The following is a 60,948-nucleotide window of genomic DNA, read 5'->3' on the forward strand; positions in this document are numbered from 1 at the left end:
CCTGTGCAGCCGGACGCGCCTTCGGCAGACTCATGTCCTGCTGACTTTCCTTACCATTTATGAGCTGTTTGCTCCTGGAAGGCCTCCAGCGCTGCTTCTCTGGCATCAACTCAACTTTTGCTTTCAGCTGTAACTCCTCTAAACTTCAGCACATAGCTCCATTACCCAGGTGGGACCAAAGGAAAGTATTTGGTTATGAATTCTGGCTATGAAGCATTGCATTCAGCAGAGCTGTGCCTACAGAATTGTAACCTCTTCCATTTCAGCCACTGATGGAGAGGCAAAGACAAACCTATGGCCTCACGCAGCCCTCTGGAGGCAGGATTTTAGGTCACCCATAGCAAACCCCCCTCAGTTTCTGAAGGATAGGCTCTGCCCTCTTATGTGGCTGGGATGTGGGCTTCTAGCCACTGCTTCACCCACGGATGGAAACAGCCTGCCTCACCGAAGTCACTCGTGGGCAAAAAGTACGGGACATCTCTGAAGTTGTTGCTTACTGCTGATACAAGGTTGTGGGTCTTTTTACTTTTTAGAAAGCTTACTCTCTGCATACTGCAGATCCAGAGTGCTCAGCTATCAGGCTGAGGATACCTAACGTGCCCCTAGAAGATACTCAAGATCGGAGGAAGCAGACATTTGCTTTAGATGCCAACCAAGTCCTCTGTCTAGGGACCTTACTGTTCTCCCAATGGTGGGCTATGACACGTATGGTCATTTCTTGCCCCCAAATCAAAGATCTTTCTTGAGAAACTCTTATACTTGGCTGAGAGCTAAGCCAAGAGAAGGAGTCCTAGGTGCTTTCTTATTGTACAGTGATAGGAGCAGGAAAATCTGTCAAGAGAGGGAGAGCAGGGGATTGCCATCCTGCAATTTTGGGGCCAAACCTTCTGATTTCCTGGATTTTACCCAGCCTGGGCAGAGGCTTTCCAAGGACACCCGCTCCAGCCCCTGCCGGGCAGGCAATGTGCAGCAGCTCTGACCCATCGTGACCCATCGTACCCCATCGGTCCGGCTTGGCTCGCTGCTGCAGGACAGTGGGGAGCTCTGTGAGGGGTGAAAACACCCGTGGGTTGGGTGGGGGGTTACCCCAACCAGCTCACCTCTCCCAAACAGTGCTTCTGGTTCGATGTCATCGTCCAGCCACTGGACTGATCCGAGTGCCTGTAAATACCCCCCCAAATAAACAAGATACCCAGTGTGTGCCTTTTACACTCTTTTATGGTTTACGAGGAATATAAAGGAAGCTGGAAGGTTGGTGGTTTATTTGTCTGGGGATGGGAGAGGGGAAATGTTTGAAATTGGGTGTGGATATAATTTGCTCAGTCGGTTCCTTTTTACACTGGGAAATTTGAGTTCTGCATTGCCATCGTCAAGAACTTGAGGACAGCTCAGAAAATGAACATTCCCTAGCAAAGAGGGGAAGAGATCCGGAATGGGGATGTTTAAAACATGTTGGGCTTGTTTATATGTTTCTAATGAACTTTTTGGAGACATGAAACTTCCGTGGACATCAAGCAGTTCACCTCAATGGGGGCAACTCTCTTTCTCAAAAGTCCTACAGGCAAGAAAGAGAAATGTTGATACTTTCAGCATTAAAACCAACAGGAGCACACAGCTGAAGGGTTACAGGAACTGTCCCAAACGTTGCCATGCCCGGGCTGGTGCCAGGACCGGCTGCGTGCCACCATCGCGGTGAGGAGCCCTGGGCTCTGCCAGCCCCATGCCACCCCAGCCCGACAGGCATGGAGAAATGCCAGCAAAACCACGCCAAGCAGCTCCTCTTACACCCCCAGATCCTTTGTGATTAATTTACTTATTGATGGCCATTCATAACTCCGTGGTCATCTTTTTTCGCGCTGCCATTAATTATTCCTGGAAGCAAATAAAAGGGCCCACCGATATCTCTCCCTCCCTCTCGCCGCAGCCAGCTTTTCCTTAGGGAGAAAAAACTTGTGCTCGTTTGCAGTGGGACAATGCCGACTTTTGAACCTCTAACCACTAAACAAACAAACCTTGCGCTCTGCTCCACAATCCAAACAGGGTTTATTGACAGGCGTATCGCAGCAACGCGTAGCAACTCGGGCAGCAGCCGGGCCGGGGATCGATGCTGCGGGGGTGGCCCCGGGTGCCAGAGGGCATCCTCGAAGGGACGGCACCGCCCGGGGTTGCCTGAATCCTGGCTGCCGGCATGGCCGCTGCCCCCCCGAGAGCCCTCGCGCCTTCTTGGGGAGAGCGCAGAGGAAGGAGTGGGTCATGGTGCCTGCAAAGCTCTTTTAACTTGGCCATCCCTGATGCAACTGCTCTCCTCTGGTTTCAGGCTGGTGTCAAGGCTGGTGCTGCAGAGCCAAGCCCCTCAGTTTGGGTGCTGCTCAGCTTTAGGTGTCCCTAGGGAAGCAGCTCCTCTGGAAAGATCCAAGGACCCTTTAGAGGCAAAGAAGGATGGATCTGGCTCCTGCGTCCCTCTGGTCCAGAGCGAACCATGGTCATTGGACCCAGCAGGACGCGGTGTGTGTCAAGCCCACGTGCAATGAGCATAACTGCCTGGGTGCTGCACCCATGTCTCCTGGCCAGACCCGCTTCAGAGATGATGTACGAGGCAGAAAATCAAGCAGGTTCCCTGCGCTGGAAGGTGCTGCCTCCCACCATGGTCTTCCCCCAGGAGCAGGAGCCCTGGATCACATTTGCACGGCCGCAGGGCCGCTGTCAGCCTGCCAGCCGGCACCAGCCCCTGGCCCAGCAAGCCATGGAGCTACACGTGGCCAAAACACGGTGCGGAGTCTTTGGGGTTGGTGCTTACCATTTCCCCAAGCTCTCCTAGGCAGAGAGAGCTACCTTGTCCGCGGGGCCAGACCCTGGCAAACCAATCCTCCCTGTGCAGTCCTGTAGATCCTGCTGGCATTTGGCTATCAGCAAAAAGACGAGAAAAGGGTCAGCAAGGAAAAAAACGCAAGTGCCCCAAAGAAGGCAAATGGAATATCTTAAATAAATTGGATGAGAAAGCCAGAACAACACGGGGCCAAATGCTGGCCTGACACCCAGCCCCAGCCTGGCTGCACGGTCTCGCTTCTCAGTGGGGTTTCTCTTGGCTGTAAGTAAGAAGTACACACGGCAAACAGCCAGGGCGATTTGGCCAGATCAGCTGGAATTTTCTTGTTTTCGTCTCTGGCTACGCGAGTCGTTTGGCATCTCTATCCTGGTCCCCACCATCTAGCCAGCATGTGGAAATGGGCCACAGCCTGTGCAAGGTGGGCTCTGGTACAGCCCAGGGCTCTTCCGAGGGTTTCTGCTCCTGGTGGGGCTGCGATGAAGCCTACGTAAAGCTGATAAAACCAAGGAGACTTTGGAAAACTAACTGGAAAAAAACCTCCAAACAAGGGAAAAATTGTAAGGAGGTGAGAAACAGCACACAATTCAACCGACGGGACATTGCGCACGCAAGCAAGGCTCCCCACTCCAGCGTGACAGGACACCTTTTTCACAGGAGACTTCATTCTTCCAGTTTCTCTGCACTGTGGCTAATAAATCTGGCCGGATGACTATCAGCACCGGATTTATGGGCTCTTTTACAAGTGCCTAACATTAAGCAATTCACTTCTGAACGTTTAAACAGTGCCTTATCTTGTCTGCTCTGGCCCTTAGGGCAGGATGAACGTTTTGCATATTCACGGTTATAAGAAGAAAATAAAATAAAATATAAAATAAAAAAATGTGCTTTAATTTTTTTTTTCCTGTTAAAATTCATCGTTAGCCGAACAACATTTCTAAGGTCTTTCTGACCGATCCCTGAGATTCACCGGGGGTTGACTGACAGGCAGTGCCCCCCTTTTATCTAACAAACTCCAGGGTAAAAAAAAAAAAAAACAAAAAACAAACCCACCCAAACATAATAATAATAATATTAATAAAGCCATGGCCACGCTTCCCCCGGGACGACGAGACACATACACTGTACATCTGTACACACGGCGGGGCCGTGTAGTGCATAGGCGGGGGGGGGGCTGCTCCCACCGTGCCCCCCCCGGCCCGGCCCCGCCGCGGCCGTGCCCACCAGCAGTCCCTGCGCCGCGGTTCCCCCCCCCCGCCGCCGTCGCCGCTGTCACTGGGGGGCGGCGGGGCCCAGCCCGGCGGCGGCCGCCCCCGCCGCGGGACCCTGCAACGGGGCGCCGGGGCTGAGGGGCTCCGCGCCCCCGGGCTGCGCCTGCTGCAGCTTCTTCTTGTTGATCTTCCTCTCCTTCGCCCGTCTGTTCTGGAACCAGATTTTCACCTGCCGGGGGGGGGGAAGAGGAGAGTGAGGGGGGTGGTTTCACGGGGATGACCCCCTCCGGGAGCGGGGAGGGGCGCAGCGGGAGCGCATCCCTGCCTCCGCGCATCCCTGTCCCCACGCATCCCGGTCCCGCGCATCCCTGTCCCCACGCATCCCGGCCCCGCGCATCCCAGCCCCCTGCGCATCCCTGCCTCCGCGCATCCCTGCCTCCGCGCATCCCTGTCCCCACGCATCCCGGCCCCGCGCATCCCAGCCCCCTGCGCATCCCTGCCCCCGCGCATCCCAGCCTCCGCGCATCCCTGGCCCCACGCATCCCAGCCCCCTGCGCATCCCAGCCCCCTGCGCATCCCTGCCTCCGCGCATCCCGCCCCCCCCCGCATCCCGGCCACACGTGGCGGGCGTGGGGAGGGTCACGGGTGGGACAGACCTGCCTCTCCGACAGCCCCAGGTTGGAGGCCAGCTCCGCTTTCCTCCTGATGGTGATGTAGCGGCTGTAGTGAAACTCCTTCTCCAGCTCCAGCCGCTGGTGGTCGGTGTACACGACGCGGTACTTGTCTTTCGTCCTGGTTTTAACTGCGGGGAACAAAGCCGGGGTTGGGAAAGGCAGAGCCGAAGGGCCTGGGTGGAGCGCGGCTCTCCTCTCCGCGGGTGCGGGGCGAGCAGGATCAGGCCTCCCCGGCTTTCTGCTCGCCTCTCCCTGCCCGGGGCTTCACTTGGGGACGTGGGACAGAAACCCCTGGCGTGCCAGCTGTGTGGGCAAGGCAAGAGCTGGCTCTTGGCCCCGGCTGCCAGCCTCCGCGTTGCGCTTGGGACACCTTTCTTGTGCACTTGTTGTTGGCTTTCGGTTTTGTTTTGCCTTCCGTACCCAGAACAAACTTTTTTACAAAGAGAAAGGTAAAGGCAAAAGCAAGAAAAGCCCCGTTCAGGGCACGTTTCTAGCCGAGAACCACCGAACTAAGCGCCGAGAACCGGGAACGGCCGTCGGGGGCCCCTCGGGGCCCGGCTCCCCCCGCGTCTCCCCCGGCCTCGGGGCAGCGGCTACAGCGACTTCTCGGTGACCCTGGAAGCGCGACGTGCAATTTTAGCGCTCACCCCCCCCGCCCGCCCTCCCCGAAAAACCAAACCCGAGGAAATCCGAAGGCGAGCGGCAGCCGGCGAGCGCGCATCGCCGCTGCCCGCCTTTCTCCCGAGGGTTTCTTGTTTAACTGGTTGTGTCCCCGTCCCTCCCGTTCCCCTGGGAGCCGAGGCGGGGAGTCTCTGCCCCCAAGGTGCTTAATGGCTGGCAGGCTAACTTTGTTCAGGTAAACTCTCTGCAAACCACAACAAAAGCACCCTGTAAAGATACAAGCCTGATCAGAGAAAACTCCCCAGAGCCAGTGAATAGGGAACACAATCCCAAACAATGCAGGACAAGGAGATCTTATCAAAGAAAAACCCTTCTCAAAGCCTTAATGACAGCCACATTCTGTTTGAATTACCACTACTGAACAAATGGCGGCAGGCGCTTTCATCCCCCCAGCCTTGCACATTAACATAAACACTGGCTCCAAAGGCAGAATTTGAATGGAGACAAGGGACCGGCCACCGCCGCACAAGCCCAAACTGTGGGAACACCACGGGCTGCTGTGGGAAGAGCGACGGGCCTGGGAGAGCTCCACCGCCATCGCCACCCGGGGCGTAACTGGTGCCAGCGGCCGGTACCGGGGCACCGGGGCTTCCCCCACGAGGCGCGGCGGTCGCGGGCGTGGCCGGGACCCCCCCACCCGCCCGTGGAGCCCCCACCGGCCGCGCCGGCCGTCGCTCAAGGCAGGGGATGAGAGAGAAATGCCAGCAGTCGTCATTTACTACGAGCCGCCACCCTTTTTTTTCGGCCCCGAGATATAAATATTAAAAAAAAAAAGACCAAAAAAGACTAAAAAAAAAAAAAGGGGAGACAACAGTCGTGGAAGGCATGTAGCAAAGCAGGGGGACACTCATCTCCCCTGGCAGATGCGGGGGGGGGGAATAAAAGAGAGGGTCTGCGGGGTATTAACATCACAAGGGAGCGCGGCGCCGGCCACGGCCTGATCCGTCCTGCCCCCCCGCCGGCGGCGGACCGGGGCTGGGGGGGGTGTCGGGGGGGGCACGCCTTCGCACCTCCCGGCCCCACCGGACGACAGAGCCCGGAGAGGTCGGTGGGCAACGGCAAGGGAGGCCGGGCCGCACGGCAGACCTTAATAAAGGGTAGGCGCCCAGTGACTCAGAAACGAATGCGGAGCGACACCGGCCGATGATTTATATGACTATAATTGGTTATAAAAATCTTCGAAGTGGCTATAAGCGGAGGAGCGGAGCAGCGGGAGGGAGAGCGAGCTTTTCCTCGGGATCCCCGGCCCATTCCACCCCGCTCCTCCCGGGCAGGGGCCCACCGGCAGCGGCTGCTCCGGCCGGCAGCCCCCCCCCCGGCTTCTTCCGAGGAGCGGGCTCGTTTCGGGGCTCCTTCCCACCCACCGACGGCGCGTCCCGGCGGAGCAGCCCCCCCCCCCCGGACCCCCCCGACCCCTTCTTACCCTGACTGCTGAGCGGGGGCTGCGCCGGCTTCCTCATCCACTCGCAGAGGCCGCGGCGTTGCCCGCCGGGGGAGAGCGGCTCGGGGGCGGCGTTGGCGGCGGCGTTGAGGGGCTGCGCGACCCCGGCGGAGCAGTGGGGAGCGGGGCCGGCGTGGGGCGGGTGGTGGTGGTGGTGGTGGTGGTGGTGGTGGGCGTGCGGGTGGTGGGGGGGGTGGTAGTCGGCGGGGCTGTAGGCCACGGCGGCGGCGGGGGAGCCGCCGTTGAGGCCGTGGACGGAGGCGGCGGCCGGCGGTGCCCCTTGGCCGTAAGCCCCCCAGTCGTCGCGGAGCGGAGCGGCGTAGGGCGCCGGCCAAGCCGGGCCGGGGGACTGGGCGCCGTCGAGGTTCACATGGTAGCCGCCGTAGTCGGCGTACTGCGGGGCGCCCACGAAGTTCTGCGCCGTCAGGTTGAGCCCCCCCGAATGTCGCACCGGGCCGGGGTACATGGGCCCGTCCTTCTCCAGGAGGTAGCTCACGTACATGCTGGCGGGGCCCCGGCGGCGGCTCTCGGCATGCTGCTCGGGGCTCTGGCAGCGGCCCGCCCGCTGCCTGGGGACGGGCTGCCCGGGGCGGGGAGCGGGGGGGGGGGGGGGGCGGCAGGCGGAGGGGCCGCGGCCCCGCGCTGCGCTCCGCGCTCCCGGTCCCAATGCAATGGGCCGGCAGCACTTACATGATTAACGATTGTTTACAAGGCTCTATTAGTAATGGCCCAGACACACCAAAGGCAGGTGACGTGGAGAGGCGCTGGGTATATAGCTACTACCCCTAAAAGACGATTTGCATTTAAAAAGATAAGGAGAGGGCAGCGACCTGATCACAGCTAAATATTCAAGCCTTTATTGTTTAAGAGCTTCCTCCTTCCATTGCAACCTGGTGCACTTTAACCTCCAATCACAGGTTCAAAGGATGAAATCAAGAGACTTGCAAAAGACAGGGAGGGAGATCTAAGGGCGAGGGTGGGAATATGGGAGCCGTGTATCGCGGCCGATCTGCAGGCAGCGCTTTAACCAGCTCTTCTCCGTGCTTGGGGCTGGGGGGGTGGGGGGGGGAAGGGGCGGAGGAGGAGGGAGTTTTGATTAAAAATCCACAAAGCCATTTTGTCGCGGTTGTTTTAAGCAACAAACCCCACCGCGACGGCCTACTGCTTTTTCTAACGCGCTTCCCACCCGCTCCCACTCGGTCACGGGCGATGAAGGAGAGGTAAGAGGAGAAATCCCACCCCCCCCCCGAGGGCGCTGCCTCCTTCCCCCCGAGTGGGCGCCTGCAGAGCTTCGAGGGCAGGCGCTGCCCACCCTCCCCGCCCCAGACCCCCGAGGGCCCCGGTACCGGGGGCACCTTCGCTTAAAACACCCGCTGCCCTCGGGACCCTCTGCTTGAGGGATGCCCGAGCATCCCTCCGTCCGCAGGGGCTTGGGTACCACCCAAGGAGGGGGGGGGACCATCCGCCTCTGCCCGGAGCCCACCACCCGGCGGGGTGATTCCCTCGCCGTAGCGCGGCCGAGCCCACGGGGCACTCGGCGACCTGTCCCTCCACGCACACTCGCTTTTTCCCACCCCCGACGCCTTGGAAACCCGCTGGAAATGCTGGCCCTGGAAGGGCGGCTCCCGGGCGAACGGCAGCCAGCTCCCCCGGCCCAGCCAGCCCCCTTTGAAGAGACGACCCCCTCTCAGCTTCCCCCCGCCGCTTTTATGCTTTAACTTTTCACCCTGAGCGGGGACAATGCCAGACGACGTTTGCATATTCGCATCTTTTCCCATGACACAGCGAGGAAACTTTTCACCCGCCGAGGAAAGAAAAAAAAAAAAAAAGAAGGATGGGGACGGGAGCGTCTCCCCGTTTTCCCAGCACGGTTCGCCGAGAAGCGCAGCACCGGCCGTCCCCGCCGGCTCTCCCGGGAGCTGGCGGCTGGGGTCTGCCGGGGCTCCCCCACGCGTGTCCCGGGGCTTCCGTGAGGAGACCCGGGTGGCCGTGTCCCAGGGGTATTTTTCCTTCCCCGTGGGTGGCTGTTTTGCAGACTGAGGAGTGTCCCTCCCCAGGTCACTGAGACGCCGCGTTTTGCAGCTGAGGGCGGATTTCAGTTCTGCAAAGGCAGATCTTCCCATCCGCACTCCCTGAAAATCTCCCTCTCCTTCACCGCCCCCCCCCCTTCCACCGGGCCCTTTGGTGCTGAGCGCGGGGCTGCCGCGGAGCTGTGCTTTAACACGAGTGGGACTAATTCAGCGACGTCTCCCACACTATCCGGGAAGGTCCCGTGTCAGTGGCCCCGGGGGACCGGGACGCTCAGGGGAGGAAGGACGGAGCATCGCTCCCGGGGAAAAGCCACGGGGCGGCCCCCTCGGAGCGGCTGTGGGTACCCCGGCTGCTAGGAACGGGGTACCCCCCCCCCAGCACACGGCCGGTAAGGCAGTGCCTGCGCCCACACCGTCACTTGTCCTTCGCAGACTGTCGCCGGTGGCCGCCGTTGCGACCCTACGGTAACAGCAGCACAACAGCAGGGATGCGGGGGGGGACACACACACACACACGCCTGCCAGCCGCCTTCTCCGGAGGGGATTTCTTCTCCCTGCTGCCCCTTCCCACCATCACGCCTTACCCCCGCCCCGCTGGTGGGGTAACGGGGAGAAGGAGCCGCGCTTGCAGCCCCCCCCCCTACCCCCCCGCGCTTTCTGCCGCAGGAGACTGAAAGTAACTCTGGAAAAGAAATACCGTGTCCCTTCAGTGTAATCGCCTCTCCCGATAAGCCCCGACACAGCCGATCTATGCGGATGTGAATTTGATGATGCCATAAACGGAGGAAGGGACCATTAAAATGACAAAACTCTGAACGCATTCTACTAAAACGCACCAAACCCCCGACAAACCCCGAACCAGCCCGGTTCGGTGTCTAATGCTCCATCCACGAATCCGTGGCAGGCAGGTGACACCGCTTTGGGGTGAGACCCGACGGCAGCCCGAACTGCTGGGGCTGGGGGCCGCCGCCCGCGGGGACGGACGAAAACCCCGGGGCTCCGGCGGAGGAGCAGGACAAGGCCCGTGGTCCCCGCGGAGGGGACCTGCGGGGCGGCTGGGGCGGGGGACGTTTCGTCCCCGGGACCCTCTTTCCTTAAAATAAGAGGGATCCCGAGCCGCGCATCCCCCGAGCCTGGGTGCTTCCCGCTCCTTCCCTGCCTCCCTCTCCGGTCCTCCCGCCGGCTCCGGGAAAAGAGCGGGGACCCCGGGACCGGACCCCGAGACCAGAGCGCCGGCGAAGCCCTGATCTCTCCCTCTTTGCTTCCTTCGGGGTTTTTTTTTGTTTGCTTTGATTTTTTTTCCCCTTATTTCGTTAGATCCTGAGCGGGGAAATGCGACCCAACGCCTCTCAAGCTGACAAGTGCCTGATCGGGGACACCGTTTGCAGGGAAATATCTTTTTTTTCTTTCCCCCCCTCCGTGCTGACCCCCGTATTTTCACCGAAGGGCCGTTCAACACGGGGCTCCGGCCCCGGTGGACGCCGGCCCCCCCCGCCTTTCTCCTTCAGCCCCAGCCTTACTTCTTGAACTGAAATAATTATTTCCGAGGGGATCTGCCTGCCCCGGGGTGGGGGGAGTCAGGTCCGCGATAATGATTGCGTGAAAAACGCCGGGGGCAGGGCCCCGCTGCCCGCCCTGCCCGGTGCCCGGTGCCCGGTGCCCGGTGCCCGGCGCTCGGTGCCCGGTGCTCCCCGGGTCTGGAGCGGACACCTCGCTTGGGAGCCGGCGCCCATCGTCGCCTGGAGCCCCGGGACTGGGGCTGACTGGGGGGTTACGGGGCGGGCAACATGGTCTGGGGGACCCCCGTCCGGGGCCAGAGAACTCCCCGTAAGCCCCGGGACTGGCCGAGCAGCCCCCGCGGTCCCTCCTCCACCGATTGCTCCCGCTTGCCGGGACCCCCGCATCCCCGGGGATGCGAATTCAACTTCTTCTTTATTTCTAATCGTTTTCTAGTTTAAGGAATTTCTTTTTCTGTCACTTAGGAGAAGCTCAGGGTGTGGGGGGGAATCCTCCCCTCTCCCCCCACCTTAACGACACGGAACCGGGAGCTTTGTTTGCAAGGTTAAAAAAAAAAAAAAAAAAGCTCGCTTGAAAGCTCTTTGGTGGCCGAGGAGAGAGAAGGGAAGGAGGAATCGTGTGTTAGTTAGTCCGACCTGTGGAATTTATGACTCCCCCTAAGCACAGACATGATAAGGACTTAGAAAACATCTTGGATCTTTTCAAGCCGGCAGCCCCCGAGGCTTTGATGTAGATTACGTCGCAGAATAACCCAATACTTTTATCGTGGGGTTGATACTCGGCTTGTTTAAGCACATGCCTCTAGGAGCGGGTTAGATGCTAAACGCTCTCTCCCGAGCGGATTCGAGTTGCTGGGAAGGAAGAAGGGACGGGGGCGGGGGGGGGAAGCCGCTAGTGCACCGCGACCTGAGCCCCCCCCGCGACACCTCTGCTGGCCGGCGAAATCCACCCCGGCTGGATTTTTTTATTTTTTAATTAAAAAAAAAAAATATCTTTTTTTTTAATGGCGAGGGGAAGGAAAGCCGCAGCAGCGCACCCCGGGCCGCGGTGCACTCCCCAACGGTCTGCAGGCAGCGTGCGGGGGCGGCGGCGGTCCCGCTCCCGGGAAGGGAGCCCAGGGCTCGGCTGTTATCGCCCTTGCCCCCCGCCGAGGACAGCCGCCCCCCCCACCCCGGGGTGCCCTCCGGTCCCCCCAGTCTTCACCCAGAGCCACGCCGCTCCCGGGGAAACCGCAAGCCCCGGTCCAGCTGGTGGGACGGTGCCACTAACGCACGTGTTGAGTCCCACGCCAAGCAAAACATGGAATTCCAGCCGCAAAATGGTTTGCGCACGTTTGCCACCAGTGAGCCCCCCGGGCTATCCCCCCCCCCCCCACGCCCCAAGGGCAATATAAAGGCCGATGTCTTCATTGCCTTCCTCCCTGATTCATTTCCTACATCTCCCAGCTTTGAAATGTAACCTTGGCAGGGAGGTGATGCACGCCCCGTGGCCGTGTCCTCCCACACGTCTCAGCGGGTCCAGTCCTGCCGATTTATCCCCCCCCACTCCAGAGCTTTCCCCGGCAAGACTCTCCGGGGTGGCTGCCCCGTACCACAGTCTCTCTCAGCCTGCGTTTCACGGCAGGTCCGATCCAGCAAACCTGTTCAGTCAGCAGAAGCACAAGGGTGACTCTGGCCCGTGTAGACGGTTTGTTGTTTGCGAGGCCGAAGGTTTCAAAGGCCGTAACTGTACACATCCCTGCAGGGCCGTGGTGTTTGGTGGATAATATTTCATGCTAGGCAATGTGGGAGTCCAAGGCAGGCAGGTGCCAAGCGCTTCCTTGGCCTGGCAGGGAGCAGGCTGAGGCTCCCACATGGGACCTGTCTTTATTCTGGGGCCGTAAGAAGGCAGAGGAAGACTTTTCTTCCTCCGCGGGCAAACCTGTTCCCTCCAAACCAAACAAAACCTCAGTCCTTTTGGCTCCAAGGAGAAACTGGTGCCTGACTGCTCTCCACCACCTCCCATTTGCTCCCAGCTGTCTTCTTCTAGTTCCTGGGAGGGAAGGGGACTCTCACCCCACTTTTTTCTCCTCTGAAAAGAGGCTCCCAAAGGAGTGAAAGGTAGGGCCAGGCCCAGATCTCAGGGCCAGGCTCCCGGCTGTGGCCCACACTGCCATCCTCTGGCCACTGGCTTCGTGGCTCAGCTCCTGGGGACCAGTCCGGCTCCACTTCGGTTTAGCTCCGCAGCCCCCCTGCAGCCAGGACACCCCCAGGCACAGGATGCTTTCCCAAAGGAGATCCCAGTCCACATCAGGCAGGTAGTCACTTCTCCAGGAGAAATATGGTGGAAAGTAGAGGTAGGCACCTCCCTTTTTGTAGGACCTGAAGCCTCCATCCCTCTTCTGAGGATGGGGATGTCATGGGACTGGAGGGCTGTCATTAGAAGTAACTTCTGGGCTGTCTTCAGCTGGAAGACAGTGACGTCCCCACGGCATAGGGCATGGCGGGAGGGGAACCGCGATGCAGCTGGGAAGAGGCACCTCTGGGCACATATGGGCAGCCACAGCTAAGTGCCAAAGCTTAGCTGCAGTGCAAAGGATCACGAATAGGTGTAGGTAGCACGTGGCAGGAGCAGTGGATCACTGTCAGGATCTCCCATGGGTTTTCATCCGAACTAAGCGGTATCTAAATGAACTGAATCCTACCACAGTCTTCATGGGCCTCTGTGGAGGTGGCCACAGGAGCACCACCGCTTTTCCACCTCTCTCCAGAACACAGGTCTTCAAAATCCCTTCTCAGCTGAGACCTGATCCGGACTGTACCCCAAGGCACCTACGCTTCTGCTAGGAGTGTTGCTCTATCAGTTTTCCAGCACAGCCGTAAACCCCTAAATTTTAATGTGGCAGTGACCTGTAAGGCAGGATCCCTGATCTGAGCAGCTCCCCCACCCCGTTTTATCTCATCCACAGGAAAGCATGTCAGGAAACACGAATCCGGCCCAGGTCTCAGACAGCCTGGCTGGCAGGGACTCCTTCCCCACCACACCACAGTGCTGAGAAGCTTACCCAGGGTCCCACCTCCTTCTGAAGTGATTCGTGGTCTCCTCAACTATGAGTCTGGGTGGGTCTTTTTGTGCCTCTTTTTAAAGCTGGTTTACTTTGCATGGCCTAATTAATTAGTCATTGATGGAGGAGGGAAGGAGGCAGCAACTTGCTGGCTCAGCAGTGCATTTAGCGGGGAAGAGGGAGCCCTGTGCCACTGGCTACTTCACCTAGTTCGGTGTCCGGGAGAAGGGGGCTGAGATCTGGTGTGCCCAGCTGCATGGGGAATGCCCTAATCCAGTCATCTTCAGCCCGCTTTGATTTCTACACCCCCAAAATATTTTCCAACAGAAGTGTGGCCACGTAGAAAACGACCTATCTGCAAACAACTCTGTAGCAAATATGACCTTGGATTTCTTCATTCCCTTTCACAGATCCCTTCATGAACATGCGGACCGACAGCCACTGCCAGCCTGCGTGACAAGGTCACTTCGTCTCTCCTCTTCTGGTTTAACGCACGATTAGCCCCAGCTTCTCCCAGAGGGACCTCAGAGAGCCCACCCCAGGTATCCCAAACCTGTGCTGAGATGCGTTGGAGCAACACCTCTGGTTTCTCTTGAACCGGACAGAGAAGGGCCTCTTATTTTTTTGGTGTCTGCTGCCTGTGACACAGGGGAGAACGCGCTGAGGGAGCGAGCTGACTGCTTCTCGCCGGTGCCCGCCTCATCCCCTCAACGCCACGAGAAGGATTTTGGCCGTGGATTCCCGTTGTCCGGCACCACCATCCCCGGCCCTGCTCCCCGGGGTTCCCGTAGCTCTGGGCTGGCCCAGGCCCTTCTGCCAAGCCCCGGCCCGGTTCCCGGTCCCCCGGTCCCCTCTCCACCGGTGGCGGGGCTCCATCTAGTGCCGGTTGCGGCGGCGGGACGGGGACCGCGGCATCCCGGGGCGGTCCCGGTGGGGGCATCCCGCGGGGAGGTCCCTTCGGGAGAAGGCTGCTGGCTCCGAGGGGTGCTTCGGGAGGGAAAACGGGAAAGAAAATTAGGGCCGATTCCTCAAGGCGCCTTGTCTTGCGGTGGGGGGTGTCAAAGGTTTCTTTCTTGTTCTTGCTGTTAGTGCTAACAAGGAGAGGGCCGCTCCGCACTCTTAGCTGACCTCAACCCCTTCTGTTCCTCTTCTTCCCAGCTTAATGATTACTGAATCTTTGTCAGACTCTGCCTAACTTAATGCATCTAGCTTAGACTAATGGCATCTCTGCTGGAGGTCTTCAAATAAGCTTAAATCTCGCCATTCACTACAGGGGGAATTTAGCACTTTCTCCAGAGAGCTCCTGGAGGCAGAGATTAGGGGTCTGGGTCCTAACAAGAGAAATGTGGGCATTTTCCTTCAAGAATCATGAAATGGCTCCTTAAACAGCACTGGCTGTGGCTCTGCACAAACCTCAGGAATGGACCGGCTCTGTTGGAAGTGCCCTGGAAAGGAAATGTGCTCCTAAAAGATATTATTTTTCACTGAAAACCTCCTGTAGCTTTGTTCCAACCCTCTCCGCTGTGTGGAGAAGCGGATGCACAGTGCTCCACATGTCCAGCCCTTACAGGAGGGTCTTTCTCCTGACTGTACTTTTTCACGGAGTGCTGTGTTGCCTGAGCTGCTTTTCACGTGTGCATCACGAGGAGTTTGTGTTAGCTCCAAGATTCTCCATTTGCCTCTATATTCCCCAGTCTCAGCTCAGTAGCGATGATGGGGCCAGATGATGTCTGTCCACTCCTTTTTTAATCCAGTGGAAAAACATTTGACACAACTCCCTGGCATGTTTTAAAACACATGGGATTCCCATCTGCTCTTCTATGAGCCAAATTCACATCTGCTTAGCTTCCAGGGCCAGCTAGGCTTGGATGCAACCAGTTCAGCATTAAGCTCCTCTAGCTCTGAGGGCTGAAAACTCCTGCCTGCACAAGACGCTCAACTCTCACTTTCCAGCCGGTGCAGGCTATGTCTTAACGGTGCTGAACTGTGACATCTCGTTGCTGAACACTTTGAAAATTTTTTTATGAGTATGTTAAAAGTCATATACATTTTCCAGAAAATGCAATGTTAAAGTTTTATTTCTATCTTCATATTTCCAAATTATTCTTCAGCAGTTTATATCCGATTAAAAAATCAATGCTTCCTTGCTAATTCAACAATGTTAACAAAAATATACAAATCATAATCGCTGTATTACAATGTTAATTATTTTCAGACAATGTTAGTAAAGAGCAGCTCAATTTACGTGATAGCATATTCTACCCAAACAGTTATTCACTTATAACACTTGCTACTGTAAATCCTAACTGCAGTTAGCATCTTGTAAAATGTAAAAGAGAAGAAAACTATTAACCAGTGTATTCTCATCTTGATTCACTGTGATATAGACAAAGGTATCCTGTTAATCATTATGAAAGCTGTATTTACAAATCCCCAAACCTCATCATGAAAATAACATGTCTTTTTATCTATCTTAAACCCCCATCAAGCCTCTGGTTATTGTCCTGAGAGTCTGGGAGAAAGTTAGAGATGTACTCACATTTTATTGCAGCAGGGTTCATACACCCATAACTTCTGGGAATTGGGAGTGATGATATTACACTCCTAAATTGCTACAGGAGATAATTTCTTTTAAATTAAACATTTTTATTTGATATTAAAACACACAAAGCCCAAAGAATGGAATTAGCTATAACTGAGTCAAAGTGAGACTTCCAGTTGGAGTCTGCCATCTGGATTTTCCAGAGCAGAGAGGCAGAAGGTCATCTTCAAATATCCCTCCTCCTGCTTGTTTTAGATGCCTATTTTAGGTAGAAAGGAATCACTCACTGTAGGTGCCTAGCTCTCATCAGCAGGTGCAGAATGTAGCCTGGATGACTAGAGACTACCCGAGTACCTAAAGCTCGATGAAATGAACTCACCTGAACTGGACATCTGTTGGGAACTTCACAGCAATGGAGGTGTTCAGGATAAGAGAGTTACACACACTCAGATTTATAGTTCCTTGTAAAACAAGGCTGATATTGTAAAATTTGGGCATCTAAAGTTGGCTACTCCAATGGCCTTTTTTTCCAACACTCACTGACATCTGGAGATGCAGATGTGAGTAGCACTTCTGGAAATCACACCAGTTCTCTTCAGATGCATAGTCCGTGCTTGTAAACATCAACTAAAAACCCATGGATTTTCTTGTGTTTGCTTGCAATGTGGCAAGAACAGTCCGAATTCAATGCACTGATTAGACGCTATTTACATAAAACCAGGAAAATAGATATCCAGTTGTAGAGACACAGAGAAAAGACCATTGCTTCTGTCTTGCGATAGATGTGTGCTGAATTCAAAGAAATGAATCGTGTCTTCTCCTCAAAGTAACACAAATAGGGACTGGCCCATAAGAAATGTGAATAGAGCAGCAGTTGGTAATATTTTCTTTTCTTAGTGGTCATATGAAACATTTATGCTACACAGAGTTTACGAAAATACTGAGATCAAATCCAGAACCCAGATTATTTTTCAACCTCAGAGTCTTCATGCTGGAGCACAGTCGGGGATAGCAGAGATTCCTCATCCCTGCTTACACGTGGTTTACTTTTGATGCTGAAATTGTGCGTAGAAACATTCTTTATATTCTGGTAAACCTACAATTGGGAAGAGGAAATAAAAGATATCTTCTGTTATTACTTACTGTACTTGGAAAACTGCTTTTCTCCCTGTGAAGCAGGCACTTGTAAGGTACAGCTCACCTCCTCTTGAGGGAGAATCACTCTTACATCTGCCCGTTTCCTTCCCACTGACTCCAGAGGGAGTCCAGACAACTGCCTGAGTGAGATGGATCTAATCCAGGCAAAAAGAGCTGGGTTGAGGAAGGGCATTGGACAGCAAAGGAGTATTTTTCTTCCAGGTACAGTGCTTTGAAGTTGCTCATTAGTTTGCCTCTATGCTTGACAGCTTCTGCCAGGTTAACAGCCTGCAGAGAGGCTCAAGGCTGCAAAGGCAAGAGTCGTTCATAGCTCCCCACATCCCAAAAGGTTCGCAAGGACACTGCACTGGGAAATAGTGTGTCTAGCCCAGAGTGGACACCCAGGTAGGAATCGGTAGTTTAGAAAGGAGTTGCTTATCCTCCCCGAGGAAGAGACCACCGTCTGGTAAGGATGGACTATGACTTCCTCAGATCCTGTTTGTTATTCTGACCTTTGAGATTGACATAAGGCCTTCCGTCTGTGAGGACGTGGCAGCACAAACTTCTGGTGGCCCCCCATGAGATCCCTGGCAGGTGGCCCAGGCTCAGCTCCCCTCCAACGGCAGCTATCAGCACCACCAAAGCCAACTGCACTGGCTCCTGCGCAAGGGAAGCACATTCCCATAGCACAGGCTGAGAGATTTCAGCCTTCCAGAGTCCCAGTGCAGGCAGTGGGAGGAAAGATATCCTCATCAGGGAGGTCAGGATTCCTTCTGATGGCAGAAAAAAACATCCCCAAACTCTTACATAGATCCATGGGAAATGATTCCATAGCACAGTGGTGCACTTGAATAGAAACCAGCCTATTTCTCAGCTCATTGTGATCTATGGGGCTACATAAAAAAAAAAAAAGAAACATTTTTCTTCTTTCTGTGTTTACTTACTGCTCCTTCTGCCTCAGACAGCTGACAGGCAAGAGAGGAAACCAGCCAAGAAAAAGAGGGTCTTTTTCTGGAGTCAAGGGCCCAACAGGACTGCATCACGCGATAGCTGTAGGACCAAAGAGGTGGTACAGAAAACATTAGCTGTTGGACTCTCTGTAAGTGACTTACCTGGAAGTGCAGAATTTGAATGGGAATCACTAGAATGATTTTATAGAAAGAGGCCAGATTTAGCATGTTGCATCAGAGGAAAAGATACAGAAAGGTAAGGACAAAGGGTGAAATGAAGAACATGGCTTTACCAGAGTAGTTAGTAAAATCCTCCTCATAGGACTGGGGCCAGGATTTCACCCTAGCTGGCACATGCTGGCATGCTAACCTTGTTTTCCAGCTTCCATACAGAAAATGGTTGGAAGACAATTCCTGTCTGTCTCTGGGGCTGAACCTGTGCCTTGTGGACTCTGTAGTCTTGAGGACACTTTTCACAGTGAGTCTTTTTATGTAATGTGACATCACAAAAACCTTTCTGCAGTTTAAATGCCACCTTAGAGATTTTGCAGTTTCATCAGGGACCAGTGCAGTGCCTATCTGCTAAACTTCCTTGCAAACTTACTAGGTCAATAGGTTCCCTGATGTTTATAAGCCCCACAGCAACATTTCATGGGTCAATCTGTCAGATTCATCTGCACCTTTAATGCCATTACATTCTTTACATGGAGAGGATGAGAACAGTGTAGTGTCACAGCAAGGCACTGAGTCCCTAGACCACCTATGAAATATCTGCCAGAAGAGCTCAGACCACCCAAAGTCCTTCCCTTTCCTCCATGCTCCAGGTCTCGTAGGTCCCCACCACCTTCTCTTCTCTTGTCCCCCGGGGTCCACCTCTAGGCAGAGTCCACCCAGGCACAGGCAGAAAATCATGTGCTGAGAGCACAGGAATAGCTCCTGCCAGCTCTTCCTTAGCAGGGTATTTCTCTAAGAGGATCCCTAGCCTCCTGGAACTGAAGTAAACACGCTAAAGCTCAATTAAAAAAAAAAAAAAAGTTTAGGAAAAAAATCACCAAAGATTTAGTTAATATCCAAAATTAATATGGTATAACATAGCTTTTGCAAAAATTAAAAAAAACCAAACCAACAAACAAAAAAACCCCAAACAAATCTGTGATCTGAGAACAAGAAGTTCCCTGGGAAAGGAAGGCCCAATTAAATAAAGATAATAAATTAGTCCTTTCAAACACACATAACCTTTAGTGTTGATCACTTCTGCTTTAGGACAAAACCTGCAGGATCAAGCAGCCTTTTTCAGAGCTAGAGGAATATTTCACCTTGTGTGATTTTTTTGACCAAAGTACAGTGTACAATAAATAAAAGGTCATACAGTGACCTAGTAAATATAAATGCCCATGCTGTGCATCACTCAGAAAATATACTTACACATCTTTTGTAGCATAATACGGTGGGTCCATTTTAAATCCACTTTGTATTAATTTGTAGAATTTTGTATCAACCTGAATACCAGGGTAGGGATTTACACCTATGGAAAATATTGGGGAATACATGTTAATTCAGAAGTTGCCAAAACCAAGCAGTGCTCTTTTGTTGCATTACAGAACATACCCAAAGAGAATATTTCCCACAGTAATATTCCATAAGACCAGACATCACTCTTCATTGTGTACGTCCTCTCAAATAAGCTTTCAGGAGCCATCCACTTAACTGGTAAACGAGCCTGTACAGACAGGGGGAAAGGAGGCCAGGTCATGCTGTGACACAGGGTTTCTAGATGTCTCACTAGTTCTCACTGCTTGAGTAGGATCAGTTCATGTGTGCTACCGTGAAAAGCTGGGCCTCCCTTAGCAGCCCCTTTAAATTTCCCTTAAAGAGAGAATTAGGCACTTCTGAGGAGCCAATTCATCTCATCCATTTTAGATGACTATTAAAGGAGATGAGCTCAGCCCTGAAACAGCCCCCTTTCCTCCTCTGACTTCCAGAGTGAGTAGCTCGGATGGAGATGTCCACTCTGTACTTCATCATACAGCCGGAGGATCGGCTGTACCCCCCACATATGCTATTGTCCCTAGGCTATTATTGTCCATAACAGTAAGCGATTCCCAGCATTTTCCATCGACGGATTTCAGTGTGCTTTAGAAAGGACATGGGTACCATCTTATTTACAGTACTAGCTTGATTAGGTTAATTATAAGCTAAGAATCTGAATTTGCCAAGGGTAGGAAAAAGGGAGATTTCTGCACTGCCTGTACAGATATCTATAAAGCTAACAAGGAATTTGAAAATGAAAAGCTTTACTTTCTTGGTTCCTTACCATTCTTACCACAGTATGCAAAATAGAGAGCACTCAGGAACTTACATTGCCCCTGACAATGTAGTCGGAGTTGTTCACTACATCTCTGGCAAGGCCGAAGTCACATATTTTCACCACTTTTCCATGGGTCACTAGTATATTCCGGGCAGCGAGGTCTCGGTGAATGCACTTAGAAGGAAAGGAAGGGTTAATGCTCTGCAGCATTCGGTATCAGAAAGACATAATTCCCTTGTCTCACATAGAGCTCTCTGAATTGCTGCCTCTTTCCACTTAAGCAGTTCGGAGAACGAACAAGCTGGACAGTCCCCGGTTGCTCGTGACAAGGGACGGGACCAGAGCAGGCAGAAGCGTGCAGCCACTTCTTACCGAGGGCCACGTCTAATATTGCAAGACAGACTTTGCCATAAAGCAGGGGAAGGTGGTATAGTTCAAACCTGCCACTGTGTGGCTCTGTTCCTCAGTCTGCCTTTTATAGACACATGTATTTTTGCCGTCTTCTCTATCTAAACAGTTTGTTACCCTTCACCATACCGATTTGGACCCAAGAAACTCCATTCCTTTGGCAACTTGGTAAGAGAAGCAAAGAAGGTCTTCAAAAGTGAGCACATTAAAATCCTCTTCTTCATCCATCTGTCTGCTTGCATGCTTAATTTTATCTGTGAAAAATAGCCAGGAGTATGAGTTTTTCATGGTCTTCCTCACTCTCTGATTAATTCTACTGCGTGTCATAAGGATTTTCACGTGCTCCTACCAAGAACAACAGCACAAAGAGCATCCTTCTTTTGCATCCTTTGCTCAGACACAAAATAAAGAAAAGGGTATTTTAATACTCAAATACTATGTATAGCATGACCAGAAACAGAAGCCTCTGGTCTTAAGTGTTGTTGAATCCTTCTCCAGCAAAACTTCTGCCAGGAGGGAAGAGAGACATATGATAGAAAGGGCACCCCCGTGCCACTGAATCTAGTCTGGTTAGATCAATAATGTAATAAATACAATAATAACAGAATTACTAGAGATAAAAGCAGTTAATCTCTTACCTTCCTCAGAATACAGCGCAATCCCATTTGATCCAGGTGTCACATTCATGTTTTGACTTCTTTGTGTGATTTCAAATTCATCCTCTCTGCATAGAGTCGTATTCACGCTGTACTTCAGGTGAGTTCCCTTCCTAGAGTGGATGACACATTTTCAAAGGTTACACACAGTGTATCACATAATCTTCTACACATAAACTGTTTTGCAGTGAAAAAGCATGATCCATTATTGCTATTAAAAATCTGGGCACAGACATGAGTCTTCTCAAAACTGGAAAGAGAAACAAGAGGTTGCTTGTCTTTCGCAGTCCAGTGAGAAGACTCCATCATAAGGAGAATCAAATCTCAGTTCCTCCCAAGCCATTGCTTATTAAAGTATGTGAGGCACATTGTCAAGAATTCAATAATTTCACCAGCTTACAGCACAGCTGAGAATGCAGCTTAAAAAGAGACAGAGACAGTAGCTTTATAAAGTATTAAACTGTTGCCGAATGCTTTACCTGGAATTTTGGTCCAAATGGACATTGTGGTAAAAGCTGAAGTTGTGCTGTTTAAAAATATCCGTCAGTGTCCAGTGAAACTTTTCTCTCTTGCTCCTTAAGTAGTTTAGAAGGTCACCATAGCAACAGTATTCAAATATCAAGTAGATTGGTCCTGAAATAGTTGGAAATGTAAATGCCACCTGCTATCTATAGCGATCTCCCCATTAAAACCCTAATGATGCCTCATCCTCTCCCAGGACTAATCTGTATTAAACATCCCAAGCATCTCCCGTTCCCGGGTAGATAACCTGTACTGATGGGCAGGTAATCTTGACTGACTGTAATGTCCCTTTGGAAAGTCTGTGTAGCTGATTCATCCCTGTGGTGCATCTCCCAAGGCGGACTGCAAATCCCTGTCAAGGCACAAAGATCCTTCCCCATACCAAGGGCACTGGGGAGGACAGCACGGGCTATAAAGGTGCAACATATTGTCTAAGCCATATGTGGTTCAAGCAAAAGATGATTTTTATTTCTGCTAATTATCTCAATGGTGTAAATTGGTATCCTTTGACCTATGCCCTTTCATTTATCTGCGCTACCTTCATGCTCTAGAAATACCCTTTTTTTTCCACGAAGGCCACCTGAAACCCAAGTGTGCTTGCTGAGATGACCTATAGGAGGGAAAGACCTTGCAAGGGGATGTGTCTGAGTGGAGCACTGGTCAGGCCACTTTCTCAGGAAAGGAAAAACATCTCCAATTCCCGACCCAGGCAGGCTCAGAGAACAGCCATGACAAGCCAGCGGGAGCAGAACGCATGGCCCAGGAGCTCAGAGCGGTCACACATCACCCCTGCGAAGTCTTACACCGTCATCACCACTTTTGGCTCAGAAAGACCGACTACGAATTTGTGGACATTTCTGCCAGAAGAGCCCTGTCAAGCAAGGCAGGGCATGCTGGAAAAAGCCTGTAAAGTCTCTCAGAGGATAGATTTGAATGTCTTGAGACCCATATAAATGCTTCTGAACACGGGGCTTGGATAAGGCTGGAAGTGTTCCTGCCCTACCCTGCCAGACTACGCAGGTCTTCCCTGCAGCTCTCCTGCCTGCCATCACATCTTGCCGAATTTTCCAGAAGGCAGGGGCAGCGTGCATAGTTTCAAACCAGCTAAAGCCACCACCACCGATCTACTTCTCTGCTTTCCTCTTATGCCTTAAATGTTTTTGCACGACAGTATTGCTGTTGATGCAAACTGGGGAAACAAGAGTTAACTGTTCTCTTTGGTCTTTCCGACTTAAAAAATATCTGTGGCAGAAAATCTGTCAAGTTTTTCAGTGCAGACGTTATAATTCATGATATGGACAAACACTGGGTAAATCCCTACCCTTTCCCCATGTGTTCTTTAGCCTCTCTTCATCTGCTCCGGTTCACTGCTGGACTGGCCAGAGAAGGAGTTTGTGGGACAAGAATATCTGTGTACATTGCCTCAATGATAACATGAGTTACACAATAACTTTAGTGTATAATTAATGAAAATACCGTGCCACTTTTTCATCTTAGTCCATCTTTGCTTAGTTCTTTCCATCTTCAGTTTATTTTTACATTAAATCCTTTAAAAAGTTCTGTCTCTTTTCATTATTCACTTCTCCTCTTTCTTTGGGTGTCCCTCCTGCCCGCCTCTGTTCTTTTTCAGTTTCTTTTCATTCCTGTCTAGCTTTTAGTTATTTTCCCCTTTCTTTCTACAACCTCACTGTATGGCAAGGCACACGGTTAAAGAAAAAAAAATAAATTATGATTTCTTATTTGAACACAATCACATGGATACAAAAGTACCTTACACCAGATAAGTTTTTCCTTTTCACTTAATAAACTGGCCTGTATCAGTGCCATCACCACTGTAACTGGAAAACCTCTCCTATAGAAGGGCTGTTATATCACTTCATGCAAGTACAATTAGAAAGGACTCATTTCTGTACACATGCATGGCCTTAACTTTGCTTTCAGTTCATCTTCATCTTCTTTTGGGCCAGCACAGAACAGCAAAATTGGTTGGGCAAAGACAGGATTCGGGGGTGAAGAGAGAAACAGCAGCCTGAGGAATAGGTGATTAAGTATGGCTTGGATGTTTTTAATACTGCTTTCAAGAATCAATTCTTGATACTTCTCTTCTGTTCAGGAGTCCTCGTTAGTCTGGAGGTTTTTAATTGGTACCTTTCCACAATTGCATGTTACCTGACACAGTACAAGCTCCTAGTAGGTTCACAATATTTTCATGGCTTCCAATGTGAGTCATCATTTTCAGCTCAGACATTAGAGCATCTTCTTCTGAAGCATCAGGTTTTTCTGTAAAAGTAATAACACAGATTTGGAAATCTCCAGCAAAGAAATAAAAATGTAAATGGTTGCGATGCTTTGTCACATGTGAGTCTTCATTTCAAATTAATTGGACTGACAGTACATTTGGGAACATCCTAAAAAATTGTTGTACAGTATAAAAAGATTTAGCCAAAGGTGGAAAGTAAATGTGTGTGTGAGTGTGGATCATTTATATGCTTGGGAAAGCACTCATAAAATGTTAATATTTGTCATTCTTGGGCTGGCAAGGAATGACAGCAGTGTATTAAGGTGTTCACAAGCACAGAAAAAATGGCAGTCAGCCCTGTTGGAGAGAAATGCTATAAGAAAAAAAGTCTTAACAGACATATGGCATGCAACCAGTTGCAAACTAATAGCTAAGAAGGCCACGCTGTGTTTCAGTAATAGCTTTAGCCTTGTTTTTCAGCAAGCATTTGGTCCTCGTCATCTCAGTGAACTGGGGATGTGAACCAAAACGATCGAGTTGAATTTCCATAAAGACAACCGCAAAGGAGCAGACCAAGGAAGCGTAAAGCTGATGCACATATGCAAATAGGGGATGAAGAGCTGGATGGCAGTGCTGGCAGGAAGGGACTGTGCTGGCAAACAGGTGAGCAGGGTGCTGGTGCTGGTGTGAAGCTCATCCCATTACGTATCAACAGGTGGGTGAGGTGGGTGTCAGTCTCTTTTCCCAAGTAACAAGCAATAGGACGGGAGGAAACGGCCTCAAGTTGCACCAGGGGAGGTTTAGATTGGATATTAGGAAAAATTTCTTCACCGAAAGGGCTGTCAAGCATTGGAACAGGCCCCCCAGGGAAGTGGTGGAGTTACCATTCCCGGAGGTATTTAAAAGACGTGTAGATGTGGTGCTTAGGGACATGGTTTAGTGGTGGACTTGGCAGTGTTAGGTTAATGGTTGGACTCGATGGTCTTAATGGTCTTTTCCAACCTAAATGATTCTATGATTCTATGATTCTGTGAACAGAGTTGTGATACTTGGGATGCAGTGAAGCAGCCCTCCTCCTCTGCTTGCTGCCAGGGAGGCTTGCTCCTGGTCACTGCTTTTATGAGGGGTCAAGACAGTTTGGAGAGAGGCCAGAGCAAAGCAGCAAGGAGTATTAGAGGTTTAAGAAGCCTGACCCATAAGGAGGGATGGAAATAAATTGCTTTGTGTCATCAAGAAGAAAAGACTACAGGGAGATGTGCTGGAAGTTTTGCAAACAAGCTAGCTCAGACAGAGAAGGCGAAGGGAGTGCAACAGCTAGACAGCGCTATGAGAAAAAGGGATTTTACACCAAAGTCCACAGAGTCACCAATGTGACCAGCAGGCTAATCTGCACTATGAATTTACATTCATCCTCTTTAGAGCCGAGCAGCTCCATCCTTCCCCACACAACGCAGACCTCCGGTGTGTAGGACAAAATGCAACATGCTGCAGGAAGAAGGCACTTCAGTAATACCTTTCCAAACTGAAACAGGATTTTGAAAGCATTTTGAAAGGATCTCGAAACCAAGTATTTGTGAGGTGTAACTGCTAAAAGTTTGTATATAAAGGGATTTCCAACACTGCTTCGGCTTTGGAGCCGCTAGAATACATCACTGCTTGCGAAAGGCACCCAGAATTTATCGTACCTTTTAGCATTTTGACTGCGACCTGGACTGAATCTCCTGCATTGCTAATTCCATAAGCTGTCGCATTCACCACTCTCCCAAAAGCCCCAGAACCGAGGACCTGTCCTACAAGACACAATATGCCAATATTATTCGCAGCTGGTACAGCACAGGCTACTACTCCAGCATTGGTGTTTGCCTTACAGACTGCTCACCAAATTCCAGATTTTCCCTGGGAAATTCCCATTTGAGGTCATATTCCAATTGTCTGAAGTCGATGTAGATGTACTCGTTATCCGATGGGCCTATCATCTGTATCATTTGCAACTGGCTTTCGTATCTGAATTGCTTTGGAAGAAAAAAACAGTGGAATAAATCTTAGAGGAGAAGCAGCAGCCTGGTAAGAACAAAAGAAGAAGGGGCAAGTATTTATGTTTGCTTTTACCTTTTTGTATTTATGAAAAATGAATACAAACAAAAAAGCGATCAATAGGAGGAAAAATCCAACAGAGACATAGAATGCAGCATTGTCCGGGGGGGAAGAAACAGCTCCTGCAACTTTAAGAGATACATATTACTACCCACTGAATGAGAGCTTGTGTATACAGCTAAAGGTGCAAGGAGAACTCGTGGTGGCTTGGTCAGTTCTGTCAGTTTGCAGTCCTCTCATGCCTGAGCCTCCTCTGCACCGGGAATGAGATGGAGCCACATGCAAAGCAAGGAGCCGGGCAGGAGGTGTTACGTGCAGGGCAATTCTGACATCTGTTTTAATTCCCCCCAAAATGCTACACCAATTAATAAATCTAAGTGAACAGAGGTGTTGGTGTGATCCAGGGATTGGAGTTTGTGAGCATAAACAGGAATAACCAATTCCTCTTCTCATCGCATCTCCCTCCTCTCTCCCTGCGCCTTCCCCCGAGCAATGTACGTTAGGTACCGAAGCACCAGTTAGCAGTGGGTGGGCTGTACACAAACTGCTGGGAGAATGGCTCTGCTGCTCAGCCAGGAGCAATCTTAACAAGCCAAGACCATACTAGAAGGCGCCGGTGGGTAGGTGAGCATTACATGAGACCTACCCTCATATTCTGGTAGCTTCTAAGAGCATAAGTATTATGCTTACTTTCTATTGTAATTTCAACGTGAATGCTCAAACTCTATCAGTAGTCACAGCTTCTGCCAGCTGTAGTCAAAAGCACCAAACAGCTTGTTTATCCATGACAAAGGAAATCTCTGTACTGCAGATATCTGGGTGCTTCAAAACACTTCCCAGATGCCACAGCATGTTCCCTGTACCTGAAATATTTTGCCCTGTGGAACGTATATGGTGTTACAAGTATAAAGTGCATGGGCAAATAATCATATTGACTTTCTTGTTCAACAAGGAAAGAATCTCTCATGCCCTTGACAAGAAGAGAGACTGCACAGCAGTTCCCAAACCAGGGCTTAGCCTTCTGCCACCTGCCTACAGCAGTTGAAGAAGGTCTCTCCCCCGGTACTCACTCCTGTTTCCCAGACAGGGACTGACTCTTGAGTGGGTCTGTTGGTTCAGTCACGCTCTTGCTTGGGCGTGCAATGACCTCCATGGGGTGAGGAGAGGTCCCATGGGCATTTCTGGCAGCACCACAGTGACCTCCAGGAGAGGAACAACAGCCAACATCTGCCACCAGCTACCAAAGTGGCTTCAGCTCTTCCCAAAGCTGATGCCTCCAGGTTTCAGGTAGGAATTACTAAGATGAAATAAAAAAGCAGATCCCAGCATTGCCATGGCTCCATCCTGCACTTTCTATTTGTGTCAAATTTCTGCTCATTTTAATGAGGGTGGCCCCCGCTTTGGGACCGGAGAAAAGAGACACGTATCTCCCACTCACCCACTGTTTCCCACACTGTAGACACACAGCGCTTGTGTTTTACCTGCAGTGCCATTGCACAGTCAGCCATTTAGCCAGATAAAAAAATACCGTAAGTTGTACCACGCCAGCTTTAATTGAGAAAACCTGTGCTAAAACACTGGCTTATGGTACCTGACAGGTTAATGAAACTCCTTTCACAGGCTGAACCGGCAGAATTGTTTGCACAGCACTCCACGGAGAAGGTTGTTGCTGTCTCCTTTACATCTAAAGTACTGCTTGAAATCCACGACCCCAGGGATCTCCTCTCTGGCAAGAAGTTGTGAATCCCCTCAGTGATTTCTTCTGTACAGCTGAAAAAGAAAGCAGACCAGTTTTGATTTTTGGCTCACGGTGGCATTTTCCAGGGGAGAAGGTGGGATGCTTCAAAACACGTCTTACGTCTGTGTTGGAAGGGAGGCAAGGAGGGAGGGATAGATGGGTTTGGTTTTTATTTGTCACTGTTAGAGTGAGGCTTCAGAGCAGTCGCCAGTCTTATTTTTTTGTGATGGACATGGCAGGGTCAGCAGGGGGTGAACTGGGCTCCCCACCTCCTACACTGGGCTTACTCCCACGCTCCATCACTGCCTTGGCAGGGCACCTGCAACCCCTGACCTCCAGGACCTCCACCAATTTCACAGCTGACACGACCCCCGCCACCACGTCTATTCCCACTGGTTTCACCTTTACCTCAAACACTCAAACCGCTGAGCAGTTCCAAATGAGCCGCTACTAAAACAATAACTCCAAAATGAACCCACAGTAAAAGTTCTAACTCCTTTCCCTGAAGGTATGTGCTTTCAACCTGAATTTTCTGTCACTCAAGACGGAGAGCATCCACCCTGTATTAATGACTTATTTAAGACCTGATATGTAGAAAGAGGGAATGTTATACTCGAGGGAAAGGAAGCCAACACAGAGATAATTTCACTTTTAGCTTTTCTATCATTCATCAGCTTACTGCCTAATTTACTGTCCACATAAATAAATGAGAAAGTAAGTAAATAAGTAAAATTTATTCAGCTCTACACATAGTACTAGCTTCTACATGTGGAAGTTCCCAAGAAAAGAAATGTCACAGCATTTTCTTTCCAGAAATTTGTTTTAAGGAGTATTTTAAACTGACTAGCTGGATGTTTTCCTTCCTCTTCCATTTCTGCACAGATTGATGTTAGGAAGCCTTTTGAGAGGTATGCATGAGAAAATGGTCTAGATATTTTTTTATATCTAGTTAAAATACTTAGAGCTTTATCCACAATCTTCCAAAAGATAATTTGAACCAGTACTCTTCTGCACCATGGGATTATTAGTTCTTTGGCATATCTAAAATAAAAGATGCAGAGTTCATAAAACAGCTCAAAGCTGTTTCAGCATCTCTTGAAATTTTAGGGCCTGACTCATTGCCCTAAATAAATAGAGGAAATGGAAACACTCTCACTAACTTTACTGGAAACACTCTCACTGATTTTACTGGCTTTGGTAACATGTCACTGTAAGAGCTGTATTAACCAAAGCTTAACCAATTAATCAAGCCCCCATTAACCAATTCATTCCCTGAATGCCCTCTAAGTTTGACAGGCCAAGAGAAAAACTTAGATTAGACTCTGCAACTACCTAACTGTTGATATAAACCCGGTGGGGTTTATTTCAGTGTAAAGAGCCTGAGATACAGATCTTTATAGACTTCATTTGATGCCAATAAAAAAATTGAAAACTTCCCCTAGTTTTGGTGATCTGGTTCCCCTGGGGTGGGCCCACATCTCCTTGTACAAATGGTTGAGGGTTCATTTTACACTTAGTTTCTTACAGGCCAGTCTTCATTTAACCAAGGGTAGCTCAGATATGGTCTTTGCAATGAATCAAAAAGAGGGAAAATGATTTACATGGATGAGTTCAGTTTGGGACAGTTCCTCCAAACCCAGGATGAGGCAGGGTAACTGTCAGCGACGCAGGAGATCTGCTTGAACGACAACCGCATCGTTATTTCAGGCTTTCCTGCAGCAAGATAACACAAGACAAATTTCTGTCAGCACTTCAGTGACCAAATCCTTTACATTTATGTGGCAACGCTACGTTTGCCAAGACCAAGGTCTGCTTCTGTGTTTTCAAAATAACCCACCCGCACGTCCCTGTGAGACCTGCATGCAGCCCTCAGTCCTCCTTCCTCCAGCCTCGCACCTCGGTTCTGCGGGACGGCAGCATGGGCAAGGCGAGGGGAGCAGCCACTTCTCTGTACAGGCACAGCCAGACCAAACCAGTGGCAGAGCCAAAATTAGAAGTCTTGACTTCTGCTTTTCGGAAGCAAGAAGCAAGCATTCAGCCCTAGGACTCCCCTGCACCCCAGTTCCGGGTGTCCGGCTTGTACAAAATGGGCGCAGAGGCTCCCTGTATAAATAATAGATAATAAATAATGCTCCCTGACCTAGAGCAAGGCTGAGATGCTGCAGTCACGTGGCAGAACTGAGATAAGTGAGAGCACCAGTAAAGATTGTGCGTGGGTGTGAATCACATGAGGCACTGCAGCTCTAACATACGTGTTATACACCAAAGGGTCTCCAGAATAACTGCATTAACTCACAAATGCCATTATGAAAAAAAATAATGACATGAACACACCACAGAAAGCTAACACCTAATGAGGATAAGTCTTTCCTCTCGCTGTGTATCTCATGTGGTCTCTACAGCAGTCACATATCTTCCAGCTCTGTAGAGTTAGAATGGAATCACTATATTTTACAGAGCTCCTACGCTTTGTGGTTTTCTTAAGAAGTATTAGTTTTCTCAGTATATGACTAATTCCTCATATTCTGTCCTCTCTGTTTATGGCAGACTAAAGGGAAGAGAAAAAAATTAATAACTTCCTCCTCCTTCCTCTGTTCTCCATCCCTGACCAACACAAGAAATATGACCCACAAGCAGCCAGCATCCTTCTCTGACCCAGTGCCTGGATTTCAGTAGTGGAGTGCAGTGTGAAGAGAATCACGTTTTTGCCTTGTGCTCCTCCATTTTTAACAATAAATCTATGCAAATTAAATGGGGAGTACCAAGGGAAAAACAACATATTAGCTCCATTTATATCAGTGGCGAAATCCCAGACTTTGCCAAATATTCACAGGGATTATTTTCTCACTTACTTCTCACGTACAGAGTGAATTTTTTTGTCACGACCGTATCATCATTTTCGGCATAAAATACATATATCCCAGACTGGTGCTGATGGTTGCAGAACTTTGACGAAATGCTGTGGAGCAAAGAAAAGGAGGGAAAAGGACAAAAGACCGACATGAAAAAGATTTTAAATGTAGTCAAGACTCATATATATCTATTTGAAACAATTCAACATCTTCTAACGAGGAACCCAGACAAAATTATTGTTGCTTAGAGAATATAAACCTGTCTGATTTTGCTTAGAGAATATAAACCAGAATGTAACTGTCTTGATGAGAGCATTTGTTTTTTTCCTGCAGTATTGATTTTATTCTGCAATTTTCCTCACAGTTCATGGAGTGCATCTGGTCTGTCAGGTTGTGATTTTGTTACCAGTCCATTGGAAGACAAGGTATATAACACACCCTGGCACAGGTGCTAAGACCAGCAAAGGATCAAACTCTCTACTCTCCAAACGATTTTGATGGGAGTTTCTAGGTGATATGATAAACAGTACTAGGAAATAACAATGACAGGTAGGGTCATATGAGATAAACCTCTCCAAATGGAAAGATCTGACGGAAACTCAGAAATAAGATCATCAGAAGTTCATTGTCAGTGAGACAAAGCACCAACCATCAAGATATTTCTGCAGGAGGAAGGCCAGCCTTCTACTAACCCCTATGGCGATGGCAGCAAACCAAGACCCAAACCATGCAGGAGATGGCTTGTGACAATGGAAATGGGGAGGGATGGCTCTAACAAGTCCCTGGGCAGAAGCTAATAACGGAGGACTGCAGACACTTAAAGATTCATGCACATCTGACCCATTGAGTCACTGGTTTATGAGACATGGGATGAGGCACAAAGGGAATATATCATCTTACAGAGATGGCATCCTATTTCTGTCCTTTTGACTAGGTTATTGTTGTCAGGACGATTGTCGGATTTAAATGGTAGCTATTGCAGTTCATCAACATTAGAAGAGCACTTAAGAACATCTCTTCTTAGGTTTGGTTGCTGGCATATTGGGGGCAGATGTTTTGGCTGATTGCTCAAGGATCACCGGGTAGGAGACTCCCAACTCAGTTTTAGTGGTAAAGGCAAGCAGGTGTATCAGGGAGTTTGAAGCAGAGAGAAAAAAAGACAGCCCATACCAGCAATTTGCAAAGTAAGAGAAGGCAGTAATGAGCTCGAAATCCAGAGAACTAAACCCAGGGTATTTCTCATTAAGCAAGATACATGCAAAGGAACTAAGTATCACCTCACAATTGTAAAGCAGGAGAACTCGCATCGAAGCCACTGGCAATTTTGCCTTCTGACTAAGGCAACACCTCCATACGGTTATTGACTTTTGAATGTCTTCACCTGAAATAGCCTTAAAGATGTTCTTGAACTCAGGGACCTTTTAAAATCAGACCCCTTTTAAGTTGCCTCAAAATGGATACTGAAGGCAGGAGAAACTACAAATCATTCATTGCTTTCAAAATCCTAGGTCTGAAGGATTAAATCCTAATGAAATAATTAGAAAATAATTTTAAAAGCGTGTCTTTGATACCTGAAAATATAAGGGGATGTGAGGATGTGAAATAAGTATTATAAATTTAACAGAGGTCATTCTGTGTATGAAAACTCATTTGCTCTTATGAGGGAAGTGAAAATCAGCAGTGTGCTAAAACAGAGAGACAACAAAAGCAAATAGAAAATGGAAATTCTGAAGGAATGTCTGTAAACGCGTAAGGGCAGTGATGGGAGAGATGAATCCCTGGGACTTGAAATTAAAAGCTAAAGCAGCGGACAGAGATAATTAATAAAATTTAATATGATCTATAATCAGGAGGAACAATTTGATAAGGAAATGGCAGAAATCAAAAAAAGAGAAAAATAGGAAATGAAAAAGGATATGAAAGGAATAAAGTAGAAGTGTTGAGAGATGGGTTTACACAGAAGTCAACTAAAATACGCAAAGTTAGACTCACAATACATTAAGATGTGTGATGACCTTTTTTGTTTTGTTTCAAGAAACTTTCTGCTTTAAAATCACATTGAAATCTGCGGTGCTACAGCTTGCAGGCAGAATCTCCTGACCTCCCTACCCCTTGCCGCTTCTGGGCGCTTCAAACTGAATGAAGTATCTACCTCTGCTCTTTTTCCTCAGGTGGGATGTGTCTATCCAATGCTAGTATTCAACCAAAACTGGATAGCTGTGAGGAATGTCTGTACAGAAGAATGTAGTTGTCAGATGAAATAATTGCCAAATTCATATATTCTTCCCTCAATTATATTTTTCCATAAAATAAATAGGTTGATAAATAAATGCAAAGTATAACTACCTAAAATGAACATTAAAAAAAAAAAGATTTATTTAATCAACAGTGCAGTCGGATGGATGGCCGAGTTATCTGTTTGAAGCAGCCTCCAGGCCAAGCTCCAGCGATGCTTGGGGCGGTGAGGTGGCCGGTGGCCGGTGGCCGGTGGCCGGTGCAGGGCTGGCGATGGCTGAGCCGGCCCAGGACGCGCTGCTCCAGGGAGAGCGGCCGGACTTTCCCCTGCCCGGCAGATGGGGATCAGCGCTCAGCAACCGCTACTGCTGTGCTGCAAAGGCTCTCTGGAGTGACTCATAAATCCCAGGCTGCCAGCAACCTTCCCGATTAATGAGGGTCGCCTAAGCTATTTCAAGAGTTCTCAAAATTGTTATTGTTGGCCCAGTCCCTGGCACCTTCTTCTTATCTGGATTGAATTTACACCAGCTGTCAATCATCCAAGCAAAACTGACTCCTGCTCTTACGAGCAGTGAGAAGAGGTCCGTACCAGCTGCAAAGCAAATCAGTTCGGCATTATCAGCTGGAGGGAGGTGCCTACTGGACAAGGATGAGCAAGCGCTCGTGGCTGTCCTCTGAGACATCATTTCCAAAATCAGTCTTGACCACAAAGAACAGATCTGCCTAGCCCATGTCAGGCATTGCAGATTAGTCACTAACACCCACCCAACGCTATCAAAGTTTGCTGACAGCCCTCCCTTTATCAGCAGGGACAGAGTTCCTGTGGCCATTGCCAGGAGATGACAATTTACTAATCTGAACTGAGCTGTCTCTGAACCTCATGAAGGTCTGACCCCCATACACCATCTGATGCAGATGAAAAGGCTAGTCTGTTGCAAAGATGACTTGACAAGCTAGCAGATAAAATGAGTGTACCAAAATACTACGGAAAGAAATGATAAAAAGTGTAATCAAGGCTGTGACACAGTTTTATGCAGATGCTGAGAGAGGTTTTAAGAATATGAGAAGAAATCAGTGCAGCCATATTAACTCCTGCCTAGGTCCTGTTTGGGTTTAAAGCTAAAACTTTAAAAGAGCAGCTTGCCTTTATTTTCATTTAGGTGAATAAGAGCTGTTACCTTGAAAGCTATGGGACTACTCTGAAAGAAACTCTGAAGGAAATTAGATAATGTTATCAAGAAATTAGAAAGCCTAGGGAATGGAGAAAACATTAGCCTTAAACAGGATTCATGCCAGAACTTCATTGTAGGAAATAACAGAAAAGGTAGATAACTAACAGGTTTATTCAAAACATGTTTTGCAGCAGTGGAAGAATACATGACCTGGGTAATGAGCAGAACGGTTTGTTTCTGCGGCACAGGCACAGTTGAACAGATCTAACAGTGGCCTGGGAAACTAGGGGGCCCTGGAGTTGATTTGAGCAGTTTGAAAGACACTGGGAACATCATCAAGAACAGGATGACAAAAGGGGAACATGTAGAACTTGTGATCCAGTATGAAAGCTGCAAGAGATCTGTAACTGAGAAATTATATTAGAGAGAAGGGGAATGGCAAAATACATATTAACTAGAGGGTTGCTAGATGCTTAACTTACTCACCAAAGGGTTCAGTATAACATGGAGAATAAAGTGGTCCTAGAAGTTAGCTACATGAACTGCTGTTGAAAGCCAAAATAATGTTTGAGTGCCTTTTGTTAACACAGCTTTATCGCATGGCCCATCCACATTTTAAAAACACAGAGTACAAAACATGGACAGTAAGCAGTCTAAATGAGATATAAAAAAGAAAAATTATTATATCAAATTATTCCAAAATATTCAAGTACCTGCGTCCATCCACACTGTAACTTTGTTTACATGGAAACATTTTTTGGGAAGATAGCCACATGCATCTAACTGGTGGATATGCTGTAAAGTTAACTTCAAAGCAAAACTCTTCCTCACCAATTTCAAAATCGTCTTTAGAGTTGGTTATATTTATAAATCCTTTTTCTGAAAAAAAAGAAAAAAATTTACAAAGGCTGGACTGCTTATTGAAGGAATTTTGACATCTATATGTTTTTCACTTTGGTTATCACAAGAAAAAAAAGCACCATGTTACATCACAAAAAGCATCCTGTTAATCAAAATAAGATAATGCTTCAAAATAGTATTGAAATGATGTCACTGTGTTCAGCTGCAGACAAATGATCTGAACCTGCTGAAGTTGCATATTTGGTCAGACCAGAGCCCTTCCAAAATGGTCCAACATTTCTCCCCAGTCTGCCCTATAGAGCCACAGGGCTAACACCACCATTATTTATTTGGTTCGTTTTAGGTATGTGTTCCAGTTGTTAACAGCTGCATCTCCTGGCTTTCCTCTAACAGGGAACAAAACCAGGTGGCACCACCAGCATAGTCAGATGTTGATAGTAGTTGTTTCTCCTTCCCTGAAATGAGCTGAAGATTTTGCAAATTAGTCTTGTAGCTGCTCCTTTATTTCTCCATCTAAATTAGACATATTTGATGCAAGACAACAGCAACATGAAAAAGTGTTTTGAAGATGTGCATGAACCATGAGCTGCTGGTACTTGCCCTGCAAGGGTGGGATTAGTTTCACCTAATGGAGCTGTCAGAAGTTCAGCGACCCACCTAAGCTACTTGTTTGGACCTCTGATAAACTCAGTAGAATGAGACAGGCATGTCCAGATGTATCCCATCCTAAAATCGAACATAACAAAGATGTACCGAACTGCTTCTGGAAATATCTGTCTCTCGACGCTGACTGCTGAAGGAACAAAAGTCATTGCTGGGGCTAGATGTCTCATGACGTGAAATGAATCCCACCCAAAGAGACTGAACGGCAGACACTAGTGGGAGGAGGCTGCCCTAGAGGCATCAGTGGGGCTAGGATCAGCTCTGTAAAAATCACAGAATCATATACATTGGAAGAGATCTCCGGAGATGTCTAGTCCAGCTCCTGCTCCGAGCAGGTCCAACTAGATGAGGTTGCCCAGAGCCATGTCCAGCTGAGTTTGGGGTATCTCCGAGGAAGCAGACTCTACAACCTCTGGGAAACTTGTGCCAGTGTTTAATCAGCCACATGGTGAAAAACTGCCCTGTGAAAATATTGCTGGACTAGGTTTTTCCTTTTGAGTGTTTTTCTTCTGGTTATAACCTTATATTCTGCTTGGCATGTTTTATCTCTGCCTAGCTTACTGGTTTAAAAAATGCTATCTGGAAACTCCCATATAAACCACAAAAATGTCAGTATTTTTTAAAAAAAAGCAATTCCTTTCATGACTGTTCTCCTACTTTCTGATATTAAAGGCTTATTGGTTTTATAAATTGGACCTTCATCATTTGAATGATCTTTTGGACCTCATCCTTCCAGGCAGAATGTCATCTCTGTGTGTACTGTTAACAACACAACCAGCCAAGAGTAAAGACTTTCTCCAGAGTGCGCACAAGGACCTTGGAGCAGGGTATGCCATTTCTCTGGAAAACAACTCAGAAAAAGTAGTTTCTCTCTTGAAGGAGAAAGAAAATAGCACATTATTGCTTGGCTTATCATTTTTTTGGCAGGCTTAAGTGTATTTCTGCCAGAGAAACAGTGAACACAATTATTCAGCAATGACAGAGACGTGACATGAAATTATTGAGACTGGAATCAAAGCTTTCAAGTCTCTGTATTTATTGTATTTGTTTATTTGTTGCTTTAAACCTAACATGCTGCAAAATAGCTTGCATATTCCTGAATCAAGATTGTGTAATGCTAAAAATTCTTTAGTCAACACTGGTGGAAATCGAGCATAAGAAGTGCAGAAACAAAAAGCCTTGCAGCTGCAGTTGTTGGCATTATCTCTGTTGTGCTTTAAAGTGGCCTAACCACCCTGCCTGACCTGACCAGCTACACAAGATGGGATAAGTTGGTTGAAGCATCAATTAGCAAAGAGCAAACCAGAGCTGTCTGGCTGCAAGGCGTTACTAGAGACCAGAAGACCACCCATCAACGTAGTTATGCTAGCCAGGCTCCCCAGGCAATGCAGTATGTGCCAAACAAATCGGTTTTCTCTTGGTTAAGTTACATCATGACCATTCCCAGTGTAGCTATAGCTGCTGGCTCACGCACAGCGATGGTTTAAAGGTAGGACACTGATTTCAGAAACTGCAACCCTATGACACGGACAACTGAGTGAAATCTGTACCACTGCCAAAACTGCACCTGGGATGCTAGCACAAATTCACTGGTTGTCATTAATACATTAGGCTAAAGGCTGGGGTGGATCAGAAGCACAGGATGTCCCTGTATAACCTCGGAGAGAGAAGCACGGCTGTTAGCTAGGTATGACAACATCCTCCCACTTTAATCCACCATGTAAGTAACCAAACAGATTTTTTTCATCAGCAAAGCCAATGAGCCCTCAGAAGTTTTGTTGGCATAAGGGGTATTAAGGACAATCATTGTGGCTTGGCGTATCTCAGTCAAAAAATAGCCCACTCAGAAATACAGCCTTCCGGGGGCAGTGACTCAAATATCCCCTGTTGCTGTGACACATACACACACCTGATGATAGTTTATGGATCCAAGAAGCCACTATTTCTGAACTGGGCACCAGTGCTGAGAAAGAACAGGATCTTGCCCTACCTCTACGCTACCCCCTCACCCCTACGCTCCTGTTTACTATGAAGATGTCTGTAGAAAAAAATGCCCAGGTATCGTGCTCAGTTATTGTAAATGATGAGAGAACTTCCTGCTCAGTGGTAGGCAGAAGCTGAAAAGAGGATATTGTACTGGGAAAGTAATTTCTGAAGAGACTGGGGTAAGTATTCTCACTTCCTACCATTCCTAGCCTAGGTGTTGTAAACTCTGAGAGCAGCTACATCTAAGGTCAAATGTGTGGTGAGTGCTTCAGAGCGCCTTGTTCTCAGGGCTACAGACTGCAACTCCAGGCACGCCAGTCAAAAAACTACTCCCAGTGCCTACTCCAGCAGCACCGTCCTAACTACAGCTTTCCTTTTTATGCCTTATTTCCAGACTTATGCCTATTGTGTATTATTTCCATCTGAGAAACAAGGTTTGCAGTCGGGGCTGTTTTGGTCTAACTTCAACACCGCTGGCTTTTAAATCAACATGTTGCTTAAGTAGAGTGATGTTTGCTTTGGTATGCTTTTGATTTTTAAAATTTTCAGGCCTTGTGTAGCTTGGTGTTAAGAGGATGGTTCCCTTCAGTGCCTGGAAAGCAGGAGACAGGCAGAACAACCAATAACACTGGAGTAGTTTTCTCTCTAGTTTCAGGTTTTCCTTCAGATCCATCACAGCTGCAGCAGCACTTCTGTATAGCAGCACTTGCTATTCATCATCTCTCTGGGCTTACATTCTCCATTAACACAAAAGTTTTAATTTCTTTTCTGCTACCAGTATTGGAGCTAAAATTCTTCCCCAGATTTACTTTCCCATAAAAAATTTGGCAAACTCAAATGGCCACCTGCCAGTCACTCCCTTGCCATAAGCCGAAAGAGTCATTTCTTGTTTGTTCTGGGTTTTGAGCGGGAGAGCCCACCACCAAGAACTTGCAACTGCTCGATTCCTTCCTGTCGGAGCCAGGTCAGGTCTGGTACGGATTTTGTATCTGCTTTTTTCTGTATCAGAGCAATGAGCACCTGAAGGGACCATACGAAAGAGCAGAGCAGAGGCCACGAGAGCCTCTGCCTTACCTCCCCACCTCCGAAGGTGCAGCAAAGGTGGGGTGGAGGTGTCGTACGTGAGTGAGCGAAAGGGAGATGCAGTGGGAGCGAGTGGTAAGGTGGAGACTGAGGCCACGGCTGCAGATTTTCAAAGCCCATACTGGACTCACAGCAGGACATTTCTGTCTCACATTAGTTGGAACCAGTCCCTGGTCCTTCCAGACTCTGGCCAAACTAATACATGGAGCGTTAACAGCTGAACATGCAGGGCAGGTCATGCATTTCATATTCTTGGCCAGCTCCAGAAACGGTGTTTTCTGCAGTGCTTTACCTCTAGCTGTTTGTATGTGCTCTGCAGCTGCCAACATCTGAGTTGGTGGCACAGAGAAGGGCTAAACAACTGCTCCCCCCTGCCCAGAAAGCCCAAGGCATAGTCCCTGGGGACCCTATAGCTTCGTGTCCCCACGAAAAGCCACCACGGCCTTGTGTCACGCCGGCTGAGAGTCACCTACAATAACGTGAGATGAATCCCAGCCTGTGTTTCTAGACATACCATTGAAACAATCATGTAGACTAGATCTCTAAACAGCTCCATTTCATTGCACTTCTAAAAGCACTGTCTTTTGGGGGGAATTATTTGAAAAGCAATACAAAGAAAATGTTGATTATCTTCAGGTCCAGAATGACTTGATTCAGATTAATCTCTTGGCTCTCCTGGACTGCCAGTAAGTGCAAACAGACGTTCTCCTTAGAAAAGGAACTGTAAACATTTGCTGCATACCTGCAAGCAAAGAACTGCCACATGGAAAACAAAGCAAAACAACCAACCAAGGGACAAAATTAACAGCGGGGGTTGGAATTACCTAAAACTGTAACCAAAGCAGTTTGATTCAGATGAACGGTAGAAGAACAGGTATAATGTCCACTATCACTTCTTCCTGCCGCTGAAGCAAATGCATACTGGATCCGAACTGCTGAGTGATCTGTTTGATATTCTAATCCTTCAAACTGGCGATCCTAGTTTTCAACAGAGATTCCCATTTAATCAGTTGATAGTGCCCAATATTACCCATTTTAAAACAGGCCCTGTCTTCTTACCTGCTCAACTTCTTTGTTTTCAAAAGATAATTTTATTCCAAATTTATAATTATGGTGAACAGCTCTGCATCTGATCAGCAATGGTTCCCCGACTTTAAGAAGTAATTCAGGTAAAGGTGCTGCTTGTCTTTCATTTAAATCTACAAAATCAAAACATAGTCACTGAAACAACTGTCACTTTTTGCCTGGAAAAATGCTCAGTTAGATGAACATTTTTTCTGCTAATGCTGTATAGACATCCATTATTACACTGTAATGATAATTAGAATTTGGGAAAATTACTTATTAATCATGAAATGAGTAAATTTGATGGATTTAGATGTCTCAAACCAAATTTTGTCATAATTTACAAGATATCTATAGGGCACAGTTCAGCACAGAGCTTAACTCAGGTCAGGTTCATTTAAAAAAACAGACAAACTTGAATTTATCTATTAATTTATAATTATTTATAAATGTATATATTTGAGAACACTTTGAAGAGCATTTCCATGCAACACAGTCCTAAAAGCATGAAGAAAAAGTTAAAAGGTGTTTAGCAAATGTAGAAGGGCAGGACATTTTTTACAGAGACCACAAACAGCTATTAGAATTAGGTTTTAAACACGCGACAGAGCAACCATATTCACTGTTAGATTTGTTCCACTAATTACAAACAAGTAGCTTAGCCCAGAAAGCAGATGAGCAGTGCAACTACAGTGGCAGGATCCAGCTCGCATGGAAGTAAACCTTAGAGGGAAGTTACCTATTGTAAAGAGGCTGGCGCATTCTCTGCCCAGGTCATTAACTGCACAGCACCATATATAAGTTTGAAATAATTCGTGTTGTACCTTCTGTATGCCATCTATTTCCCCAGTTTCTTCATGCATTTTATCAGGGCAACTGCAATTACAAGCACAACTATTCATTGACTCATTTGGTTTTAACCTCAAGCAAACAAATCTGATAAATCTCCAAGCCATGAGAATATACAAACAATAGTGGGAAAACTGGATCTTACATAGCTGAATAAAAAGGAACTAGGAAAGGTGAAGATAAGAAAATAAAAATGTCACAGCCTAGGCAGGAATATAAGCTGAAATGACCTGAATGCTCAAACTGGCTCATAGGCAGGTAGTGCTGTGACTACTGTCTGGACAAGAGCGAAATCATAGAGGCCGAGCTTTCACACCACATCTCTGAATTGCTGGTGGTGGGAGCTGGTGCAAATCCAGCAGCTGTTGTAAGACCCAGATCCCAAACTGCCGCGCTGCAGAGAAAGGCATTATTCCCGCTGTTAATAGAATCAACTTTATATATTAATAAAATGGAAAAAAAAAGTCATTTAGCTCAGAAAATGATGACCCCTTGTAACATCTTCCCAGCTCTAATGCTTCAGGTGAAGTCCCCGGTGACTGGAAAAAGGGAAAAATTGCACCCCTTTTAAAAAAAGGTAGAAAGGAGGACCCTGGGAACTACTGACATTTTAGCCTCACCTCTGTGCCTGGGAAGATCATGGAACAGATCCTCCTAGAAGCTATGCTAAGGCACATGGAGGGCAGGGAGGTGATTTGAGACAGCCAGCATGGCCTCACCAAGGGCAAGTCCTGCCTGACCAACCTAGTCATCTTCTATGATGGAGGGACTACATCAGTGGACAAGGGAAGAGCTATGGATGTCATCTATCTGGACTTCTGTAAGGCCTTTGACACAGTCCCCCACAACACCCTTCTCTCTAAATTGGAGAGATACGGATTTGATGGGTGGACTGTTTGGTGGATGAGAAATTGGTTGGATGGTCACATCCAGAGGGTAGTGGTCAACGGCTCGATGTCCAAATGGAGATCAGTGACAAGTGGTGTCCGTCAGGGGTCCGTACTGGGACCAGTGCTGTTTACTATCTTCATCAATGACATAGTGGGATCGAGCGCACCCTCAGCAAGTTTGCAGATGACACCACGCTGTGTGGTGCGGTTGATGTGTCTGAGGGAAGGGATGCCATCCAGAGGGACCTGGACAAGTTCAAGAAGTGGGTCCGTGTGAACCTCATGAGGTTCAACAAGGCCAAGTGAAGGGTCCTGCACCTGGGTTGGAGCAAGCCCTGGTATCAATACAGGCTGGGGGATGAAGAGGTTGAGAGCAGCCCTGTGAAGAAGGACTCGGGGGTACTGGTGGATGAAAAACTGGACATGAGCTGGCAATGTGCGCTTGCAGCCCAGAAAGCCAACTGTATCCTGGGCTGCATCAAAAGAAGTGCTGGCAGGTTGAGGGAGGGGATTCTGCTCCTCTGCTCTGCCCTGGTAAGACCCCACCTGCAGTACTGTGTTCAGCTCGGGGGTCCCCAGCACAGGAAAGACGTGGACCTCTTGGAGTGGGTCCAGAGGAAGGCCACAAGAATGATCAGAGGGATGGAGAAAGGCTGGGAGAGTTGGGGTTGTTCAGCCTGGAGAAGAGAAGGCTCCAGGGAGACCTTACAGCAGCCTTACAGTTCTCAAAGGGGGCCTATAAGAAAGATGGGGACAAACTTTTTGGTAGGGCCTGTTGCGGTAAGACAAGCGGTAATGGTTTTAAACTAAGAGAGGGTAGATTGAGACTAGATATAAGGAAGAAATTTTTTAGGATGAGGGTGGTGAAACACTGGCACAGGTTGCCCAGAGAGGTGGTCGATGCCCCATCCTTGGCAACGTTCAAGGTCAGGTTGGACCGGGCTCTGAGCAACCTGATCTAGCTGAAGATGTCCCTGCTTATTGCAGGGGTGTTGGACTAGATAACTTTTAAAGGCCCTTTCCAACTCAAACCATTCTATGATTCACATTTCCAAAAAATATTAAAAACTGGAGGGAAACAAGGTATCTTTGATTTGCTCTTGTGACATCAAAATACTAGAATGTGGAATAACTTTTTTCAATCTAAGAGCTGAAAGTTTCCAAAAGAGCACAACAGCCAAAATTTCTAAGAAAAATGTGTTGCAGCACTCCAGAAGTGGATCGTGCAGACACAGGTTTTCAACAAGCACGCAGGTGTGCAATCCAGCAGAGCCCATCTCCAAAAAATTCTGACCCCAAATCTCTTATTCAGTTATCTCCACAGCTCACTAGGCACACTAAGCAGTACAATGCCTCCCCCTTCTTCTTCAGAAGATGGTAAACTTTCAGTCTAGAGATTCAACATGCATATAAACATAGACCGTACCTCTTTTCAGGTGTTTTGCAAAATATCCACTCCACAGAGGGCTGGGGGTAGCTCTGAGATATGCACTCGATAGCATCCGATTTTTCCCTTTTCCTGAAATAGGGTTTGCCTGGTTTCTCTGTTAAAAAATCATGCAAATGTTTAAGAATGCTGAAATAATTTTGAAATAGTGTTTTGCTCATTTGGCAGTACATGAAGTTACAGAGCTGTGATTTGTTTCAGGAGGTTTCAGCACTGAGGGAATAGAAAATGATTCTGCCCTAGGGATATTGTGGGTTGGTCTCATGAGCTTTTCAGCCTTGATTGCTAAATGCACAGCTTCCCCCATATCAAAGGCCCGCCTCTATACACCAGAGGATAATCCTGAGACTGATACTGAAAGGTGTTAATTTGCTGTGGTTGCTATTCATTTCACTGGGCAGGAGCACAGATACCTTTCGAAATCACATCCCAAGCCCCTGGCCTTTGGTGGAGTATCTGTTGAGACTACAAAGTCTCTACACAAAATGGGATCTTGCATGCTACTCAGTCAGATCAGATACACGATGGAAAAACAACAGGTGATAATGACTTCTGATAACCAGCAGACTTCTCTATCCTATATCTGTAACCCAGGGGAAAAGGTTCCTAGACAACTCCCAGTCCCCTGAACCCGTCAGGCACAGACTTGGACTAAGCACAAAAATTTAATGTATTAAAATTGCGAAAGATTTGACTCAAAATGAAAAGCATTGAGTCTGGTTTTAGGTCATCTTGCAATGAAATTACAGCTTCCATACAGAAGAGCAACATTTTCTTTAGAGTCATATTTCCATTGCCTGCAAGGTGACATGCCAGGGTGAAACCAATGCTTTTGGCTTTTTAATTTCTTTCTTCATTTATCTCTTGTAAGCTGGGCCTAAAAGTTTTTTTTTCACCTATAGAGAGTCACGTCTCAGTTGAAGGATTCACATCTAGCCTGGAGGATTTTATAAGAGATGTAATTATCATATTAGATTCACAGGAGCAAAGAGAATGCAATCCAAGCAATCGATATGGAAAAGAACTTTATCGAGGTTGTTTTGAACTACTCTTGCTTGCACATATACTAACATTTTTTACCTCTAAAGCCTAATTGATATAGTAGAGAAGGTAATTTTTAATTAAAGATTTAATACTCTGTCCCCTCAATGAAGCTGTTAAAATTATAATTGAGACATGCAACAGGCCTTCAAATAAAACACAGAGAGACTGGAGGTGACAATTCTGACACCTGAGAGAGAAAAAAAGTCAAACAGAAGAAGTACTTTAAAAACAAATGAAGAGGGAATAAAAAATGTTGATTAGTCACAGTTTATTAAAAACAAGGCAAGTAACGATGCTTGTTAAACCTGTCTCTAGAAGGGTCTGCCAGTCTTTTAGCTGTTCGGATTGAAATTTGCCTTCTTTTCTTTGAAATTTCTTTTGAAATTTTTAATTTTATCTTTGAATTTGGTGCTTTCCAGACAAAATAATATAGTGTTTCTCTTCTGTTAAAAAAAATGTCAACGTGGGTCTTTTTTATTTAAGATGTTCTTGGACACCCCTACTTAGAAACAGAAGCTTGAACTTTGTTGCAGCAGTTGCCTTTGCATCAGAGATGTCTCTTGTGTGATCCTTGAGAAAATTCAATCAATCAAATCTGCTCCCACTGCGAGCCTTTCAAAAAGTCGCACCTCCCATGTGCTCTTTCATGAGCATTTAACAGCAGTTAAAATCTCAGCTTCTCCGGCACCCTTGTGCTGAGCAGCTGCAGTACTGATGCATTTTACCCTAAAACCCAATAAACAAGTAAAGACTGGCACTGAGAAAAGGGACCTTGCCTTTCCCCCTCCCTCAGTGGTGCCTCTTGCTGCCCAAAGAACAGCAAAAGGAAAAGCTAAGAGAGAAGCGCAGAGACCCAGCGGCAGGCACAGGCGGAGGCAGGCAGAGTGGGACAAAGCATGGCTCCGGAAAATAAAAGGGATGTCCTGATCTGGTCCAGATAACAGCCCAGCTGGCAACACTGAGGATAAACAGGTTAAGATGCAAGCAAACAAATCTAGCCCGCGAGCTTTGAGAGCACACAAAAGCCACCCTCGATTTGTCCCTTTTGGCACAGAGGGAAGTCTCTCATAGGGGAGAAGAGGGCTGCCACGTATTTACGTCTTCATTTGTTCATTTGCATGGTTTATTGACTAGCGAAAGCTGACTCTCACGCAGTCTGTGGTTTTGACTTCAGCCTCTGAAGACACCTCCAAGTCCTATGCAAATCTAGGAAGATGCTTGAAATGCAGCACGCAGGAGCTTCGTTGCTTTGACTGAACTTGAACCTCTCCTCTTGAACCTATTGATGGAGTGACCCCTTTCATCTGAGATAGATATACTTACTTCGGATGAGAACAGGCACAACTATTGTGTAATTGCTGGTTTTACTTGTGACCGAGAGGGTGTATTTTCCAGCTTGTGCTTCTTTTATTTGGGAAAAAGCCAAAGACATAACATACCTATAAAACAGAAAGTAAAGCTGTATTTGTTATCTAGAAGGTAATACGCAGCATGCACAATAAAATGTTAGCTCTTTAGCTCTTGCAAAATCCCTTCAGAGATACTAGTATTCATTATGTATGTAGCATCCTTCAACCTGAAGTGTTTTCATCACGTATGTTCCTACACAAGCAGCACATAGGAACTTGCAGCCACAGGTACTACATGCTTAATGCTGAGCATTGGGAAGGATGGTCTTCCTGACGTTAGGACAGCCGGGGAGGTCCACAGGGAAATGCTTTACCTACAGTCCCATCCTGCATGTTTTGCAGGGGGAGGCAATAATCCAGCCTCAGGTTCCAGCCCACGTTTGGCTGTGAGAATTAGGATGTTGTTGCTGCTGTTTTTTCTGATCTGCAGTGTGACCCTAACAAGTCACATAATTCTTCATGCCTCTGTTTCTTTGACTATAAAATCATAATTTTGCCTCACATGAGTGCTGCAAAGCTCAAATTGCTCAATATCAGAGTGTCCATGGAGACCCCCATGCATGATGCTATACAATTTAAAGGAACGAGCCTATTTCAAACTATTTTTGGCTTTAAGATTCTTATGTGTCTATGTGTCTAAATGACAATCAGCAATGTGCTGCCAGGTGACAACAATTAAGAAAGACTAGAAGTTTTAAAAATATAATGTATTACATGAAATCAAACGCAAGCAGAGTCACAGAAAATTTTCCATTTGCATCCAAACCCAAATGATCTCTTAAAGGATCTTTGATCCAGTACATCCCTTGACTTACCGATTCTCCGGGTCCAATGAAGGTTTACAAGCTTTGCTCTCTTTAAAGAACCAAAAGCATGAAATGATCTCTGAAATGTTCATTATCACTCTTAATTCAATATCTTCAAACATATTGACTTCCACATTTTTAGTTGGTTCATAGATGTTCTCTGCTCCTTGAGAATTCAAGTAACACCCAAGATCTTCTGAAATGGTAGAAATCTGCAATGCAAGAGGACAGATTGTTATCTATTTATTAGCAATTAGCTCTATTTGCTTTTTTGCATTCAAATGTTTTTAAAGGATGCTCTTCTGGAAAAGCTTTCATAAATTAATAGTGCCTCATAATGCCCAAATATGACTACAGATTATACTGAAATAACACTTTCATCATACCTTCATTTTGTTTACTTTTGGTTTTGGTTTTTTTTCATTTCTACTGTCCAATTTATTCATAAATATGTCAAATTCTAATGCAGGAGGAAACACTACAGGATTCCTGTTAAATTAGTTAATTCTGTTCTCTAGACAGACATCACAGAGCAATTTTAGCCAGAAACTTGATAATTTCCCTTAGTGATGTGGGCTATTCTTTACTCTCATTTTTGTTTCCTTTCGTGTAGAACCATAGGAAGACATAGAACTATAATACAACCTTTCTGTTTGCAACCTCAATGCAAAGGCAGGGCCAGAATATTATTTTTTTAGCATCCCACTGCTTGTCACTGCATCATCTGGCTAAACTGCTCCTCAATTCCTTGGGGGCTTTACTAGGCAAGGAACGTTTGTGCTGGGCGCCTTCACATCTTTCATTTCCTCAACATTGCATATGGTTAAAGGAGAATCGCAAACAGAAAGAGAGTCATTCTGAAAACCACCGATGAATTAATGAGTCTCTAAGCTTAGCTGCAGCAAGAGGTGGCACGTAAATAGCTCCAAGTGAAGAGTAGCTCTAAATGTCTCCCTTACTTGGGTGGGTGAAATTTATCCAGTATAACTTTATGAAAGGACAGAGCTCCTTGCAACCTCTGCTCTGCATTGTGCTGTGCCAGTTGGTTCTTCTTCTTTGCTCCTTCTTTGTCCCTTCCCTTGATCTGAGAAGTGTCTAGAGATAACAGCCATATTCTGCTTTGTCTGACACAAAGACAGCACAGCTTTGACTGGTATACCTTCATTTGTTATCTGAATTATTGCTTTACTTGTCCAGGAATGAAAAAGATTTCATAAGACTAACTTGAAACAAGAATCCTCAGGAAATATTTTAATCGCGGGTCTCAGCTGCTTTATAATTTAGTTGCACACCACCTCTTCTTGGCTTTCTGCCATTTTGAATCAGAAGAGAAGAAAAAAAAAAAAGATATTTGATTCACTATCCAGCTTTGGTGTCTAAGTCAAGGTTTAGACCAGGCAGGGATTTATGGGCTTTGGTGGTGGGAATAGAAGGCGGTACAGCTTCCTCATCAGTCCCAGCAGCTGTGGCAAACACACACCGCGGCAGGCCACTGGTTCACACCGTGACCTTGGCAATCCCCTCTTAAGGGCACATAGTTTTTTACATTGATACATTTCCAGCAATATTCAGCAATATTCAGGCATGCTGATGTCAGACAGCATCAAGGCAGCAATTAAAAAAATCGGGTTTAGAGAAAACTGGTACTTATTTATTTACAGTTTCAAAGTATGAATTGTGGTACGTATTTCCCTCTAACCTTTGTAGTCATATTTGGCCTAACCCTGGTTATTTTGACTGTGCCATCCTCACAGCCTAAAGGTTTAGGGTGTTGCAAGCTTCTGGGAAGGTATTTCTGGAATGGACAGGAATATTTTATAGGCAGCTCATTCTCTGTTAGATTACCTTAGGAGATACCAATGTCTCTGGTGTTCCTGAACCTTCATCCTTCTGGCTGATAAACACACATGTAATCTCAGATGTGTTTTGAATCATTGCAGAAGTGAAAGTAACTGCTGTCGTAACAAGAACTGTAAAACAGAAATAGAAAACAAATGTAATCATGTCTAGATCTCTGCTCAGGGATAATCATTTTAGTAAAATTAAAATAAAACAAACCTGTAGAAAGATTACATCTTTTTAAAAGCAAAAGGCAAAAGGAATATGCAGATATATCGTGTGCATTTGCAAACTCTGCATTTGTGTGCTGAAGCTGAGTGGAAGCACTATTCGGAGAACCTTTCAAAAGCACAGATGCATCATACTTTAGAAGTATGTCTCATAATATTGCATAAAACGTCTAAAGACAAAAGCCTCTATGTGTTATGGAGGTTCCTTTAGAAACTACATTATAAGACACAGGGTCCCTCTTGCAGATCGCTTCTGCATCAGCGTGTCTGAAGGGGCTCTGCAGCACCAAACCCTGCTGCTGCAGGTCAGCGTTTGCCCGTTGTGAGCCGGAGGATGATCATGCACCATCCCTCCCATCGGCACTAAGGAGGTGTCCAAGTCAGAAACACTCCCCGAGCACGCCTCACTCCTGCTCAGAGCAACGGCAAAATAAAGTCCTCCAACTTGCAATGGCAAAATACAGTCCTCCAACTTGCCTCCAAGAGCCCACGCTCAGCTCACCCAAGGACTCAAGATCTAGTTGTCCCTTTCCCTTCTCTCCAGGACAGGCTGTATGTGATCTGACATACCGAACACTCTCCTGAGCCTTCCTGGCGTGGATTTGTGCACCCCAGCAGCTCGCAAGTGAGGTCCAGGTTAGATGCTTCTTCCCTGGAGCTGCCTTGTGCTCTTTCCCCTCCGGGTAGCAAACAAGGCAGCAATTCCCACTATTTTGAGGAAAGCAGATGCAGAAAGTGGAGGGCAGGGAAGAGTAAGCCCATGGCTTTCTGTTGCCTTCTCCTTCCTCCATACCTCCCTCTATAGCCTATAGAGCCCGGGCAGCTCACTTGCCAGCTCCCAGCCCTGGCAGGAGTAGCAAATGTAATTTCTCCTTATGCATAAGGAGCAGTGTGGGAAAGCTTCTGGTGCCTCAAAGGCATCGTCTTTCCAGAATGCTTCATATGAGCCTTTCTGCAGGGACTGCAGCTTGAAAAGTCATCTTTTAGCCTTAAAGGAGCTATATAGTAACCACGCCCTCACCATTGCACATAAACAAGAAAAACAGAAGTAAGACTGCACAACTGGCAGGGTGAAATGTGTCTGATTTCCATTAAGTCCCTAAAGCCAACCTTCGACAGTACAAATAAGCAATGAATCATAAAATAACATTTCTCTCCTGGAGACCTGGAATATTTCTGCCCTCAGGTCTTGGTTTTTTGCCCCCCTCCCCCCCAACCTCCTGAGATGGTTGGACACAAAGAGAGGTGCAGAGTTGAAAGGAGAAAAAAAGGTAAATACATCAGGGAGTGCTTGAAGGGTGAAAATAATGAGACTGTTTCTGCAGGTGATGGAAAGAGCAAAACTGGAAGAAGGAAGAAATGAGTAAGAGTTGCTGCCATCTCCTCTTTGATGTTTGTGCCTTCTGGAGCTGCCCAAGCGCTAAGCTGGCAACACTTCAACAACCTTTTCTCAACCCTCTTGGCAAATGTGGATTAAGACTGTGTCCTCATTCAGGTACCTAACACACACTTCATTTTGGGTGCCACCTTTTCACAGTATACACAGAAAATGGTCTGCTTGTGCAGACTCCTGAGGAAGATCCCGTCCATCTGTCTGTCATCCCTAAGAAAGGTGAACAGGACTTCTTTGTGGAGATGCGTATCTCCCTCCATTTCTAGAAAGACAATGTTGGCAATTCTTGAGCCAGCGAGTGCCAGAGCGTGGCTGAAAGGCAGGTATGCATTAGGTATCTACACCATGCATGCTGAATTCCTCCCCATCGATGCAACCCAGGTTTCCAGACCAGGAAAGGACTTTCACCAAGTCCTTCTCTGCTCAGCTTTCTCCACTTCTGTTGGTTTGTTGGCCACTTTATCTTCCACCCTTTTCAAATCAGAGACCATCTGACAGGCACACAGCCAGGGGCTTAGCTGATGGAAACCCACTTACGTCCACTGATTTCCAAGACACTCCAGCTGAAACCGCCTGAAAATATGACCTCAAAAGTTCAACTTGTTTGGCCTGTTGAGCATTCCCTTGCTTCAGCTTTCTGATCTGCAAAGTTTTACCTTCTGATTGTACAAGCTGAACCAATTTATCCCCGGCATTACTCCACTCCAGTCACATTGCCTTGTTAGCAGGATGTCTAATGTCGCAGTAGGAAAGGGAAAGATGTACTTGTACACCAACAGGGAAAAGATTTGCAGCTCTGAGTTAGGCAGAAGCAGACAGATGTAGTAACCAGACTGTGAGCGAGACATGCAAACAAGCTGTCTGATGAACTGGAACTGCATCTGTAAAGGACGGTATATGGGAGTATATGCTGGAAGAGGGAGTAGTGAGCACCCTGACACCCTCAGGTATAAGAGAAAATGGGACTCCCTGTCCTGTTAACTTCTAGAGCTTGTCACTGCTGTCCTCTGCCTTTATTCCTGTGAAATCAGGAAGGTTTTTAGGGTAAGGAAGGATATTTTGAACCTGAGATGATTCCAGTTGCCTTACAGTGAGAAAAAATGAGTAATGTGATAGTCAGAAGCATTTACGTGACACGGAGTGGCCTAAACTTGTGTAGGTCTTAGAGAAATACATTACATTGACAAAATAGAAAGTGAGAGCATGAATGAGCCTTTCAGAAGCAGCAGAATCAAGAAAAGAAATATTGGGAAAATGGTAACGCTCTGATTCACCACCTTGATCTTTCAGCTTCTAGCTGGCCCGTTCAGGGACTGCTGTTATGGTCTACATGTCAGTCATCCTCCCGAAAGCCCAAAGTAAGAACTACAGAGACTGAAAGCACTGGGTAACGAATATCAAATATGTAGTGTGCATAATCATATTGTGTATTGCTGAACTGTAGCGAAGCTGGAATGGAAATAAATTGCTGCCTCTGAACAATCTTTGTTTATGCCTGCTTTCCATCTTCATTATCTTTTTATAGGTTATACAAAAATAAATGCAGTAGGAGAAAACTTGTTCTCACTGAAGTCAGACAAACCTCTAGTTGCCATAAACCGAGTCAGAATTCCATCAAGATGTGTAGGCACATATATGGGGAAATGCCTGTACAAGTCAAAAAATGGACTTACATAGAATCATAGAATGGTTTGGGTTGGAAGGGACCTTAAAGATCATGTAGTTCCAACCCCCCTGCCATGGGCAGGGACACCTTCCACTAGACCAGGTTGCTCAAAGCCCCATCCAACCTGGCCTTGAACACTGCCAGGGATGGGGCACCCACAACCTCTCTGGGCAATCTATTCCAGTGCCTTACCACCCTCACAGTGAACAACTTCTTCCTTACATCTAATCTAAATCTACCCTCTTTGTTTCAAGCCATTACCCCTTGTCCTCTCACTACATGCCCTTGTAAAAAGTCCCTCCCCATCTTTCTTGTAGGCCCCCTTTAGGTACTGGAAGGCTGCTGTGAGGTCTCCCTGGAGCCTTCTCTTCTCCAGGCTGAACAACCCCAACTCCCTCAGCCTGTCTTCATAGGAGAGGTGCTCCAGCCCCCTGATCAACTTCGTGGCCCTCCTCTGGACCTGCTCCATGTTACAGGGCTGAGAAGAAAGGCCTGAATCTACATGGAGAGTTATCAAACCAAGAATCTATGTTTAAGCTAATTCAGCTATCAGATGGTTGACCTAATGGAACTGCTTACAAAATGTAATTTTCAAATGGGGATGACTAAAGTAGCTTTTGGAAAACTGGGAAAGCCACTCCAAAATATGCTGAAAGTCTGAGTTTATCAGCAAGAGAGTAGCTGAGGAACTGGAGCACTGTGAAGGATGAAGAGAAAACCTTTCTCTTTGGACCAAGGGATGCATCTTGTGTTTGTGTTCAGCTCAGGGTGCTTAGTATTTTACATAGCAGTCAGGCCTTTCCTAGACATACAACAATCTTCCACTCTGCTTTACAGCTCAGGAGACTTACATAAAGCAAACTATGTTTTGCTTCCTATTTGGCTTCTGACTGGTTTCTCTGGGTGAGACTCTCTGGATCAACTTTCTGAAATTTTCTTCCTGATCAGGGAAGGTGGAAGGACCCTTTTTTCCAGGAAAGCTATAGTTCTCCCACAGTCATGTGCTGCCAGAAACAAACCTCTGAAAGTGGTGACATGGAGGAGCCTAATAAGCATGCATTAACTCTTAAAAAACCCCACGCCTTTGCATGTGGCCGCCTTTTTCTCAAATCACCCCCAAAGCGATAGATTCTGAAGTGAGAATTTTACTCAATATAAATATGATAAAAATCAAAGGGAGGCAGGATAGGTAGAAAGAACTGATCTTAAATGAATTCCTACCCTTTACCCGTATCTCATTTCTCTCCCATCAAACTTAACTTTTCTCCTTCCCCGTCTTTTAGCACACCGTCCTTCCTCGCTGTCTTCACCCTCTCAGCTTAAATACTTCCCAGCTTCCAAAAAAATGCGACCTGTGAGTTCATTCTCACATGATGATGGGGCCAGAGGTGTTGCTCTGTGTTGCGGAATAATAACCGTGTTAGAACAAGGTTTAACAAGCAAGGCGGGTGACGAGCTGGCTCTGTTGCAGCTCACGCTGATCGTGACTAGTTGTTCTAACGCTGGATGGGGTACGTCTAGGTCAGGACCAGTCATTTATCTGGTCTTACCGTTAATTACGAGAAACATCACGTGACCTGATTTAATTGTTCACAGTCGTGTTCAGGCATGATGGAGATCTGAGATGGAAGAAAAAGCCTACAGAGCGCGGTAGCTCTTGAGGAGGGTTTAGTGGAAGGGAACCAAGAATCTCTAGACTCGGGCTTCGGAGCAGGAAAGCAGTGAGGGGAGGGGAGCGGGGCAGGCCGTGCGGTTTCGGAAACTGCTTCCTTAGGCCCCGGGTACCGAGTCAAAAACTAATAACGAGGAACAACAGTGATGCTACACAGCGTCCTGGAATGCCGCCGCCACCCGCCCTCCTCGGCACTTGCTAGGAATTGGTTTTCCGCCTGGATCTGCTCCCCCCCCCCCCCCCCGCCCACGTCTACCAGCCGAGAGCCGTTCGGGCTGTGACACCACGCGCCGTTTCTTCCCGGGCTCTTCTGCCCGAGAGAGCGGCCTCACGGCGGGGGGGAACCGCGGCGGGGGGGAACCGCGGCGGGGGGGAACCGCGGCGGCCGGCACCGGCACCGGCACCGGCACCGGCACGGCGGGAGGGAGGGAGGGAGGGAGGGCGGCCGCCAGGGGGCGCTGCCGCCCCGCGCCGCCTGCGCGCGCACACAGAGACACACGAGACGCGCGCGCGCGCAGAGGCACGCAGAGGCACGCGGGCACGCACAGACAGACAGGTACGCGCAGACACGCGGACACGGAGACATGCGTGCGTGCACACGCACACTGACACCCCCCCACACGGACACAGAGACACGTACAGGCGCTGACACACACACGCAGAGACACGCACTGACACAGAGACACACAGACACACGGACACTGGCACACGGAGACACGCACACTGACACACACACACAGACACACACACTGACACACACACACACACTGACACACGCACACAGACACACACACTGACACACACACACACTGACACACGCACACTGGCACACGGAGGCACACACACTGACACACACACACAGACACACACACTGACACACACACACACACTGACACACGCACACAGACACACACACTGACACACACACACACACTGACACACGCACACTGGCACACGGAGGCACACACACTGACACACACACACAGACACACACACTGACACACACACACACACTGACACACACACACAGACACACACACTGACACACACACACACACTGACACACACACACAGACACACACACTGACACACAGACACACACACTGACACACACACACAGAGACACACACACACAGACACACACTGACACACACACACACACAGACACCCTGATACACACAGAGACACACAGACACGCACACTGGCACACAGAGACACACACACTGACACACACACACACTGACACACACACACACTGACACACACACACAGACACACACACAGAGGCACACACACTGACACAGACACACAGACACACTGACACACAGGCACACACACTGACACACACACACAGAGACACACAGACACACACACTGACACACAGGCACACACACTGACACAGACACAGAGACACACTGACACACAGACACACACTGGCACACACACACACAGAGACACACTGACACACACACACTGACACACAGACACACACACAGGCACACACACTGACACAGACACACACAGAGACACACTGACACACACACACACACTGGCACACAGAGAGACACACACTGACAGACACACACAGACACACACACACACAGACACACGCACACACACGCTGACAGACACAGACACAGACACACAGACATGCACACACGCTGACACACAGATACACACAGTCATGCACACACAGGCACACACAGACACACACACAGAGAGTGACACAGAGACACACACACACTGACACACACTGACACACACACAGACACACTGACAGACACACACACGCACAGACACACACACACTCAGCCCTTTGAAGTGCAGGGGTAGTTCCCCCACCAGTAACTAACTTGACCAGTTTGTCTCCTGTTTGCTTGCAAAGGAGCTGCCCCCGCATTTGTTTTTTCTTAGGAAAGGAAATGTGAAAGAAAGATTCCTTGTAAATTCTTTCATACATTAATTAAATCATTGATGATGGATGACTGATTTTTTCTTCTTCTTCTTCTTTTCTTCTGCAGGGTCTCCAGCAAACTTTTTCTGATTCTCTATTAAAAAAGACAGAAAGCTTAAAAAATACTGACCCTTTCTGGGAAGATCCCATGGCCATCCTTGCATGGCTCAGATAGGATTCTGACTCAATTCTGTCATTTTGAAAAAAAAAAAATCCAAAAAAGGCATTTTTTGCACAAGAACAACACATATATACAGTAAAAACTTCCCACTCAGTAGAACATCTTCAAATGGGTTGTGTCCCTATTTATTATAGTGGTCTCAAAAGCGTTTTTTCTGAAGAGCTATTCATCCAGAACTTGGTGTCACAGTGAATAACCATTTCTAATTCATCCACTGCAAGTGCCAGCAAAGGGTTCTGCTGGTTGATAACTTATTCACTTTATGTCAGCTTCCGTAGTAAAACTACACGGCCTCTGCCTCGGGTGTTCACTTCCCTAGTCCTTCCCAATTTAATCTATGCCTGAATCTAAAAGGTCTCCTTTCAACGTATGAGAAAGAAAGAATAAGTTTGCTCAATCTGCCTCAGGAACAGCACTGCCAAGACCTGCCTACTCCAACATAGTCTGCCATGTGCAGCAGGGAAGACTGTCTGCAAACTAATTTTCTATATTTTTCATTGTCCTCCTCTTTTCCTCAACCTCCATTTTCGGGTCCCAGATGAAAACAGCTGCAAGGAATTCACTCTTTCACATTTTTTTGTATGTCTAATGACTTGGCCATAATTTCCAAGAAATTGTTCTTTGTCGGGTAATGTCCTAACACATTTTTGGTACAGATTTTATCAAACTTCATCTTTTCGATAAAATTATGCCTTTCAAAGCCAGTACCTTTCTTCTTAGAGGAGGACAGTCAGCAGCTCTGCCTATGGCTCATTGCAGTCAGCTTATAAATTACATAGAGATTTTAAGACAGAATAAATGAGATGGCTGAATCTTTCAAATCAGGCATCACACTGGGCATGTATTTTACACTCCTCTGTCAGAGACCTAAACAAAACCTTCTCCAACAGAACAGGTAGCTGGGGGTCAGCAGAGCTACTCCTGCTTTTTTACTGATTACTTACAGATATGTTTGCTTCAGTGCCTTATGTAGTAAAAATAAGCTAACGATGACATGACCTGCAGGCACGTTCTTCACGATACTATTACATATCCAACTTATTGACTACTTTTGCCATCGACTTTATTGCAGACTGATAGCCAAATCGTGCTCTATGATTCATATTGTGATTTCAGGATTCATTTAAGCCAGGATGAATAACAATCCAGTTTGATTTATTTATATATTTCTATCATTTTTCAGACTTCCTAATCATATACCTGAGTACATGAGACTTGCAGTTCCTCCGGCTGCGAGTTGCTGTTGGTGAGGGATTGTGTTTACGAGCAGCCCAACCCCTGTAGCTGTTGCAGGCTTCTTTGCTAAATATGATCTGGCCCTAGTACCGTGTTGCTCCTTAATTTATAGATTTGCTTTGAAATCACCTTTGTGAGTTCTCAGTCTGTGCCAGTAACTCATGGTTTTAATCTGAAAAAAAAAAATTATCTCCTCAGCACGAAGCAAATGCCGAAGGCTGAATCGAGCAAGGAATTTAACTCCGTTTTATCTCTCTGTCCTGCCTCTTCTAGTTTTTGTTTACCTGGGCTTGGGTGAGGAAGGACTGCATTTTGTATTCAAGCCCTTATTTGCCTTTCATTTCACTAAGATAACTCCATCTGCCTTCCCTGTGAGTCTGAGATAAAGGCACTGCTCAAACAGCTGAACTGTTATTTTGCTTGTTATTATTCATTTTGTCTGCTTCGCATGGGACTAGCTGAATGAATGACAGCCCTTCCACAGGTCCCCTGGACTGTGATCCCATGGTGTGATCTCTGCTCGGGCTGGTGCTCACAGGGAGCTCACCGAAATCCCTGCTGCTCTACCCACAGTTTGGGCCATTCCGGCCACTTGTGATCCAGTTTACAAAGAATAACTGGGACTGCTGAGGACACCCCTTTTTGGGAAGTGGCTGAAAAGTGGCTGAAAAGGCAGCGAACCTCAGCTACCATGGCAACCTCCCTTTCTGAGGAAGAGCCTACATTGTGGCTGGTTCTTCTTCTGCTTCTTGCCCACATCTTCCGTCCTCTCAAGGGAGCTTCTTCTTGGCTCCCACATCACCCAAACCTTGCCACCCTACTAACTATGGTGAATGATGCTGTCCTGGGCCACATTAGGATGTGTTTTGCCAGCAGGTAGAGGTCCTTCCCCTCCACTCAGCACTGGCGAGGACACGTCTGGAGTCCTGTGTCCAGTTGTGGGCTCCTCACTGTGAGAGAGACATGGACGTACTGGAGAAAGTCCAGCAAAGGGCCATAAAGATGATGAAGGGTCTGGAGCATCTCTCCTATGAGGAAAGGCTGAGAGAGCTGGGCCTGTTCAGCCTGGAGAAGAGAAGGCTCAGGGAGATCTCATCAATGTGTACAAATACCTGGAGGGACGGTGCAAAGAGGACGGAGCCAGGCTCTTTTCAATGGTGCCCAATGACAGGACCAGAGGCAACGGGCACAAACTTTTTCACCATATGGGTGACTGAGCAGTGGCACAGGTTGCCCAGAGAGGTGGTGGTCTCTACCCTCAGACGTATTCAAAAGCTACTTGGCCAGGGTCCTGAGCAGCTGGCTCTGGGTGGCCCTGCTCGGGCAGGGAGGTTGGACCAGTTGACCTCCAGAGGTCCCTTCCCACCTCAAGCTTTCTGTGATCCCGTGAACAAAGGGACAATCCTGTGAGCAAAGAAGCGCTGGTGCGATGCCACCACAGAGGTCCCCCACGAATCAGAAAGTGGCATTGGGCTGTCCTTGTTCTCGACTTTTCTCTAGAGGATGTTTGCTCACGGGAATTGCATGTGTGTGCCATTAAAAAGCTGGATAGACAACCCTGAAGCAAAGCAAACAGATACGTCTCATCTAATGGCTCAAGTAAGTTTGCTTTAACTCCTTTTTTTTTTTTTAAACTGCTTTGTGTATAAGTAGTCCAGTCTCATTTCCTGACGCACTCTAGCACTTCTACTGACATTAGTGGAATTACTAACTTCTTGCAAGCAAGGGCTACTTTATTTAAGTACCTAAAGGGAAAGGTATGAGATTCCCGGCACCTCATCAACAAGGAGAAAAGGATCTGCCCGAAAGAGAAATGAAAACAGAAGATGGCAGATAATGAAATGATACTACTTGTCATCCTAGTATTGTAAAACTTCCCTTTTAAATGAAAACAACAGTTTCCACAACTAACTATAGTATATTGTCCTTCCTTTGCTGGGAAAGGGGAGGAGAGAACACAGAAGGCCTGAATTGTGTTTGGGGGAAGGATGGACAGAAAGAGGGAGAGTGGGAGAGAATGGTTTTGCTACAAAATATGAAAAGATAAAAAGGAATCCAAGGTCTTTGATAAAAATGGTAGTTGGTATTTGGCACCAAATTTCGTAAAAATGAATAAAAAAGAAATACTAGTTGTTCTCACTTGTATCATTATGAGGCTAGGGTTAAAAAACAATTGCAATTCCCAAGCAGTTGTACAAATGTAAAATCCAACGTACTCCTCAAAGAGCATGTTGTAACAATAAAACACTTTTCAAACCAGCCCTTGTATCTCACCCATTAGAAATCTTATCTACACAATTAAGCCTAGACTACAAAGAAAGGAGTAAATAATGTCTACTTTTACAACAGTAACAGAGCTAAATATCCAGGTGATAAGCTAGCTTTTCTGTTTACCCTGTTCAGTATTTCCAGCAGTTTTTAAGGAAACATCTTAGAAAAATTAGGGAGCCGTTCCTTCCTTTGGATGGGAAACAGGCACACAACATTTATCCAGCTATCTGTCTAGCTTTGTCATCATCTTATTTCTCATTAAATATAGAGAAGAAGAGTCTATCCTTCAAACACACCAGGAATTTTCAGGGTATTTTCTGTGTTCGAAGGCTTACGGATTCCTTAAGGAAGCATTTTGCATCGTAGCTCAGTTTAGAGTCCTATAGCATCTTCTTAAACATATTTCCATTAACATCAATAGGGTTAAGCCATATGGGAAATAAGGTCTTCCTGCCCATTTGAGAAACGCCGCTGTTTGTGGGCTCTGGACTGATTTTTTGGTCTGTATTTTCCTTTTAAAAGTGTGTGATCACCAGGATTAAACAGTCCTGGTCCTTTTCTAGCGTTACTGTAAAAAACTGGAATTGCTTTCTGCCTTCATCGGTCATCCACTCCTGCTCTTCCACATTTTTAGTTCGTAAATGTTTTACTCTCCAATTTTATTTCCACTGCTGTTTGCTGGACTTTTTCATCCCTGCCTTTCGCAGCGAACATTCCCATGAAGATTTTCAGAAAACCTAATTCAACCCAATGACCCAAACCAGCTTCTCAGCTCACAGTGCAGAATCTTAAACCTGGGTGAGTTTATGCCAGGAAGTTTCAGGTCTTTTGAAAGACACATTTTCTGAAACCCGTGAACAAGAGGCGCTCTACGCTATATTATTTTGGGGTCATTATAGGAAGGGCTCTCAAAGGGGATGCTGCAGAAAGACAGGATGCCCGCAGCGCAGCAGAACAAACCTTCCGCCGCTGAGCGCTCACTGCAGCACGCACCCACACACTGCTGGGCAGAGAGCTGGGGGTGGCCCTGGCAGTCGGGCTGCGCTCGGGGCATCTTCCAGCTTCTCGGTAGCTTGAAATACGGGTAACCTGAGGAATCTTCTAGAGAAAAGCGGGGGGAAGGCAAATGGGGACAAACCTCAAAAGAAGTAAAACACCCATAGTTTTAAGTTGCATTTACTTCTATTGGAAAATAACCCTTTTCCTGCACAATCCTTCCACCTTCAGGAATCTTCACGTCAGAAGCGATACCTTATCTTCCGATCCATGAAATACATGGTGATGGATGACCAGGAAAATATGTTCTGCTGGGCACGACTGTTTCCCTGAGTAAGCAGACCACGTACTGGCCTTATCTAGCATTCACAGCCGGCTTGCACCCAGGCTTTTGCATGTTTTGGGAAAGAGACGGTAGTCAGGATCAAACTTGATTCCCCTTGGGGTGCTCATCGATTTCACTTTCCTTCCAGTAGCAGGGCTCGGTGCCTGAACTTGCTCTGGAATGTTTGTCAGAGAGAAATTGGTGTATTGCTGGGAGATGGACAGATCCTGCAGGCAGCTGGGTCCCAAGCATTTCTGGGGTTCTCCTTAAAAAGCAGAAATGTGCTGGCCCATCTCCTATTTTCCTGGGTCTCTGCCACAGGAATGTAATGGACACCTGTGTGTTCTGTGAGGGGTTTTTCAACTGTATTGTCCTACAGTTTTTGTGCAACTGGACACACCATAATCTAATCCAGAGCTCATTAGGGCCTGAGTTTGCAGTCCTTGCTCATATAAAATTTCCTCTCATTTGCCAGCCACAGAGAGATCTCAGTCAGCATCTCACAGTTTCATTTCTCTCAGGTGCCCTGAAACTGTGGGTAATGCCATGAACAGCTCTTACTAAGAGAGGGTGCAACATAAACAAAGGGAGCAGGAGCAGTTGTTAATGGAAAACTTCCCCTGATGAGAAAGATCACTGAAAGTCTCTCTCCATCACAAAATTCTCCAATTTGTAAAACCCCAAACCACTACATACAAGGGCATGTAGTGATAGGACAAAGGGTAATGGCTTGAAACTGAAAGAGGGTAGATTTAGATTAGATATTGGGAAGTAATTCTTCCCTGTGAGGGTGGTGAGACACTGGAA

The 60,948-nt window shown here is 47.4% G+C and overlaps 2 protein-coding genes across 2 annotated transcripts; both read right to left on the reverse strand.

Annotated features, from left to right (window-relative positions):
* Positions 1 to 4,096: 4,096 nt before the first annotated feature.
* On the reverse strand, positions 4,097 to 7,333 carry CDX2 (caudal type homeobox 2). Its single transcript, XM_052812931.1, has 3 exons — positions 6,814 to 7,333; positions 4,692 to 4,837; positions 4,097 to 4,264 (listed from the first exon to the last, which is right to left on the reverse strand). The coding sequence occupies exons 1-3, from the start codon at positions 7,331 to 7,333 to the stop codon at positions 4,097 to 4,099; spliced, it is 834 nt and encodes a 277-aa protein (XP_052668891.1).
* Positions 7,334 to 15,568: 8,235 nt separating this feature from the next.
* Positions 15,569 to 57,348, reverse strand: FLT3 (fms related receptor tyrosine kinase 3). Its single transcript, XM_052813068.1, has 24 exons — positions 57,273 to 57,348; positions 48,224 to 48,348; positions 46,388 to 46,590; positions 45,487 to 45,602; positions 43,099 to 43,216; positions 40,673 to 40,809; positions 39,928 to 40,067; positions 39,693 to 39,846; positions 34,989 to 35,154; positions 30,869 to 30,975; positions 29,618 to 29,729; positions 27,870 to 28,048; positions 26,294 to 26,406; positions 26,064 to 26,196; positions 25,870 to 25,974; positions 24,115 to 24,225; positions 21,903 to 22,056; positions 21,406 to 21,536; positions 20,897 to 21,021; positions 20,411 to 20,533; positions 19,660 to 19,771; positions 19,477 to 19,576; positions 18,046 to 18,151; positions 15,569 to 17,060 (listed from the first exon to the last, which is right to left on the reverse strand). Exons 1-24 carry the CDS (start codon positions 57,346 to 57,348, stop codon positions 16,929 to 16,931), a joined length of 3,078 nt encoding a protein of 1,025 aa, XP_052669028.1. The 3' UTR covers positions 15,569 to 16,928.
* Positions 57,349 to 60,948: the final 3,600 nt, after the last annotated feature.

This window comes from Harpia harpyja, chromosome 17, assembly GCF_026419915.1.
Source record: "Harpia harpyja isolate bHarHar1 chromosome 17, bHarHar1 primary haplotype, whole genome shotgun sequence".
NCBI lineage: Eukaryota > Metazoa > Chordata > Aves > Accipitriformes > Accipitridae > Harpia > Harpia harpyja.

Coding starts and splice junctions, on each gene's coding strand:
- CDX2 (XM_052812931.1), bottom strand. CDS start 7,333: ATGTACGTGAGCTACCTCCTGGAGAAGGACGGGCCCATGTACCCCGGC. Junction 4,838..6,813: donor GCCCCCGCTCAGCAGTCAGG/GTAAGAAGGGGT, acceptor TGTTCCCCGCAG/TTAAAACCAGGACGAAAGAC. Junction 4,265..4,691: donor TGGGGCTGTCGGAGAGGCAG/GTCTGTCCCACC, acceptor CCCCCCCGGCAG/GTGAAAATCTGGTTCCAGAA.
- FLT3 (XM_052813068.1), bottom strand. CDS start 57,348: ATGTGGGAGCCAAGAAGAAGCTCCCTTGAGAGGACGGAAGATGTGGGC. Junction 26,197..26,293: donor TTTTTCATAAATACAAAAAG/GTAAAAGCAAAC, acceptor TTTCTTCCAAAG/CAATTCAGATACGAAAGCCA. Junction 17,061..18,045: donor TGTCTGAGGCAGAAGGAGCA/GTAAGTAAACAC, acceptor TCCCAATTGTAG/GTTTACCAGAATATAAAGAA.